The sequence below is a fragment of the Lutra lutra genome, chromosome 11, assembly GCF_902655055.1.
Source record: "Lutra lutra chromosome 11, mLutLut1.2, whole genome shotgun sequence".
Lineage (NCBI taxonomy): Eukaryota > Metazoa > Chordata > Mammalia > Carnivora > Mustelidae > Lutra > Lutra lutra.
In genome coordinates, this window is record NC_062288.1 from 37,789,512 (window position 1) to 37,861,600 (window position 72,089).

Here is a 72,089-nt window from a genome sequence, read left to right on the forward strand (position 1 = left end):
CCGGGATGGAGAAGAGCCATAGCATGAGGTTTTCTGTTTTCTCTTTATTTCTTTATTCCAGTTCGGAATGTCAGGAAGCAACTTGAAGTGGGAACATAAGAACACCTTGAATCAATCTAGCAAATCTTTGTCGTTTATTATCTGCTAAACTGATCACCACTCTCTGCATTGAGCTCCATCTCCAGCTGCTGCTCTGAGGTGGAATCTGGACACTAAACAGACTGTCAGTGAATAAAACCAAGGGAAGTCTGTACACACTATTTTAATGGGCTTAAGTGATTTCTTCTCATACCAAGAGGCATTAAATATACAGCCAGCATAGGATCTATGAAACCACACAATAAACTCATGTTGAAGGAACATAGTTTTAAATACTCAAAGTAAAACAAACTGCTAAAAATGATTTATGACAGGAAAAATATTTTAGAAAATACAGCCTTTGTGAAAAAGAAGAAACCCAGATAAGTTGAACAAACTGTGCCAAATAGAGCTTAATTGGAAGAGAAAGGTAAAAGGCAAGACAAGTTAAGATTGTAATGAAACTACAAAATGAATATCAGAATTTCAGTGAAAATGGAAGAAAGAAAAGAAAGGGTGGAATTGAAACTGAGAAAATAAAGTGACTAAAGAACAGGAAGAGCTACGTAAGCTTTTCCTGGGAGCAAAAGAAGAGAGAGTGGTAAATAGACAAAGCAAGAAGAAAATTGCCATCTTGGAATTACAGGCATGTTTTTGATAGAAAGCTTTCCTAAATACATGGATGGGAAAAGCTCATAGATTGCTGAAATATGATCAAACCAAGCTGGACATATGCAGAATTCTCCTCTGGGACACTAAATGACAAAAGTATATGCACCCAAGAATACTTTATCTAGTAAGGCTGTCATTCAGAATAGAAAGAGAGAAATAGAGTTTCCCAGACACACAGAAACTAAAAGAGTTCATGACCGCTAAACCAGCCCTGCAAGAAATAATTAAAGGAGATTCTGAGTGGGGAAAAAAAGACCAAAATTATTAAAGACTAGAAAGGAACAGAGAACATTACCAGAAACACCAACTTTACAGATAACACAATGACACTAAGTTCCTATCTTTCAATAATCCCTCTGAATATAAATGGAATAAATGCTTCAATTAAAAAACATAGGATAACAGAATGGATAAAAATATCTCCAGCTATATACTGCCCACAAGAAACTCATTTTAGACCTAAAGACACCTGCATATTGAATGTGAGGGATGAAGAGTCATGATATGACATCCATATCATGCTAATGGATGTCAAAAGAAAGCCAGAGTAGCCATGCTTATATCAGACAAACTAGACTTTAAACCAAAGACTATAACGGGAGATGAAGAAGGGCATTATATCATTAAGGGGTCAATGCATCAAGACAATCTAAATATCTTGTAAATATTTATGCCCCCAACTTGGGAGCACCCAAATATATAAATCAATTCATAACAAACATCAAGAAACTCATTGATATTAATACAATAATAGTAGGAGACTTTACACCCTACTTGCAGCAGTGGACAGATCATCTAAGCAGAAAATTAACAAAGAAACAATGGCTTTGAATGACACACTGGACCAGATGTATTTAATAGATATATTCAGAACACTTCATCCTAAAGCAACAGAATACACATTCTTTTCAAGTACACATGGAACATTCTCCAGAATAGATCACACATACTGGGTCACAAATCACCCCCAAAAAGATTGAGACCATACAGTGCATATCTTCAGACCACAGCATTATGAAACTTGAAGTCAAAGAAAAAAAAAAATTGGAAAGACCACAAGTACATGGAAGTTAAAAGAGCATCATATTAAAAACTGAGTAGGTTAACCAGGAAATTAAAGAAGAAATAAAAGTAATGGAAGGGGCACCTGGGTGGCTCAGTCTTGGTTTTGGCTCAGGTCATGATCTCATGGGTCATGAGATCAAGCCCCATGTTGGGCTCCATGCTCAGCAGGGAGTCTGAAAATTCTCTCCCTCTGCCCCTCCCCCGACACATGTGCTTTCCCTCTCTGTCTCCTTCTCTCTCTCTCTCTCTCTCTCTCTCTCTCTCTCTCTAAAAGAAATAAATCTTTTTTTTTAAAGTGCATGGAAGCAAATGAAAATGAAAACATGAGTCCAAAACCTTTGGGACACAGCAAAAGCAGTTGCAAGAGAATAGTGTAATGTAATATGGGCCTACCTCAAGAAGCAAGAAAAGTCTCAAATACACAACCTAACCTTATACCTAACAGAGCTAGTAAAGGAACAACAAATAAAGCCTAAAGCCAGAAGAAGAAGGGAAGTAATAAAGATTAAAGCAGAAATAAATGATATAGAAACACACAAACAAAAAATAGTGGGACAGATCAATGCAACTAAGAGCTGGTTCTTTGAAAGAATTACTAAAATTAATAAACCCCTAGCCAGACTTGTCAAAAACAAAAGAGAAAGGATCCAAATAAAATTACAAATGAAAGAGGAAAGGTCACCACAAACACCACAGAAATACAAACAATTATAGGAGAATATTAAGAAAAATTATATGCAACAAACTGGACAATCTGGAAGTAACTGACAAATTCCTAGAAACATGCAAACTCCCAAAGCTGAAACAGGAAGAAATAGAAAATTTGAACAGACCCATAACCAGCAAAGAAATTGAATCAGTAATCAAAAATCTAACAACAAACAAAAGTCCAGGGCCAAATGGCTTCCCAGAGGAATTCTACCAGACATTTAAGGAAGAGATAATGCCTATTCTCTAATTATTCCGAAAAGTAGAAATGAAAGAATACTTCCAGATTTCTTCTATGAGGCCAGCATTACCTTGATTCCAAAACCAGACAAAGACCCCACTAAAAAGGAGAATTACAGGCCAAAATCCCTGATTAACATGGATGCAAAAATTCTCAAAAGATACTAGCAAATTAAATCGAACAGTCATTAAAAGAATTATTCACTGGATAAAGAAGATGTGGTATATATATACAATGGAATACTATGCAGCCATCAAAAATTGAAATCTTGCCATTTGCAATGGCAGGGATAGAACTAGACAGTATTATGCTAAGCAAAATAAGTCAGAGAAAGACAATTATCATATGATCTCCCTGATAGGAGGAATGTGAGAGGTAGGGTGGGGGGTTGTGGAAGGCAGGGAGGGAAAAAAAATGAAACAAGATGGGATCAGGAGGGAGACAAACTGTAAGAGACTCTTAATCTCACAAAATAAACTGAGGGTTGCTGGGAGGTGGCAGGGGATAAGGGTGGCTGGGTTATGGACACTGGGGAGGGCATGTGCTATGGTGAGTGCTGTGAATTGTGTAAGACTGATGATTCACAGACCTGTAGCCCTGAAGCAAATAATACATTATACGTTAATAAAATTTAAAAAAGAATTATTCACCATGATCAAGTGAGATTTACTCCTGAGCTACAAGGAGTAGTACAGTATTTACAAATCAATCAACATAATAAACTGTATTAATAAAAGAAAGGATAAGAGCCATATGATCCTCTCAGTAGACACAGAAAAAGCATTTGACAAAATGCAACACCCATTCTTGATAAAAGTGATCAACAAAATAGGTACAGATGGAACATACCTCAACATAATAAAGGCCATATAGGAAAGACTCACAGCTAATATCATCCTCAATGGAGAAAAACTGAGAGCTTTTCCTCTGTGGTCAAGAACAAGACAGGGATGTCCACTCTCACCATTACTATTTAACATAGTACTGAAAGTCTTAGCCTCAGCAATCAGAAAACACAAAGAAATAAATAAAAGGCACCCATACTGGCCAGGAAGAAGTCAAACTTTAACTATTTGCAGACAACATGATACTCTATGTAGAAAGCCCAAAGACTCCACCAAACAATTGCTAGAACTAATACATGAATTTAGCAAAGTCACAGGATATAAAATCAATGTACAGGAATCTGTTGCATTTCTATACACCAATAATGAAGCAGCAAAAAAAGAAATCAACAATTCAGTCCCATTTACAATTGCACCAGAAACCATAAGATACCTAGAAATAAACTAACCAGAGAGATAAAAGATCTGTATTCTGAAAACTGCGGAAGAATTATGAAACACATTGAAGAGGACAGAAAGAAATGGAAAAATCTTCCATTCACATGGATTGGAAGAACAAACACTATTAAAATGTCTATACTGCCAAAGCAATCTACACATTGAATGCAGTCCCTATCAAAATACCATCAGTATTTTTCACAGAGCTGGAACAAACAATGCTAATTTGTATGGAACCACAGAAGACCTGAGTAGCCAAAGCTATTGAAAAAGAAAACCAAAGCTGGTGGCATCACAATTTCAGACTTCAAGCTCTATTAAAAAGCTGTAGTCACCAAGACAGTATGGTACTGACACAAAAACAGACACATGGATCAATGGAACAGAATAGAGAGCCCAGAAATGGACCCACAACTATGTGGTCAACTAATTTTCAACAAAGCAGGAAAGAATAGTCAGTGAAAAAAATTCTCTTCAACAGAGCTTGTTGGGAAAACTGGACAGCCACATGCAGAAGAATGAAACTAGACCATTTCCTTACCATACCCAAAATACACCATACACAAAAATAATTCAAAATGGATGAATGACTTAAATGTGAGACAGGAAAACATCAAAATCCTAGAGAAGAACACAGGCAGCAACCTCTTTGACTCAGTCATAACAACTTCTTACTAGATACATCACCAGAGACAAGGGAAGCAAAACCAAAAATGAACAACTGGGAGTTCATCAAGATAAAAGCTTCTGCACAGTGAAGGAAACAACCAACAAAACTAAAAGGCAACATAAGGAGTGAGAGAAGATATTTACAAGTGACATATCTGATAAAAGGTTAGTCTCCAAAATCTATGAAGTACTTATAGAATTCAGTACCCCCCAAAACAAATAATCCAGTTAAGAAGTGGGTAGAATGGGGCACCTGGGTGTCTCAGTGTGTTAAGGCCTCTGCCTTTGGATCGGGTTGTGGTCCTTGGGTCCTGGGATCGAGCCCTGCATCGGGCTCTCTGCTCGGCAGGGAGCCTGCTTCCTCCTCTCTCTCGGCCTGCCTCTCTGCCTACTTGTGATCTCTGTCTGTCAAATAAATAAATAAATAAATAAATAAATAAATAAATAGATAGATAGATAGATAGATAGATAGGGACGCCTAGGTGGCTCAGTTGGTTAAGCGGCTGCCTTCGGCTCAGGTCATGATCCCAGAGTCCTGGGATCGAGTCCCGCATCAGGCTCCTTGCTCAGCAGGGAGCCTGCTTCTCCCTCTGCCTCTGCCTGCCACTCTATCTGCCTGTGCTCACTCTCGCTCTCTCTCTCTCTCTCTCTCTCTCTGACAAATAAATAAAATCTTTAAAAAAAAATAAATAAATAATCTTAAAAAAAAAAAAAGAAGTGGGCAGAAGACATGAATAGATATTGTTCCAAAGAAGACATCTAGATAGCTAACAGACACATAAAGTTGCTCAACATCACTTATTATCAGGGAAATACAAATCAAAACCACAATGAGATACCACCTCACACCTGTCAGAATAGCTAAAATTAACAAGTCAGGAAATGACAGATGCTGGCGGGGATGTGGAGAAAGGAGAACCCTTCTACACTGTTGGTGGGAATACAAGCTGGTGCAGCCACTCTGGAAAACAGTATGGAGGTTCCTCAAGAAGTTAAAAATAGAACTACCCTGCCATCCAGCAATTGAACTACTGGGTATTTAAGCAAAGGATACAAAAACACAGATTCAGAGGGGTACATGCACCTGATATTTATAGCAGCATTATCAACAATAGCCAAAGTATGGAAAGAGCCTAAATGTCCTTTGACTGATAAATGGATAAAAAAAATGTGACTTATATACACAATGGAGTATTACTCAACCATCAAAAGGAACAAAATCTTGCCATTTGCAAATACATGAATGGAGCTAGAGTATATTATGCTAAGTGAAATAAGTCATTCAGAGAAAGACAAATGCCATGATTTCACTCATATGTGGAATTTAAGAAAAAAAACAGATGAACGTATGAGAGGAGGAAAAAAAGAGAAGAGAGGGAAATATCCATAAGAGACTTTTTTTTAAAAGATTTTATTTATTTGACAGAGAGAGATCACAAGTAGGCAGAAAGGCAGGCAGAGAGAGGGGGAAGCAGGCTCCCTGCTGAGCAGAGAGCCCCATGCAGGGCTCTATCCCAGGACCCTGAGACCATGACCCAAGCCAAAGGCAGAGCTTTAACCCACTGAGCCACCCAGGCACCCCCCATAAGAGATTCTTAATGGTAGAGAACAAACTGAAGGTTGGCAGATGGAGGTGAGTGGGGGATGGGCTAGATGGGTGATGGATATTAAGGAGGGTACTTGTTACAATGTTATGATGAACACTGGGTGTTGTATGTAATTGATGAACCACTTAATCCCACTCCCGAAACCAGTATTGCCCTAACTAGCATTTAAATAAACATTTTTAAAAGAAACATTAAAAAAATAAGTAGTAAACTAAAATGAGACAGGCAATCGAATAATGTCTATATGAGCTGGTGGGGAATGATATCCCAATTATGTTCCTCCTCATATATGAAGACAGACATTCAAAGCTTTTCAGAAAATATACCATTGATGTACTCCTTGAAAAAAAATGTTCAAGATATACTGTACCTCCTAAAGATATGAAATGAAATTAAGTGTCAGAGTTGGTTGTTTTTCCTAGTCCTGGAACCTAACATATAATAAATCTGGGTAAGGTTTTGGTTTTTGTTTTCTTACAACTCTAGATAAACAAAAAGACAAGTTCAGCATAGTCCTAATCAGGAGATAGATTTAGAGAAGATCAAACTAATAGAAGAAAAGCCCTGAGACCAATATCTTATAGCTACTTCACTCTTAGGACTCATATTCCCCATCATCTCCTTAAATGAACAGACCTGAAGCCCATCTTCCCCCTCCACCCTATAATCCCTTTAGAACAATATGGAACTCAAGGATTATAAAGTGGAACTGAAGGCCAACACTAAAAAGACAAAACACTGGGGTGGGGAATGAAAGTTTTTAAAGCAGCTAGACCATGAGGGAAGGAATTTCCAGAAAGAAAAGTTTTCCTTAGTTACCCAGAGGGGAAGCCACAACTGTCAAGAATGAAGTCATTCATGGTTGTAGAGAAGCTTGGGGCTAACAGGTGCTCCTGAATCCTCATGTCCTGTGGACTTGTAGTTATTGGAGAATAGTAGTCACAGGACAGAGGCAGACTTACTGTGCTACTAGAGTTTTCACTTGCTCGGCATTTTGAATATTGGGTTTCATTGATAGTTAAAAGCTGTTCTGAAGGGAGAAGAAAGCCAGGCTGCAATCAGGAAGCATATCTGTATGTTCATAGTAACTTTCCATAAGACCTTAGTAAAAAGGGATTTGAATTTCCTAGGCTCCAATATCTTATTGTCATTTCTTTTCTCATTCAAAATAAGTGTGCTCATACCTAATTTTGAATTTGTAAATTGTCTTTTTACCCAAAGATGGTCTGAAAAACTCCAGAAGCTTCAGATGTCACATGGAAAATACCAATTAGGAAGCCCTGGAGAAGACTGGAACCGAAGCAAAGAGCTAGTGTATGTATTGTGCTGGCTTCACATTTACAACCAACGGGGTAGTTAATTACTACCCACTCCCCCATTTCCTATCATTTCACTTGTATGAAGGTTGATTCTCTGATTCTCTGTTATAGGTGCACTGCTCTATCTTCGTTATGAGTCATATCCCTTAACGTTATTTTCGTCATTCTTTGTCTTATTTAAACCTAGTTTTTAATCCATGTGATTTAAAACAAGTTACCTTCACTGATTTGACAGGTATGTTTGAGTCCTTTTATAGTATGTTACATTGTTTAGTCTGGTTTTCTTTAAATTAATTGACTTTATTTTTCAAAAGTTATAGGTTTATAGACCTATTGAGCAGACATTTGGTGAGTTCCTATATATATCCCCTCTTGTCCTGCACATAATTTCCCCTATTATTAACATTTTCCATTAGTGTGGTATATGTGGTACAATTAATTAACTAAAATTGGTTATTATTATTAACTAAATTCTGAAGTTTGCCCTAAGGCGGCTTACTCTTCATGTTGTACATTCAAAGGGTTTTGACAAATATATGTTATGTATGCACCAATGGATTATCATACAAAATAGTTTCAATGCCCTAAAAATCCACTGTGCTCTACCCATTTATTCCTCTCTCTCACCCCTCAAAATCTTGACAGCCACTGATGCTTTTGCTGTCTCTATAGTTTTGTCTTTTGCAGAATGTCACACAGTTAGAATCACACAGGATGTAGCCTTTTCAGAATGGCTGCTTTCACTTGGCAATAAGCATTTAATGAGGAACATTAAATATCCTCCATATCTCTTAGTGGTTTGATAGCTCATTTCTTTTTATTGCTAATAATATTCCATTCTATGGAATGGATCCATAGTTTGTTTATTCAGTCACTTATTGAAGGACATCTTGGTAGCTTCCAATTTTTAGCAAATATAAATAAAGCTGCTATAAATTGTGTGTAGGGCTTTTTTTGACTTAAGTTTTCAACTCATTAGGGAAACTTCTAGGAGCATGAATGCTGGATCATATTGTAAAACTACATTTAACTTTGTAAGGCTGGGCTCCCAGGGGTTTTTAATCTCTCAAACTGGCTCATTCTCAGCCTCCAGCAATTAGTCAGTTTATAGCCTACCAGTTTCTGGCATTCATTGTGAGCTTCTGCTTCTGGGCCTCTCTGCTCCTGTTAAGCCGTGATTCTCTGTATTCACCTTTCTGTTTATTTTTCGGGGTGATAGTTTACCCTGTGACATCAATTATCTAATGGATCTAAGAAGAGTTGTTGGTTTTGTTTGTTTTGGGTGTTGGGAGGACAGAAAGACAATTTTCAAGCTCTTTATAAAAGTCAGACTGGAAGCCAGAAGTCTATCCTATTTTTAAGCATTTATCTTTCACTAGGTGTTCTGTTTTCTTTGCCTTTTATTCCAGCTGTCTGGTATTTCTTTTTACTGGTACTTTACAATTTTACTTTTATCAAATGCCCTCAGTTCCCTCCTTTTTTAGTCCTTAAGTGTCTGTTCCCTATTATGAGCTACAAGAAAATTAACTCCTATCTTCTACCCTCCACTGGTAATTTAATTGCATAATTTTACTCAACAGTATGATCTTACTTATGTTTATATTTGTGAATATGTTACTGTTCCAAGTACTTGATTTCTCAGCTGTAAGTGGTATCCTTTGAGTATTGCTATCACAGCTGATTCCATTTTCCACTTTCTCTTTCCTTTGCCTCCTGATTTTTGTTAGTTGTTTCATTTCTACATTGAGCATAAGTCATTCCATTCTGTTACCCTTATTCTCACTTTTCAGTCTTAAATTCTCAGCTGATAACATTCAGAGCTCCAATCAATCCTTTTCCTCATGTTTCTCTTTATTACATGCATGGTTAAAGATTCTCCTCTAGGATTGTGTCCATTCAATTTAAGATTTCTGATATATTGGCATAAAAATGGTAGCAAATAGGCTCTTATTATCTGTATAACCTGTATTCTTATCTGTACTTAGGTCTTTTGACAGTGATTATTTTTGTCTTGTTTCTCTGTTTTTATTTTGTTAATCTTACCAGAAGTTTATGAATTTTATTGACATTTTCAATTAACCAGGGTCCATTTGTTTGGCATTATTTACTTTGTCCATTTACCTTTGTTTCTATACCATTAATCCTTCTATGTTTTTCTACTTTTTGAGTTTTGAGTGTTTGTTTTTGTTTTTAACCTTATTGCATTGTTCTGACTGGTGTCTTGGGAAGTAAATGATTAAAACAGCAGGTCTGCAATGCATCTGCTCTCCTGGCCAGAGGAGGAGATGCCCTGGAAAAGAAAGAAGGCAAACGCCCTAGTTTAATCTCTGTGTAAACATACCAGTAACAGACTTCATAGCAAATAGACAAAAATAGACATAGCAAATAGAAGGAGAGGCCTTGTTATGAAAAGCTTTTAGCAGGATGTACCTGGCCATTTAGAAATGCTTAAAAGAACCTGGAATCTATAGATTTGTAGGACATAATTGCCTGAAAAATATCATGTAAGCTATAACTATCTGAGTATAAAGCAGAGATGGTTTATGACCCTTTCAACATGGGTGCTCTGGGTCAGAAAATTTCTTACATAGTTTTTAAAAAAGACCTGAGAATGCTCAGCTTGAAGTGCTAGACTTCTCCACAGATTGACTATGCTTTTTGATTATTTGCACCCTCGATATTATTGATAAAGTTTGATCTCTTATTTGTGTCTGGCTTATTTGACAATCCAATCCTTTTTTAAAATTATTTTTTTATAGAAGTATGGTTTACAATGCTATATTAATGTCAGGTACATGACATAGTGACTTGACAACTCCATACGTTAAGTTAGGCTCACCATGATGAGTGCAGTCACCATCTGTCACCATACAAAGCCACTGGAATATTATTGACTATATTTCCCATACTACATTTATCCCCATGATTTATCCATTCTGTAACAGGAAGTTTGCATCTCTTAATCCCTTTCACCTATTTCTCCCATCTCCTTAGCTGCCTTCTCTCTAGCAAACACCAGTTCTCCGTATTTGTGGATCTGTTTCTGTTTTTGTTTGTTCATTTATCTTGTTTTTTTAGATTTCACATATAAGTGAAATCAGATGGCATTTGTCTTTCTCATCTGCCTTATTTCACTTCGCACTGTACTTCCTAGGTCCCTCTGTTTTGTGGCAAATGGCAAGATCTCATTCTTTTTATGGTTGAGTAACATTACATTGTATATGTATGCCACATCTTCTTTATTTATTCATCTATTGGTTGCTTTCATATATTGGATATTTTAGATAATGCTGCAAGAAACATGAGGGTGCATATATCTTTTTCAAATTAGTGTTTTTATTTTCTTTGGGTAAATATGCAAGAGTGGAAATTTTAATTTTTTGAGGATCCTCTGTACTATTTTCCACAGTGGTTGCACCAGTTTATATTCCCACCAACAGTGCATGAGGGTTCCTTTTTTCCCCCACATTCTCATTAACAGTTGTTATTATTATTATTTTATTTTAGCCATTCTGACAGGTATGAGGTGATATCTCATTGTGATTTTGATTTGTATTTCCTGGATGATGAGTGATGTTGAGCATCTTTTCATGTGTTTGTTGACCATCTACATTTTTCTTTAGAAAAATGTCTATTCAGGTTCTTTGGTTTTAATTGGATTTTTTTTTTTTTTTGGTGTTTAGTTGTAGAAGTTCTTTATATATTTAGATATTAGCCCCTTATTACATATATTATTTGCAAATATGTTCTTTCACTCAGTAGATTTCCTTTTTATTTTGTTGGTAGTTTCCTTCACTGTTCAAAAGCTTTTTATTTTGGTATAGTCCAAATAGTTTATTTTTGCTTTTGTTTCCTTTGCCTGAGAAGACATACACAGAAGAATGTTTTTAAGGCCAATGTTCAGAGACTACTCCCTATGCTTTCTTTAAGGAGTTTTATGGTTTTGAGTCTTACATTTAGGTTCTTAATCCATTTTGAGTTTATTTTTGTGTATAGTATAAGAAAGAGTTCCAGTTTCATTCTTTTGTATGTGGCTGTCCAGTTTTCCCAGCACCATTTATTGAAGATTGTCTTTTCCCTATTGTATATTCTTACTTCCTTTGTCACTGATTAATTAACCATGTAAGTATGGGGTTTCTTTTATGCTCTCTGTCCTGTTGCATTGATCCTGATCCATTGTGCTAGTACCGTACTGTTTTGATTACTGTGTCTTTGTAGTATATCTTGAAGTCTAGGATGGTGATACTTCCAGCTCTGTTTTTCTTTCTCAAGATTACTTTGACACCAATCCTCAATCCTTAACTTGGATGCTCAACTTGTTAAGCCTTTCGTATTTTCTAATATATGAATTCAATACTAACCTTTTTTTCCTAAGTACTTCTTAGTTGCCTTCTACATGTTTTGATAAGTAATATTTTCATCATTATTCATTTCAGAATATTTCCAATTTAAAATGATTTCTTTCTGACCCATGAGTGTTTTCCTAAATTTCCAAACAAAAGTGATTTTCTAGTTAACTTTTTATTGCTGACAACTAACTTAACTGTGTCTTTTTCAAAGAATGTTGTTTAAATGATAATCAATACTTAAAATTGGTTGAGTCTTGCTTTGATTAGGTGGTAATATTACTTTATAGGAAAATTTTGATTACTAAAACAACCCAAGAATATACAGAAAGCTTGAGTAAATTAAAAGTCATAAATGAAATAGAAAAAGTCAAAGAACTTCCTTTAACAGAGTGCTAGGCTTAGACAATTTAAGGTATGAGTTATTAAAATCCTCCCAAAACCAAAATAAATAAATAAATAAACCTTATAATGTGGTTTTAAAAACCATAGCACAGAAAAACAGTAGGATATTTTAGAACATTTTTTTTGGTCTGGCATAATAATGCCAAAATATGACAGAGCATTAGAAAAACAGGATTTAGACCAAATGTTTATAAAAATGATCAAATTGGGGTGCCTGGGTGGCTCAGTCAGTTAAGCATCTGCCTTCAGCTCAGCTCATGATCCCAGGGTCCTGGGATCAAGCCCCATGTCAGGCTTCCTGTTGAGCCTGCTCAGGGAGCCTGCTTCTCCCTCTCTCTCTCTCTCTCTCTTGCTCCCATGCTTGTTCTGTCTGTCTCTCTCTCTCTGCCAAATAAATAAATAAAATATTTTTTAAAAAATTATCAAATTGAATTCAGCATGACATTTAAGTTTTAATATTCATATAAGGCTTATGTTTTAGAATTTATAAATAAGCCTATATTGATATATCTATTAGGAGGAGGGGCAAGATGGTGGAGTAGTAGGAGACCCTGTCTCATTCTATTAGATAATCTGTCATATCAAGGAAAAATGTCATATTTACATGCTGAATATCTGTACAACTAGATCCATGACGTATTCTTGATTTAAGGAAAATCTAGTAAATTAGAAAAATGACTGTACTTCATTAATCTGATAAATAATACTAATTTCAAACCTGTAGTCAATGGCATCATTAACTGTAAAACACAAAAGGTATATTGATAAAAGTCAGAAATGAACAAAAGTACTTTCCTCACTATTATGTATCACTGTTTCTGAAAATTTCATCCAATGCAACAAGGCAAGGAAAAGAATAAGTTGTTTCATTATTGGCAACAGGAGATATAATTATTATTTGCAAATCTTGTGATTCACTCTGTGGAAAAACTTTAAAACTCATCTGTTATATTATTTTGGTTAAGAATGATTTAATATTTGATTAACCAGAAAATAACTAGTCCCCAAATCATAGCTTTTCTATTTAATAATAATTATGAGTTAGAGTATATGTTTTATAAAACATTTCCACTAATATGAACAACAAAACTTTTAAAAATGGAAAAAATTTTAAATAAAAAATATTTAAATGAATCATGATGCACTAAGGAATGGGTTTTTTCTTTGTTATTCTAATATAACACCTAACAAGGAAGAGCCAAAGGAAAGATCCTCTTTCTTCATCTTTAAGATAGTCAGAGTAGCTTATCTTTGAAAGAAAGGGGTTGATATTTAGGATTGTCTTCCCTAAAAGGAAGTGAGATCCATGGATTTATAGTAGCTGTTTTTGGAATGTTAGATTATATTACAGGAAAGAATCTTTCAGCCTTTTATTTCCATAGAGTGTAATAAATTACAGAATCCTGAGGAATTATTGGCACAGGCGAAAGGGCAAGGGTTACACACATACCAATTGAAACATGCCTGATTCCTTTCACATAACACCTTTAGGGAACACATTCCAAAGAAGGTGACTATGAGTCAGTAAGGCTTGGGTGTGGCTGAGTAAGGAATATTCCTGACTCCAACATTAGTAAGCAGGATGTGGATTCAGTGGGTGCCTACTTACTTTGTAGGAGCAGTTGATTTGGTCAAGTGGCTAAGCAAAATAACCCCATCACACCCCAAAGAAGCACAGCAGAGTGCAGATATTTGCTGACAGTCTGTCCTGTTCCATAAAAGGATAAATAGGTACCATGGACAGGGAAGCGACTTCTCCCTGACTAAAGTTGAATGTCTAGAGCTATCATGTGTGACTGAAGAAGTTTGTCAGCTCCCAATAATCTTAAATTATCCCAAGTTAAGGGAAAGAATTTTCATAGATTGGTGTTGGACCTTCCACCTGTGTTGATGGTGGGTTCTAGAAAAACATCATAATATGATTTGATAAAATAAAGATGGAAATATGACCGTAACTGTATCCTTTATGTTATTTATGTATATATTGTGCAAATCCACTTAATGGTATGGGATTATTTTTAAGATGAAAAGCAGATTCTAAAATTAAAGAACAAACTTATCCAAATAGTGAAGAAATTACTTTTAAAAAGAAATAAAACACTGCAATATTATAAAAATTTACACAAAGCCTTAGAAAAGAAAGTCAAGAAGTAACCATTTGTCCATTTTTAAGAAGGATAAATACCAAATAAATAAAATCTTTAAAAAAAAAATTTTAAAGGGGCGCCTGGGTGGCTCAGTGGGTTGAAGCCTCTGCCTTCAGCTCAGGTCATGATCCCAGGGTCCTGGGATCGAGCCCCACATGGGGCTCTCTGCTCGGCAGGGAGCCTGCTTCCCTCTCTCTCTGCCTGCCTCTCTGTCTACTTGTAATCTCTCTGTCAAATAAATAAATAAATAAATAAATAAATAAATAAAATCTTTAAAAAAAATTTAAAAAAAAGAAGGATAAATACCTGGCCTTTAGTAGTTAAATATTTTAATATGTCTTGGGACTGTTAACTCAACTTAGAAATATCCTGATTTTAAAGATAATTGTCTTCTTGAAGCATAACACTTAATATTAAGCTAGTCTTGATTATTAGTTATGAGAAGTGACATTTACATACAAAAGGTTGATTTTAAAAAATAACATTTTACCACATTTTATTATAGACAGGATATTTGTTAAAAAGTCGTAAATAGCTTTGGTTGTTCACTTAAAATTGTAGACTATATTTGAAACAAAAGTTCATTTTTAGCAGGTAATAATTAAACTGGTGATATACCATCATTCATCTAGCTCCACTAAATTCAAGGAATATAAAAGGACTAATAATATATTAAAAAATTACAGCTGAACAACTCCACGATTTTTTTATTCTTGTAAAAAAAAAACAAACATGTTTTACAAGTAAAAGTTACCTGAAAAGATTAGCTTTAAAACACAATGCAGAATATCAGTTTGTCATGAGAATTATAGCACTGTGATTCAGATGAAAATTTTCCTGAAGAGGATGGCTAAGAACAAAGGGCAGACCTCTTCAGTATCAAATATCAAAAGAATTGTCTAAGCAAAACATGTAAGATTAATAGAAGATTAACCTCCATTTTAGTCTCAGAAGGGAACTGCTGGCTTCTAATGCAAAGCTCTAGTCTAGGACTACATCAATTTATGTCTTTGCTGAAGAATCTATTAGCATCAAATGCTAAATAAGCTAAAGTTACAAAAGCATTCATGGGTTAAGGATCTTGGGCTCTGAAGGTAGTGTCAACATATAATTTATATTCTGCAAGCATTAAACGATATGAATATAAAAATCAAAGTAGATTTAAAAAAGAGAAAAGGAAAATAATCTATGGTTTTTAAAATTTTAAATATTATTTTAGTTTTAACATAATGTTTTGGACTTCAGATTTCCCTAGGATCATTCTGGATACTTAAATAGTAATGTCTCCACACACCCTCCAAAGGTGGGTGATTTGATTTACACTCCAAAGGGGACTGTACAGATCCATAAAGAGATCTAGTAATTCCACTCACAACTCACATGGAGAGCAAAATTAAGAGAAAGGGAACGCACAAATGTTCATTTACATATAACTGGGGAAATAATATGAAGATTAAGCAGGAAAACTGTGTAGTAGGATCCTGTAGTTGGTGAAATATGATAATGTTACACCCCACCCCCCCCAGAAAAGAGGGCTTTACCTCAACGGGAGTCTGAGGCCCCATGGATCAAAGCCACAGCATGGAAGGAGTTGGGAGAGAGAAGAGATAGGAAGTTGCAGAACCAGAGGTGGCAATCTGGAGAAGGCAGTGCTTAAGTTGGCAGTGTAACAGCCCAAATTAGATCTCTTTTGATGATCTGACAGTGAATGGAGGAAGGAAGAAAACGATGGAAAGCAAGAATCTCAGAAAGTAAAAGAGTCACAGAAAGTAGAAGACACCTCATCATGCAAAACGGTTCTCATTTACTGCAGACTTTATACTTCTGAGTACCAACAGAAGAGTATGTTCTTGAACTAAGAAACCTAATAAGTACCCAGACCCCTCATAGTTCACCATAGGGATGTGGGTGGTTGCTGACTTAGGAGAATCCAAGACATATAAAAAGTGATCAGAAAGCCAGACAACATCCTCATTAGGCTATAATAAAAAGAAAGGAAGATGTAATTTTTTCATTGGATGAAAATATTCCTAAAAATGTAGCAGAGAAAAATTAAAACTCGGGACTCAAATATAAAGACCATAATACTAAATTAGAAATGGCAGATTAGAGAACACACCTTAAAAACAAAGACAGAAAAAAATTAGAAATGGCTTGAATAAGAATAAGAAAGAATAGAAATGACAAAATGTAGAAAGTTGGAAAAAATAGAACTGGCCAAACTCAGGAAAGAAATCGGGGGGGGGGGTCATTTTAGAAATAAAGAGAGTTACAAACTATTCAGCAGAAAATAGCTCCAGTAGTAAAATAAGGAACATTTGAATAAGGAGTGAAAAGAGCCAAGAGAACATAGACAAAATACAAGAGAGGGAAAGAGAGAAAGGTATTCAAAAGAAAAACTCTAGATACAGCGAACAAGCAAGGCAAGTAGCAAATGTGTATAAATATTTGTCACAACAAGAAAAACAACTATGAAATTTAAATTTTGGTCAATTATGGTACATTACCTGGTAAAATTAATAGGCTCTTAAAAACCTTCTGGGGCTTCAGACAAAAAAAACTGTCAGGGGAAAATATCGGCAATATATTTCTTTTTTTTAAGCTTTTATTTTAATTCCAGTTAACTTACAGTGTTATATGTGTTTCAGGTGTACAATATAGTGATTCAACACTTCCATACATCACCCTGTGCTCATCATGACAACGACATTCCTTAATTCCCATAACCTACTTTACCCATTCCCCACCCACCTCCCCTCTGGTAACCATCAGTTTGTTCTCTATAGTTATGAGTCTGTTTTTTTGGTTTGTCTCTTTTTTATCTCGTTCTTTTGTTTCATTTCTTAAATTCCACATATTAGTGAAATCATGTGGTATTTGTCTTTCTCTGATTTATTTCACTTAACATTGTACTCTCTAGCTCCATCCATATAGTTGCAAATGGCAAGATTTCATTCGTTTTGATGACTTAGTATTATCCCATTGTATATGTTTATACCACCTCTTCTTTATCTGTTCATCTAGTGATAAACACTTGGGCTGCTTCCATAATTTGGCTATTGTAAATAATGCTGCTATAAACATAAGAGTGCATATATCCCTTTAAATTAGTTTTCTTATATTCTTTTGGTAAATACCCAGTGATGTAATTGTTGCATCATAAGGTGAATCTAATTTTACTTTTTTGAGGAATCTCCATACTGTTCTCCAGAATGGCTACCCCAGTTTGCATGCCCAGCAGTGCACGAAGTTTCCTCTCTCCACATCCTTGCCAACTCCTGTTATTTTTTATGTTGTTGATTTTAGTCATTCTGACAGGTGAGGGGGTTATCTCATTATAGTTTTGATTTGCATTTCCCTGATGATAAATGATGATGAATGTCTTTTCGTGTGTCTTTTGGCCATCTGTGTGTCTCCTTTGGGGAAATGTCTGTTCTGCCTATTTTGAATTAGATTATTTTGGTTTTTTGTTTAGCTTTGAAGTTCCTATGTATTTTGGATACTAACCCTTTTTGGATATGTCATTTACAGATATCTTCTCCCATTCCTTCAATTGTCTTTTAGTTTTGTTGGTTGTTTCCTTCACTGTACAGAAGCTTTTTATTTTGATGAAGTCCCAATAGTTCATTTTTGCTTTGTTCCCCTTACCTCAGGAGACCTATCTAGAAAGAAGTTGCTACAGCTGCTGTCAAAAAGTTACTGCCTGTGTAGTCTTCTAGAATTTTTATGGTTTTGGGTCTCATGATTAGGTCTTTAATCCATCTTGAATTTTTGCAAATTATTTTTGTGTACAGTTTAAGAAAGTGGTCTGGTTTCATTCTTTTGCATGTTGGTATCCAGTTCTCCCAACACCATGGATTAAAGAGACTGTCTTTTCTCCATTGCATATTCTTTCCTGCTTTGTCAAAGATTAATTGACCATATAATTGTGGGTTTACTTCTGGATTTTATATGCTGTTCTACTGATCTGTGTGTCTCTTTTTGTGCCAGTATCAAACTGTTTTGATCGTTCCAGCTTTGTAATATAACTTGAAGTTTGGAATTGTGATGCCTCCCACTTTGCTTTTCTTTTTCAGGGTTGCTTTGGCTATTTGGGGTCTTTCGTGGTCGCACACAAATTTTAGAATTGTTTGTTCTCTGAAAAATGCTGTTAGTATTTTGATGGGGATTCCATTAAATGCGTAAATTGCTTTGGGTAGTATAGACATTTTAACAATATTTCTTCTTCCAATCCGTGAGCATGGAATGTCTTTCCATTTTCCAACTAGTCTGAGTTGTCTTCAGTGTCTTTCATCAGTGTTCTATAGTTTCAATACAGGTCTTTCAGCTCTTTGGTTAAGTTTATTCCAAGGTATCTTATAATTTTGTGTGCAATTGTAAATAGGATTGTTTTCTTAATTCTCTTTTGCTGTTTCAATATTGGTGTATAGAAATGCAATAGATTTCTCTACATTGATTTTGTATCCTGTGACTTTATCAAATTCATCTACCAGTTCTAGTTTTTGGGTTTCCTATGTGCAATATCATCTGCAAACAGTAAAAGTTTTACTTCTTTTTTACCGATTTGGATAACTTTTATTTCTTTTTGTTGTTTGATTGCTGTGACTAGTACTCTGAGTACCATGTGGAATAAAAGTGGTGAGAGTAGACATCCGTGTCTTGTACTTGACCTTATAAGAAAGTTTCTCAGTTCTTTAAGGATGATGTTTGCTGTGGGTTTTTCGCAGATGACCTTTATTATGTTGAGGTATGTTCCTTCTTAACATACTTTATTGTGAATTTTTATCATGAATGGATGTTATGCCTTGTCAAATACTTTTTCTGCATCTAATTGAAATGATCATATGGTTCTTATCTTTTTTCTTACTAATGTGATTTGCAAATATTGAACCACCATTGCAACCTAGGAATAAAACCCACTTGATTGTGGAGAATGATTTTTTAAATATATTGTTCAATTTGGTTTGCTAGTATTTTATTGAGAATTTATACATCTTTGTTCATCAGAGATATTGACCTGTAGTTCTCTTTTTTAGTGTTTTTTTTTTTTTAATCTGGTTTTGGTATCAAAGTAATGCTGTTCTCACAGAATCAATTTCAAAGTTTTCCTTCCTTTTCTTATTTTTGGAATAGTTTGAAGAAGAGTAGGTATTAAGCCTTCTTTAAATGTTTGGTAGAATTAATCTGTAAAGCCATCTGATCCTGGACTTTTGTTTTTTTGGGGACTTTCTTGTTTACTGACTCAATTTCCTTGCTGGCTATTGTTATTAGTTCTGTTCAAATTTTCTATTTCTTCCCATTTCAATTTTGATAGATTATATGTTTATACGAACTTATCCATTTCTTCTAAGAAGTTGTCCAATTTGTTGGCATATAGCTTTTCTCTCCTTTTTTATGATTATTTATTATTTGAGAGAGAGGGAGCATGAGCAGGAGGGGCAGAGGGAGAGGGCAAGAAAGAGACTCTCAAGCAGACTCCATGCTAAGCCTGACTCAGGGCTTGATCTCACAACTATTAGATCACAACTTGGACTGAAACCAAGAGTAGGATGCTCAACCAGCTGTGCCACCAAGGTGCCCCAGCATATAGTTCTTCATAATAATTTCTTATGATTGTACTTGTGTGGTGTTGATTGTTATTTCTCCTCTCTCATTTGTGATTTTATTTATTTGGGTTCTTTCTCTTTTTTTCTTGATAAGTCTGGCTAGAGGCTTATCAATTTTATTGATTTTTTTTCAAAGAAACAGCTCCTGGTTTCATTGATCTGTTCTGTTGTTCTTGTTGTTGTTTAGTTTCTACATCAATTATTTCTGCTCTAATCCTTATTATCTTCCTTCTCAGCAATATATTTCAACAGCAATTTACAATAGACTGAGTCAACTGATCCTACCACACTTCCCTCTTTCTCCACTTAATGCTTTTTCTCCTTTTTTCATCTAGCTTAAGGTTTATAAATAGTAGTTATAATCATGTCCTTCCATATATCCTGCATCTGTTCTTCTCTCAGTTCCATAACTTTATCCTGTGAAACTCAGTATTGTGCTAACTTCCCAAAAAATCACTACTCAGTTTAATCTCTCCGCTTGCTTTATATAAACCCCATGAGCTGGTAATAACTGTAGAAAAATTCAAAACCATATTCATGACCACACACTTCAGGTGAGCCATGAATGCTATCAGATCATCAAAATGCATGTCAAAGTCTAGTCACCCCCCTCTTCTCTTGAAGGACCATTGCATATCTTCTCTACTTTCCTGAAACCACTTAAACTTCCTATCCTTTCCTCACTTCCAGCTGAAGATATGCTTCCTTACTGAGAAAATTAAGCAACTGGAAGAGAACTTCCACAGACCGCAACCACAGCATATTTCCTCACTTAGAAGTATCTGCACTCACATACTTTGCTTTTCTCTATGTTACTCCAGATCAACTACCCATGAGCCAGTCTGAGACAAATCTCCCCCCTTGTGCTCTAAATCCCGTCTGCTATTGCCTACCCAAAAATACAGCTTTGTCAAATTTTCTTTCTTTCTTATATCAGCTCTTTACTAGATCATTCCCCTCAGCATATACATATCTGTCATTTCTCCTAACATATAAAAAAAGGAAAATGCTTGATCCCACTTCTGGGTGGCTTAACTTTTCCCTCACTCTCCTTTGCATTGCAACTCCTTGAAACACATGTCTATAGGACTGTCTCCAAGTGCACCTTTTTCCTTCTCTTTCAGACTTACTCCATTCGGATTTGCATTCCCTCTATGTCACTTAAAACTGCTTTTTCTAAGGTCATCAGTAGTATCCATATTGCTAAACTAATATTCAATTCTCATTCCTCCTCTTACTTATGAATGGCATCTAATGAAGCTAATCATGTTCATCCCCTTGATACACTTTCATTATTTGGTTTCTAGGACATAACACTCAGTTGCTCCTTCTCCGTTTCCATTACCTTGCATTGCATTTTCCTTCTTCCCACTCTTTGACATGACAGCACACCAGAGATCCATCCTTGCTAATATTTGCTATCTACTTTATTCCTTTTGTGATGGCATCCAGTCTAAAGGCTAAAAATGTCATCTATATGCCATTAGACAGTTTGCTCCTAAACACCAGGCCCCTATTACCAAGTACACATTGAATTGGAGATCTAGTAGGTATTTCAAACTCAGTATGTCTAACATGAACTTTCAGTCTAACTTATAATAAATGTTCCATCCATACCATTCCCTATCTCAATTAATGACAATGCTATCCTTCCAAATTGTAGGCCAAAAATAAAAAAACAAACCAAACGACAACAACAAAAGCCCTTAGAATCGGTTCTAACTTCTCATCTTGCAAATCTCAAGTTTGAATGCTTTTTGAAACTGAGTTTTAACACACAGTGAAGTACAAAAAGTCATTTTTTACTAATTTATTTCCCTACATAACCACCATCCAGATTGAGATATAGACTATTATCACCAGCCCAGAAGTCTACCTCATTTCCTTTTAAGGTCAATACACTTTCTTCTGACCTTTATCAAAATAAAGAGTAACTACACTTCTGATCTTTATCACAATAGATTGGTTTAGCCTATTCTTGACCATGAATAAATGAAACTAGACAATATATATGTTTTTGCCTCAATATTATATCTGCTAGATATTTCTATGTTGATGTGTTCAGTAGTTGTATTGGGTTTTTCCCCCATTACTAGGTATTATTTATTCACTATCAAGTTGTTGGACAATTGGAATGTTTCTAGATTCTTGCTATTATGAATAAAGGTAAAATGACCATTTTTTACACAGCTTTTGATAGACATATGCAATATTTCTGTTGCATGCATACTTAGAAGTATAATTGCTGGGTAATATGGGTACACACATGGATCCCCATTAGTAGATTCTGCCAAAGAATTGCCCAAAATGATTCTATCAGTTTACACTCCTTCCAGCAATGTGTGATAGCCAGAGTTCCAGTACATCCTTGCCAACACTAGATATTCTTAGTTCTTTTAATTTTAGTCAGGCTTGTGGGTGTGTAGTAGTATTTTATTATGGCTTTCAAATGTATTCCTGATGGCTAATTCTGTTGATCGCCTTTTCATATGCTTATCTGCAATTTGTACATTCTTTTTTATACAGAGTCTGTTGATATTTCTGTCCCATTATTTTTTTTATTGCTTTTCCCCTATTGATTTGATAGAAATTTTTTATAGTTTGGATATGTGTTGTTTTTGTGATATATGCACTAAAAATAACTTTTTCCAGTTTTCAGTTTACTTTTTACTTGTAAAATCCCTTTTGATGAATAGAACATCTTAATTTTTATGAAGTTCACCAGTTCACCAATTATCTTTTATAATGTGTTTTTCATTCCTGTATCCTTTAACTACCCCAAGGTCCTGATGGTATTCTCCTACATTTTTTCCTGAGAGCTTTATAGCTTACCTTTCACATTTCAGTGTATGCCCTATTTCCAGTTGATTTTTGTTTACAGCATAAGATAGGGGTCATATTCATTTTTTTTTTCCAATGGGTATCCAATTGATTCATCACTGTTTATTTAGGTCTTTTTTAATTTCTCTTAGCAATGGCTGTAGTCTTCAGTCATGTTACATTTATTCCTAAGCATCTAATTTCTTGGAAACTTCTATATGTAACTTTATATCTCATTTTCTAATTCCTTATTCCTGGAATGTAGAAATACAATTTATTTTTAATATTGATCTTGTATCCAGTGATCTTGCTAACTTCACTTATAAATTCTAATCATTTGTAGGTTCCTTTATATTTTCTAGATACTCAAATATGTTACTGAAAATCATGATGGTTTTACTTTTTTCTATCCAGTCTTTATAGAATTTATGTTCTTCTCTTGAATTTTACAGTGTTTGGGATTTCCAATAAAACTTGAATAGAATTGATGTCATTGGACCCATTTGTCTTATTCCACCCTCATAGGGAAAATGTTCAATATTTCATTATTAGTTACCATGTTAACCATAGGTTTTTGTAGACATGCTTTGCAGATGAAAGAGGATCTCTTCTATTCCTATTTGTTGAGATTATTTTTTTCATCATGAATTGACATACAATTTTATCAAATGCCTTTTCTGCATCTCTTTAGATGATTGTATGATTTTTGTCACTTATTTTGTTAATGTGGTCAGTTACAATTATTGATTTTTCTTATGTTGAAAACTATCTTATGCCACTGGAATACACTTCACTTAGTCATGAAGTATTATATATTGCTGGATTTGATTTGATAATATATGTTCAAATTTTGTGCATCTATTCACAAGGAAGAAATTGGCATGTAATTTTTCTTCTTTGCAATGCAATGCCAATTATTACCTATTGAGAAACAAAAAATATGAAGTGTTCCGTTTCAATTATTTGCTGGAAGTGATTTAGCTAATTGGGATTATTCCATGTTAAATCTCTGGAAAGCTGAAAACTGTGGCTTTAGTTTCTTTAATGGGTATAGGAATGATCAGAATTTCTATTTTTATGCCAGTTTTGGAAACAAGGCCAGCTTCATGGGCATAGAGCCTATGAAGTCACATCCGCTTATAAATGTCTTACACTTAATTTAATGCTTTATTGTCACCATCTTTAAATTTTTTATTAATGTTTGAACAAAGAAACTCCTCATTTTTCACTGGACTCCTCAAATGATAGAGTTATTCATGTTTTGTCACATGTGGTTTTAAAGGTATTTGCTTATTTTACCTAATTTATCAAATTTATTAGTATTAATTTGTTAATAAACATTAATTCTGTTTTCAGTATCTTTAGGATTTGTAATATCTGTGTTTTTATTACTTATGATATTGATAATTTCTATTCTTTATCTTCCTTTACTATCTTGCTATTAACAAAATACTTCATTAATCTTTTTTGAGAAAAAATTTTTCCTGTGTTTATTTTCTTTAAAATTATGTCTGCTTTTTGGGGTGCCTTGGTGCTCAATCAGTTAAATGTCTGCCTTTAGCTCAGGTTATGACCCCAGGGTCCTGGGATCTAGCCCCCCATCTGCCTTGGGCTCCGCTGCTTCTTCCTTTCCCTCTGCCACTCCCCCTGCTTGTGCGTGCTTTCTCTCTCATTCTCTCATTCTTGGTCTTGTTCTCTTTTAAATAAATAAATTAATTAAATATTTTTTAAAAATTATGTCTGCTTTTTGAAATTTTAATTACTGTTACCTTTATTAACTTCCTTCTACTTTTTAAGGAATATTTAAATATGTTTAGTTTATAGTTAATTTTCTAGTTTCTCGAGATAGTAGATTGGAACATTGATTTTCAACCTTTCTTTTCAATATACTAATTTAGAGCTAAAAATTTCCCTTTGGCCGCCATTTCAAATGCATCTCAGAATTTCTGATATGTCAGATTTTTTTCATTCAATTTAAAATATAATTCATTGTGATTTCTTTTTTTTGACACATCTGTTATATAATAGTGTGTGTTTAATTTCAAAACACTTAGAGATTTTCCAATAATCTTATGTTGATTTCTAGTTTCTCTTGTATTCAAAGAATATACTCCTTAGGATTCCAATTCCTTGGAATGTACCTATGTAATGTGTACATTATGGAATGTACCTACATAGATTAGCTAATGGTCCATTTGGTAAATATTTCAAATGCACTTGAAAATGTTTACTCTGATTATGTTGGGTGTAATGTTCATTCAGTTGTTTAAATTTCCTGGGTCTTTAATTTTTTTCTTGTTCATTTACTAAGAAGTTTTAAAATATCAAATTACAAGATTTGTATTTCTCTTTTTAGTTCTGCTTTTCCTTCAATGTATTAAGCTTTTTAATAGATGTGTAAACGTTTATAATTATTTCCTCCTGTTGATTAAGTTGAACCTTTTATTACTGTGAAATGTTCCTCATATACTTTGTTTACTCTTGTCAGTCTTCTTTCTCTTCTATTGAGAAACTACAACAGCTTTATTTTGATTTTTCATTGCATGTTATGTGTTTTCGCCTTTTTCTGCTTTCAGATATTTGTAACTATATATAAAGTATGTCTCCGTAAACAGTATTGCATTAGATTTTAAATTTTTATTTGTTTTTTTTTGTTTGTTTCTTTGTTAATCTAATCTGGCCATTCTCCCTTTAACTGGAGTACTTAGTCATTTACTATTACTGAGATGGTTGAGATTAAGTCAACCATCTTGTCATGGTTTTCTAATTGTTTCATCTTTGTTTCTTCATTTCCCTTTTCTGGACTTCCTTTGGATTAATCATCATTCCGGTTTTTATGTTTGTTTGTTTGTTTGTTTGTTTTTTCAGCATAACAGTATTCATTGTTTTTTGTACCACACCCAGTGCTCCATGCAATCTGTGCCCTCTCTAATACCCACCACCTGGTTCCCCCAACCTCCCAACCCCCCACCCCTTCAAAACCCTCAGATTGTTTTTCAGAGTCCATAGTCTCTCATGGTTCACCTCCCCTTCCAATCAGAAAGGATGAATACCCAACTTCTGTAGCAACATGGACGGGACTGGAAGAGATTATGCTGAGTGAAATAAGTCAAGCAGAGAGAGTCAATTATCATCATTCCATTTTTTATTCCTTCTTTCCTCTATTAGTTTTCTAGATATATATATTTTTTGTTATTTCATTGATTACTCTTAATATCACTGTATGAATTCTACATGGTAAGTTATAAATACTTCCCAAAGCTTAAAAGAAACTAAAATAGTTTAATTCCATTAACCAAAACACCTTTGGTGCCATCAATTTCATATATTTTCAATATAAGATTTTATATGCATAAGATATAATAGTTAAGGTTTTAAACAGAATGTTCATTTATAATTTTGTAGGTTTTTGTTTTGTTTTGTTTTTTACTGGAAACAACAAACTACAGGAAACTAAAAAAGGAGTAGAGTGAGAATTCCTTAAAATAAAAATAAAAAGAACATATACGATTGTATCTTCAAGAATTTTCATGGAACGTTATGAGCCATCAGGTTAAGGAATCCCCATTCTCTAACAAAAACAAACTGAGAAAGGGCAGTATGAAAATATTATAATGCAGTGCTGCCCAACACAACTTGCTGTGATGATGGAAATGTTCAATTATGTCTGTGTTGTCTAATATAGAATCTACTAACCACATGAATACTCACAACATAGCTAATGTAGTTGAGGAACTGAACTTTTAAGATAGTTTAAATAGCCACATGTGGCCAGTGGTTACCAGTTGAACAGCACAGTTCTAATGCCTCATGGCTCAAAACCAATGGTTTCTCTGGGGGACTTCTCTAATCACTGCTGAAGGGTGTAGAGGGTTGGGGGTGGAAAGAGAGGAAAGTTCTTAACAGATCTATTTAGTTACTTAAACAAGTTCTGAAACTCTCCACAGCTTTCAGCCTTTTTTTTTTTTTATTTTATTTATTTATTTTGGAGACACAGCAAGAGAAAGAACACAAGCAGTGGGAGTGGGAGAGGGAAAAGCAGGCTTCCCACCACACAGTAGGGAGCCGATGCAGGGCTCTATCCCAGGACCCTGGGATCATGACCTAAGCCGAAGGCAGGCACTTAATGACTAAGCCACCCAGGTGCCCCTCTCCACAGTTTTCAGAGGCAGGGGCTGGGAAAGGACTCTAAGGGAGACCTGAGTATGATGCCCTTGAACTCCTGGCTAATGACAATGGGAGTAAAAGGCCTAGGATTTGGCTCACTCAGATAGGAAAAGGCCTGTGGTGCCACACACAGAATCTGAGGCTTGGGCCATCTGTGCATGGAAATCATCGCCGTGGGGCTGGTGGGGATGCTCATTTTTGGACAGGGTTTCCAGGGCTAAAAGAGGGTTGAGAGGAGGAGGGAGGACCTGAGGGCCCTCTCTGGCCACCTGCAGGCTGGATAAGCCCTTTGTTTTTAGGGAGTAAGGTCTTTTTCTTGCTTTTGAACACTTTGCTGGGATCCAGCTTGTTCGCAAAGGAATTGGTCCCTTCTGCAAGGAGGTTTGGGTTGTAGGTGATAGATTGATACATGTTGAACCAATTTTTGGCCTGTGAGCTAATGCCATAGCTGGTGAAGGCATTTTACTACTGCGGCAAGCCCAGGTGCATGATAAAAAGGAGAGAGTAAGTGGTGAAGGTATCTGTGAGAAAATGCCAGGACAACGCTCTATCCAGGAACCAGATCTCAGGGTCTCATGAATGTTGGTTTCCCTCTTTTGTAGATGAGGCAAACCTCCCCATTCATATTGCAAGGATCCAGCTCAAAAACCACACTGGGAGAATCAAAGTGAGGTTTTTCTCGCTGTTTCTCACCAGCTTCAGGTGCATCAACTTCCAGGTCTGCCAGAGTTGGTGCACTAGGGGGTTGAATACACAGAAGACTGGTTGGGTTGAGTCAGGTTTGAGATGCAGTCACTTGCCATGCTGCCCAGTGGAATAGTGTGCTCATCCAGCTTCACATTCCATGTCATGTGCGGGCTATTGGTCATCAGATAAATATGCATCACATTCTCAGGTAGCACACGGTTATTTTTTTTTGTTCCCATGAGGAAATCCTATGACACTCGGCAGGTGGCTTTTCTATAGTAGTGACTTCTGTCACACCTGGGGAAGATTCTAGGCTGTGGGTCATCCCCAAGGTCACCTTCTCCTGGTGCAGCTCGCTGTAGCCTGGCGACAGCATCCCATCCATGGGTCAGGTTCCCACTCCAGGCTCATTTCTAGTTTTCCATGTTTACATCTTCAAGTGCTCTCATTCCATTTTGCAGTTATGTGCTTCCATCTGGGATCATTTTCCTTCAGAACTCCCAGAAATGTTTCTTGTAGTGGCAACAAGTTCTCTCAGCTGTGTTTAACTGTAAACATCTTTACTTATCCTTCTATTTTGAGGCATTTTTTACTGGATATAAACTACCAGTTTGCAGGGTTTGTTTGTTTTCCTTTAGTGCTTTCAAATGTTAATCTTTCATTTTCTGACTTCCATAGTTCCTGTTGAAATGTCAGTCATTAGTCTTTTTGATGCTTATTTGGAAGTATTATGTCTGTTTTTCTAGGTATACGAAGATTGTCGGTCTGTTTTTAGCTTGCAGAAGATTGCCTATGATGTGCCCAGTTGTGTTTTGTTTGTTTAGTTTTCTATTCTGTTTGGGATATATAGAGCTTTTTGAATGCATAGTCATATGTATTTTAATGATTTTGGATAAATTCTTAGCCAATATTTCTTCTAATATTGCTTTTTATATTCAATATAATATTTCTTACTGCACATAAAACCTTTCTTACCTCTTTGTTCAAATGTTACTGTGTTTTACTGAGAAAATATCTCCTGATCTACTGGACTTTGCCACAACTATCATACTCTGAGCTTTCCTGTAACAAGGTCACATAATCAATTTAAGAGTTGAGAAACTACTAAATTAATGCGGCTTTCTCACATTTCATGTAATAATGTAAGATCATAATCCAACAGGCAGAAGAAAAACCAAATAACATCACTTTTTCCACAAACTGGAAGAAAGTATCTGTAAATCGTATACTAACAAGGAATTCTTACTCAGGATGCCTAAAAAAATACATAAGTTAACAATAAAAGACAGAGTCAAATGGAAAAATTGGAAAGGAGTATAAAGAGGCAATTTATAGAAGAAGGAGAATAGCCAATAAAACATAAAAAAAAAATTTCAATCCCATTACTAATCAAGAAAGTAAAAATGAGAGCAGTAACAAAGTACAAATTCTCACTTATATGAATGGCAATAAAGACCTCAGTAATGCACAATGTTGTGAAAAACTTGAAATATAAATTATTAGACCTTGATGCCTACAAATATTTGGAGAGCAATTTGGCAAAATAGAGTAGCTCCAATGAATCAGTCTTTAGCAATTTCACAGTCACATACACATATATGTTCAATGAGCAATGTATATAAATATTACTGTTTGTAATAACCAAAATTTGGGACTAAATTAAATATCCATCAATAGGGAGATGAACGCACTGTGCTGTATTTATGTAATGGAATACCAGAAAGTAAATGTGGCAGATCTTCATGAAACAATATAGATTTATAGGGTATGTCCAAAACATAATAGTGAAAATGCATGATGGCAATGGATACACACGGTTTGACACCATATAAGCAACTTTAAAACACATAGAATAATGCTTCATATTGCTCTGGGTTATTATATTTATAATACAAGCATTAAAATATGCACAGAAAGTATACACTCCAACATCAGGAGAGCAGTTGCTTCTCATGAAAGTGAGGGGAAATAAGAAAGAGGTGCATTTTGAGTCTTGAGCTCTGTTAAAATAGAAAAAGCACCTGAAACAGACTTGGAAAACTCCTATCATGCTTTTTAAAGCAGGTTGATTATGTAGTTTTCTGTACTTTTCTGTATATTTGAAAACTTTCATGATTAAAATTAAATTGTATAATTTAAGCTCTATTTTTATGTTAAAAATGTTAAGCTAAGTTTAAAGGGAAATATTAACCCTTAATGAAAGAAAACATAAAATTTTTAAAGGTTCAACCTTAGTAACAATCCTGGAAATATATATTACAATAATGATGAGATACCATTTTATTATAACAAAGAGGGATTTGTTTTTCTGTTCATTTAAAACCTAGTGTGTTGGGCATTTGCATATATTCTTAGATTCTTAGATGGTGATAAACTGATATAATTTTGTGATGTAATTGGTAAGTATATACTGAGACCATTAGCATGTTTATACCTCTTGACTAAGCTACTTCCACTTCAAAGAAACAGAAATGTGGTTGATAATCACCTAGTGCTGAAATTCTGGATCATTTTAATTTTTATCCTTTTATATACTTTTAATTTTTTATACAGTATACAATATGTATAATGACACATTTTAAAATATTTTATCTATTAATTTTGCATGAAAAACTTGAACATCCTAACAATAAAACTCCTAGGAAAATAACTATATGCTGTATTAGTGCAACCAGGAAGCTGTACTAGATACAGCCAAGCCCACAGGGCAAATGATTAAACCTACTTGAGGTAGGTCCAGAAGATTCAGCTTGTCAAGAGGTTAGGAAGGAAGGATATTTGTTTCAAAGGAAAAGGAAAAAAACTTACAAGGGCATAAAATAGTGTTCCTCAAAGTGTGACACATGTGTACCTCCTCATTAGCTGGAGTCATTGTAATGTACATCTTTGCCAACTCAAACCCACTAAATCAAAACTCCTGGGCATGAGGCATAGGAACCTGCCATATGCCTGGCTCCCTGGATTGTTCTCATGCACAAAATGTGTTCACTACGTTACAAAAAAACAAAACAAAACAAAACAAAAAAACAAAGTAGGAAATTGATCATAATTTAGTTCAACTGAATTGTAGTTTATAGGTGATGGTAGAATGAGGGAGATAAATCTGGAGAGGAATGTCATGGTCCACTTGTAAGAAGTCTTAAATGGCACACTAGCAGCTTGGACAGTTAACATGAAGATTCAGTGGGAACCACTGAAGAGTTTTAAAAGGAGTAACCTGATATGGCATCAGTGTGGATGACTGGATAGGGAGCAGAGAGGCAGAAGGGCAACTTGGGACAATGTTTTAATTTTCCTGGAATAAGATAGCAGCATTACCATAGACTTGAATACATATACTTGGTGACAAATTGAATACTGAGTGAAGGGAGAAATGCTTTGGGATGATTCCAATTCCTTCATTTGCTTGCCTCCATTCTAATCTTAAAACAGAATATCTAGACAAAGAATATCTTAAAACTATAAGCTGTACTTTTCTACCTTTGCTTGTTTTATCACAAGACCTATATTTTAGTGGAAATATGAAGCCTATAAAGATAAGCTTGTGCAGCCACTATAATAATACATGAGCAGACACTCTATAGGACATTCTCTTACTGAATAATATCATTAAATAAATGTCTCCAAGATTGTTGGCAGAGAGCATGTATACTTGGAGATACTGTGATCCAGGCAATCTGAAAGGCTCCATTGCAGTTTCTGTGTTTCAACATGTGACAGTGTGTATGCCTGGAGGAGGAATGAGTGGTGGTCCAGAGTAATTTTTTTCTCAATAAAAGACTATTTTATTAAAAGCCAGCCCATTTTTATGTGTCTCTTTTTGTGTCCCACAATGAGACATTCCTTTTAATCAGTCTGTCTGGTGAAACCACAGCAGTGACTTGTCTTCAGACTGACTGTGGCAAGAAGGAATTTCCCTTAGATGGCAGGATGACCTGCCAGGTTTATATATTTCCTCATTAAAATAAAATGGCAGACATTTGGGGTATTAGAAAGTTGTTCTCTGAAGGCTCGAATTCCTACTCAACCTGAACAGAGAGCTACAGCTGTAGGCTGAATGTAGGGTAGCAATCCCCCTGAGGCCTTTGGCTGCAGGGAAGTTAAAGGCCGCAAATACCAAATCAAACTTCCCTATAGCACCAAGAACCCCCAGAATTCTCAAAGGCTCCGAATCACTCACTGGACAGTCCCTGAGCACATAAGATCCTTCAGCTACAATCATTCTCAAAAACCACCAAAAGTAGGCCTTACTCAATGCAGGCCTTACTCAACCAAAACCTTTTAATGTTAATGCTGCTTTTTGGTTACATCCCATATAAAAGCTATAAAAGCATTCCCCCTCCCACTCCTTTTAAAAATGTCAGTAGTTTCTTGGAGAACCTAACATATCTGTCCTATACAGTGTCCAACATTATGGATTTGGCTGATTGATCTTCCCTGGTTTCTTGTAAATTGTGCCTTTATCCCCAATATCGCCTCATGAGCTGGCAATATGATAGTAAGATCTAAAGGTTTGATTAACTTCATTTTTTTCTTTTTTCTTTCTGCAAGAGTCCTTCATGGGGAGGAGGTGTGCACTACTTACTGCATCATATCAAGAAGTAAATAATGTCTGGTGGCACATTTTTATTAATGTTAAAATTATCCATTGATTCAGAGACATAGCCTAATTCCTCCATCAACCTTTCATGCCTTGATTTCAGCATCCAAGGATGATCATTGCCCAGATGTATGCTTTCATGAGAGCTACCTTCTAACATTTCAGTGTGTGTGTGTGATTGAGATTCTCTGTGAATGACTTTCATACATTATTTAGTTTCCTGGTAAAATTTTAAGGATAAACAAAATAGAATAAATGCTTTATTCTTTCTCTTAATTTATCATTTTTCAAAGTAATGAGAGAGTTCCCTAACAACCTCCAAAAGTGACCAAGGAGGTGTGTAATTATTAACTCATTCTGTATTCATTTTAATATACTCATATATATTGCAGTCATTATTTGTTTTTATGTTTGTATCACCCTATTTTAGATCACCGAAAGGCCCTTAATGTTACTCTCCTATTTTTGTGACAGGATTCAAATAGCTTCCTTATTCTCTGGAATAAGATGGCCCAGGTTCATCTTATGTATTTCCTCTTCCAGACCTGGATTCAGTGATTTCTCCTAAGAGCCCTGGTTCCCTGGTTCCTTCTACTGAGAAATCATATTTAGAGACCACCATCTGAATGGGAGGTATACTTACTGCTACTGAATTGTCATTGCTTCAAGGATATTTCAGTGGGAGGGTGGAAAATACTTTTTTTTTTCCCAAAGAGAAAATAAATTTTGATTTCATGCTAATACTTATATTCCAATTTAAAATCTAAAGAGTTTTTCTTAATTCTTCATTTCCATACTTTTTCACTTAACACTGAAAATCTTGACTTCTAAAGAAATAAATTCTTATATTTTCATACAGAATATATAGTAAAATGTAGCATTCTATGTAAGTTCAAAATAAAAATATCAGTGTTACTAAAAAGACTACTAAATGCAGGGGCGCTTGGGTGGCTCAGTTGGTTAAGTGACGGTACGGTCCTGGGATCGAGCCCCATATCGGGTTCCCTGCTCAGCGGGAAGCCTGCTTCTCCCTCTCCCACTCCCCCTGCTTGTGTTCTCTCTCTCACTGTGTCTCTCTCTGCCAAATAAATAAAATCTTAAAAAAAAAAAAAAAAAAGACGGGGTTGGGAGAGGGGGGTTGGGTTATGGATATTGGGTAGGGTATGTGCTATGGTGAGTGCTGTGAAGTGTATAAACCTGGCAATTCGCAGACCTGTACCCCTGGGGATAAAAATATATGTTTATAAAGCTGTAAAAAAAAAAAAAAAAAAGAAAGAAAGGATGAATCCCCAAGTTTTGTAGCAACATGGACGGGACTGGAAGAGATTATGCTGAGTGAAATAAGTCAAGCAGAGAGAGTCAATTATCATATGGTTTCACTTATTTGTGGAGCATAACAAATAGCATGGAGGACAAGGGGAGATGGAGAGGAGAAGGGAGTTGAGGGAAATTGGAAGGGGAGGTGAACCATGAGAGACTATGGACTCTGAAAAACGATCTGAGAATTTTGAAGGGGTGGGGGGTGGGAGGTTGGGGGCACCAGGTGGTGGGTATTGTAGAGGGCACGGATTGCATGGAGCACTGGGTGTGGTGCAAAAATAATGAATACTGTCATGCTGAAAAAAATAAAAAAATTAAAAAAAAAAAAAGACTACTAAATGCATTTTCATTTACTTGACCTTTAGATTATATCCCCTAAAAGATAGTCAAAATACTGGCTTTGAAAGTCACCAGAAATAATTACATATTCTTTCTGCAGTTAGGCCATTATTTGATGTTCATTTGGGTTGTTTTGGTTTGTTTCCAGTTGTACAAGGAATGCTTTCTATTCTTTATATTTTACTTTCTTATTATATAAAATCTTTACGTGGTCTAAGATCACAGCCATATAATGAGGTACATTCACATAAATTTTATCTCCATGCCTGTCCCATCCTGTTTCCCCCTTCCTGCTATAAGTAACTATTTTAATATTGTTATGTCCTCTGTAATGTATTTATTCATGTTGCTCTAGACCCTTTTAAAAAATGTATTCTGAGGATCAGATGATGTCTATATATAGGTATTTTGTTCATTTTTACATTCATATCTTTAATCCCCTGGTTATGATTATCTGGTTTGTTTCCTGTTATTGGTTGTTCCAAATAATACATCAATGAATGCCCTCAGGAATATACCATTTTGTATTTTTGTCACAATACCTTCAGGATAGATTTTTAAAAGAGGGATTGCTCAAGCAAAAGGCAAATGCACTTATAATTTAGCTAGATTGGGGGGCATGCTTTTAAATATATGACCTTGGCATGAAAATGTAGGAATTTTTTTAAATATTTTTATTACAGAGGAAAGAAAAAACTGTTTAACTGGAATGACCATATTTATCAAGAATAATTCATTAGTAGAATTTAAATTACCAAATTCATGCATAGTCTCTGGTGTAATTTAAGTAAATGCCTTGAATATTCAGTTCAAAAAGCTCTAACAATTTTAGTGTTATGTCTATTATGTCTTTGGAAGTAATGAAGATCTATATGTGTAAACAAATACATACATGTGAGTGGGGATGGATGGGTGGAAAGGTAGATGAAGAGAGAGAGAATTTTATCCCGGAAGAAAGCATTTCAGATTTTAATAAATTTACCAACTTTTTATTCAAAAAAGTTATCTTATTATCTTCTAAATGACACAGTAGATATAAAAGTTAGTCATGTCTATATAATAGCACTTGTACAATTGTACTGTGTACAGTACAATTTTCTAAACTGTTGGTAAATCGGCAAGTTTGTTTCCTTGGACCTAAAATATAATCCAACTTTTAAATGCAGAATAAAATGTATTTGCTGGTCCTTTTTATGATCATATGTGTTAAGAGAACATGACTGTATCGTCTTTTCTTTTCAGTTACTATCACTGCTGAAATCAGGAAGAACAACTCCAAGAACTGAGTGAGTCATTATTTGCTTTTATATCTTAGGCACAGCAAGAATTCAACTACATTAAAATATAGGTGAATGGTAAATTAAAAATAATCGATTCACATTTGAATAGCAGCTGGTTATGTGTAAAAATACATGAAAAGTAACCTGTAGCAATAAAAACTGATGTATAAATCATTAGTGATTCATTTCCCCTATCACCGTATTATTCTTAAGATATAACTACAGAGCCAATAGCATCCACAAGATGACATATAGGGGAAAAGGTTAAAATTACTCCTTCCAAATTAGTAGTCTTCCATGAGCAAAACAGTGTCAGGTATCTTCTTATTCTTTTCCTTCTTCACAGCTAAAGTCAACAAAATAAAAATATCACATATCTCCAGTCCATAGACTCACTTTAAATCAACATTTCCAATATGCTTACACACTCACCTCAATTATTTTTAATGATTATAAAGTCAGTTTTACTCACTATCCACTCAAGTTATTAACTTTCTACCTTTAAAATGCAAGGATACAGCTACTACCTGTTGAAGCTAGCCAGTACAAGTATTTAACAAAACTGACTGGTACTAAAGTGCTATTTACGTAGAAATGGTCTAGAAATGGCAATATGCTATTAGGACAACGGATACATAAAAATATAATTTTGCTTATGAATTATTTATAAAGTTAGTTTAAAAATTGAATAAGAAAAAATCTACTACCTTTTAGACAAACACGTGTGCAGTCCTCCATGTTAGCAAAGTTATTGTCATTCCCTCCACAGCCAGTATAGGTGAAGGCCTCACAGGCTTTGTGTCTTGGATTAAAATAATAGCGAGTTATATTAGCAGAGCATTTTCCCCCATCTTTTGGACTGTAACAATATGACGGACCTTGATGAAAAGGAAAACAAAATTAGAAATATAATAATACCAAAATTAATAAACTGTGATGATTACTGAAGCTTCATTCTGAATTCAGAATATCATACCAAACCATTTAAAAAGTGTGTCCAATTTTCAAGAAAGCTTGCATGCTCTAGTTTGTTAATTCTAAAATTTTTATAAACTGGAGAGAATTTCTTCTGAAGTTATGTCCTTGTATCATTTGAATGTGTTAAGAAATTAAACCCAAGAAGCAGATATGGTCAAGTAGAAATTGGCTGTGTTTCAAGGGTTGATGTATGACATGCTTTAGTAAACTTTCTTGTGTTGGTAGGTTTATTTTAAACATTTTCATCAGTTCTCCTTCCATCATTAATTAAGAATACATTTATGTAATTCCCAAGTAGCCATTGGAACATTTATCTTTAAATAAAACATTTAAGGAAACACACGCAACAACCATCTTCTCATTAACTCGAGATTCTGCGTACAGTACAATTATAGAGCTTCCTCAAATCTCTTCCAAAGCAAGTTTTCCTTGTTTGTTAAGTTTATGTATCCTTCTGTATGTGTGTCTCTGCTATGCCTAGGGAAAATGCCTGTATTGTCTCTCTCTACAGAAATACTGCCCAAGTAACCTGTTATTTCAGGGACTAAGGAGGTGGGGGGGATGTAGGTAAGAAATAGGAGCAGAAAAAAGAAGGATGGAGAGGTCTTTGTCCTACACTTTGCAATTACTAAAGGATACAGAAATCTAACCAAAAACTTTAGACAGAAATTTTCAAAATTCACCATCTGAGGTCTGGATATGTTCTACTACATCCTATACACAAGTGATTCCATATAAACCTGAATTCATGGCATTCAGAATACTGTGATTTTTTTTTTTTAAGACTTCTCCTTTTTTTTTTTAAAGATTTTATTTGTTTATTTGAGAGAGAGGCAGTGAAAGAGAGCATGAGAGGGGAGAAGGTCAGAGGGAGAAGCAGACTCCTCATGGAGCTGGGAGCCCAATGCGGGACTCTGGGATCAAGACCTGAGCCAAACTGAGCCATCCAGGCTCCCTAACAGTATTATTTCTTTTGAGAGAGAGAGCAAGAGGGAGTGAAGAGGGCAGAGGGAAAGGGAGAGAGAAAACTTAATCTCCATGCTTGGGGCTTGATCCCAGGACCCTGAGATCATGACCTCACCCTAAATCAAGAGTTGGATGCTTAATGGACTGAGCCACCCAGGCACCCCCAGAATACTGTAATTTGTATATGTAAACTGAGAAGATGAGAAATAATCCTAAAGAAACAATCCAGAACAGGAAGCAAAAACTTAAATCATGCACAGCTTTGTGACTTTCTAGCCCTGAGAACTTGGCAAGTCATTAACTTCTGGTAGCCTGTACTCTCATATGTAAAGGGGGGAATAATAATAATACTACCTCACAGGGCATATATATATATATATATATATATATATATATATATATATGTATACATATACATATGTATATATATACATACACACACACACACATACACATGGTAAGACTGATACCCTACTATATGTGAAATCATCAGAACACAAGGCATGTAATTACACATCAAAGTATTATTTTTCTTCCATCCTAAAATCTTAAAGAAATGAAACAGAAACCCCATAAAAATAGTATTTACTTTTCTTCGGTGCACAGTAGCCCATACAAGTATCCTTGTCCGGGAACCTGTTCTTATTGTTGTGACACCTGCCAGATAAGAATTTTTCACATGCCATGGAACTTAGATTGAAGAAGTACTCTTCTCTGCGCACTCCACACCGCCCCTCACTGACTTCCAACCTGCAAATATGAGGAACTTCTAGAAAAAGGAGGGCATAAAAAATGCTAGTCAAAAATTAGCTAGTATTACTTAGTATTATTTACTTTCAGTATTACTAATTATTAAGTTACTGAAGTAATTAGTAAGTAATACTTACTTAGCATTACTTCAAAACTTTACTGTATTTTCAGAAACAACTGGGGAGAAAACGGTATCACATTTAGTACTGGGATAGTAAATCCCCAGAAGACTTTTCGTTCATCCAATTATTTAGCTCTTTTTTTTTTTTTTTTTTTTTTTTTTTTTTTAAATAGCAGCTCCAGACCTGAGTCAGCCAAATACAGTGGAAACTCTCTGTTCTCTCAGGGTGTTCTGATTTTTCTACATAGGAAGTTAATCAGACTTATTCATAGGAATACATACACATTTTTCCTTGGCTTAGTTCCTTGAATGGCAGAGTCCCATGTTTTGTTACTGGCCTTATCAGATATAATAAATATGATTAAAATAAAATAGAAACCATGATCATGAATCTCTACTATATCCCTGTACTAACCCAAAACAAGTTCGGGTGTCAGGGGACAAAAGGAAAAGTTACAGTTAGCTAAATCACACCTTAACAATAAAATCTGCTGAAAAGTATGTCAGATTGATGGATAATCGACAGGAGGAAACAGGGCTCTCCAGGAGGCATAAAAAACCATGGGTTTAGAACTAAGGATAAAGAAAAGTACTTCTGTGGTACCCAATACATCACACCCCTGCATTATTATGCCCTATGGTGAATTCTTGCTCTGAGTCTGCACAGACACTGAATTATGATAAATGCCACTTAGGAGAAAAATTTGTTAGCCAGTGTAAACTTGGGATTACTTTCTGGAAGTAATAAGCGAGCCTTACGTAATGTTTGAGAAAATAACGGCTAAAACTTACTGTAGAAAATGGGATCTGAGAAATTAAGTTACTAGCAGCCAGGAGATCTGAGCTTGAGCACGGCCACTTACTGTCTATCCTCCAGCAAGCTTCATTGCAGTCCTCCAAAGTTTCAAAATTGTTGGCATTGCCCTCGCAGCCCCCGTAGAAGAACTGGCGGCAGCTCTGTGTGAACCTGTCGTAGTAGTAACGGCGAAGCAGGGCTCGGCAGGGTCCCACTTCGGGGGGCTGGAGGCAGGTCTCTGCATTGTTTCCTTCTGGAGGAGCAGAAGGAGAGCCTGAGAGAGGGAAGGAGGTCTGCCACGTCTCCGGGAAGGTAGAGGCTTCCCGAGGACTTCTGTCCCTCTGCTTCCCAGCACAAGGGGAATCGCAAAGAGAGAAAGTACAAACTTCTGCAGGAGTGTCCCTTCCCGCGGCTCCCAGACGCCCTGTGCGACAGGGGTCTGGGGAGAGCGGGGCAGAGAGAGCGGGTGCAGTCCGGAACCCCACAGTTGCAGCACCCTCCCTGCTTACCCCAGGGCGGAAGCCCGGCGCAAAGAGGAGGGGTCCCCGGACTCGGCAGTACCTGGAGAGCTCAGAGCAGCGACGCCCCGCCCGCTCATCAACAGGAACAACCACAGAAGCGTAACCCCTATTCCGGTCATAAAGTCCATGCTGTCCCGTTTGAGTGGCCCTCGGGGCGAGGCGTTTCTTGAATGTGCCGGCGGGAAGAGGGTGCACAAGGTCTAGCCTCCAGGCCGCCTGGGTGCCGATGCGGTGGGTGCCTGCTTTATGTAGGGTGATTGTCCTTCCGACCCCGGCCGGGGGCGGAGCGTGCCTGTGCGGAGCCCAGGAGGCTGATTCATGCCCCACAGGCTGTGACCTGTCACAACCCTGTGTAGGAAAGTGCGGGGGCGGGAGACGGGCAGGGGGGATTCCCCACCAGGTTGAACCTGCCTCCCAAACTTTCTCCTAGCTTTGCCGGAGTGACTAGACGCGGCATTATGTGAGTGATGGGAAGTCGGCAAGCTAGAGGGAAATGACCTGGGGATGATTGCACAAGGTTCCAACTTGCAGCATCACAGGGAAGCCTGAATCTCCATGATGAAAGCACGGCGTCCCAAGTATTTGAAGGCAGAGAGCAAGTGTGAAATTCAGCTGAGGGGAGCCTAATTCGTTGCAAGGAATTATTAGATTAGATTAGAAAGATTAGAAAGTTAATTATGTGTATTTATTTACATTTATGCATGCGTACTTCTTTCAGTCAAGATTTAATTTACATTTAATAAAAGGCTCATGATAGATCTTAAGTGTACAGCACTATTCCAGTCAAGAATTAGAACTCTTGCAGCATCCCAGAACACTCTCTCATACCCTCTCCCGGTCAATCCTTCTGATCCCAGGCAGGGGCAACCACTTACCACCAGAGTCTTGCCTGTTCTTGAATCTCATGCAAATGGAATCATGAAGTGTGTATTGTTTGTACTTCTTTTGCTCCACTACTGTTTTCAAGACACACCATGTTATTGAATAGTTCATTTCTTTTAAATGCTGAGTCCAGTTTATGAATATACTACAGATGTCCTGTTACTGGTCATTGCGTTGTTTCTAGTTGGAGACTGTTATGAATAAAGCTGCTTGGTGCGTACATACTTGTTTAAGCTTTAATTACTTGTGGGTAAAATATTTATCAATGTGAAAAAACTGCCACTTTTCCAAAATGATTGTATCATTTTATATCCTCCCCACCCCTCATCAGCCCTGTGTTAGTATTGTGGCTGTGTTTTTTGAGCTGGAACTTGAAACTCCATAGGAAGGTGGCTATAGGGGATCCCAGATCGATCCCTTCCTGCCCATTCCTAATTGTCCGTGCATGAACGTTCATTGCTCCTCTGACATATTAGCCTGAGTCTGATTTTTTCTTTATACAAAACAAATTATTTATGCTTGGATTTCACATGAAATATTGAAGATACTTTTGGTGAACATTTTAATGGATTCTCTTGATGAATGTGTCTTCCTCCCCCTTTTCCTCTTGTTGTATTTAATATTCTCCAGAGAACAATTATTCCTGGCTTCTCCTGAGGACCTGGAAGGAGTTTACAGGAGTTCCCTTCAAAGTTTCTGAGAAACCCTATGCTCACAGAGAGTTACTAGTCCGGGACATTTTGCACACTAAATCCCTTGTGCCAGTTTTCAGTTATTCTGATGTCATGCCATAGAATCCTATTCCTAAGAAAACTAGCCTGTCCTGGAAATATTCAGTGTTAACTGACGCTGTCAGATTACCAGATATCTATGATTAACAGTCCAAGATGTGGGGACAAATGTTTAACAACCAGCTCTCAGGAGGGAAACTTAGAAGGGTTTGCTGATTTGTATAGTCTACTGATTTCCGTGGTTTGTCAGTACTCCCATTATGGCCAATTTCAAACAACCAGAACTGGAAATAGATAGGTACAATCAGTTCACCGGAGCTGGCATGCACTGGCTTTAGCATGCCAGCCACTGCAACAGCCAGCTATTTTGGAAAGACACATTCCTAGGAGAATCAGATGAGCCCTTCCCAAACATTAAGAGAGAAGGAAAGTTTTACCAAACAGCCAGTATCACTTTCAGGAGAAAAGTTAAGTCAACTTCAAATTTTCATTCTTCTGAATATGATTAAATATATCTCCCATATGGATTAAAATAAATTCAAGAACTGATTCAAACTTGCCATTCAGCGTTGTCTATTGTCATTTTTGTTCTTTGTTCTCATGTGCTGGTACTTTTTGATCATCTTTAAGCTTCATATAAAAAGAGGAATCTCTTATATTAGAGCAGGTGATTTTGGAAAATTGCAGGATGCTATGGGAAAATGAATTTTATCCCCTGCTCCTTTGGACAGTCACACAAACTCTCTAAGCCTTGGTTTCCTTATCTGTAAAATGGATATTGAGTGTATTTTTACATGCGTGTTGTGAGGATTAAAGGTAAGGGCCTCAGCACTCAAAAAGATAGGCTTCAGTGCCTTACACACAGACACAGGATCCAGCCAGATTGCCCATGTTTTGAGTCCAATTGAGAGCCTTGGCCCAAAACATTAAGATGGAAAGAGCAACATGAACTGGCCTCGTAGGATGAAAGCCTGTGACATTGCTCTCATCAGCTCTCCTCTTTGGCTGAGCTCAGCGGTGCCATCTCTGCCTAGGAAGGTGTCACACAATCATACATAACTTTGGGATGGTTTCTTCTGGGGAAATGAGCTTAGGGTTCTTTGAGTCAGAGCAGAGGCCTTAGTCCTAGTAAGGACACAGGATGCTGCATTCCCATGGAGGGGAAGGAGAATGGGGAAAGGGCCAAAATCAGGCACTTCACCCCCCAGGTGTAGAGTCTATGGACACAGGGCAAAATTCATGTTCAGAGGCACTCAAGAAATGTTAATTACCTTCCTTTATTCTATGCCAAATCAGGTGCATTGTTCACACCCTGTGACCACTGAGCAGGGACAGGGAAGAAGAATTCAACAAATGGGGCCAGTTAGAAGTTTGAGATGGTCAGGCCAAGTTATCAGGAAGGAAATTACGCCTCTTAATTGCAAACCACTTGAGTATCTTTATATCCATGAAAAACATATCTTCCAATGTAAGGGGAATCTAAATTTTCCGGGATTATTTTAAATTACTGAATTCATCTTTAGCACCATGTGGAAGGAGCCATGTGACCACAGCAACCAGCCTCCATAAGGATGTCACAGTGCTTCAATATCCTTAAACCAGTATCTAAGCCAAAAGTTTACCACAGAGCAAAGGAAAAGAAGTCCTTTATCCAAAGTCAACAGGAAGTGGAAGGCTGGAGGGAACCACAAAGAACAGTCACCCAGATTGATTTGTCATTGTTACACCAAGTATTAGCTTTAGTGGCTGTGGCTAAAAATAGAGCTTCAAAATAGTTCGGAGTTCTGTGAAATAAGGCATGGAGTTCTTATAATCTGAATGTTGAAGGAACTATAAATATCCTCCATTCCACTATTTTCATTTTACAGAATTCTATATTGAGACTTCGCCATGTTTCCTTACCTTAGTTGTTGACAGAGCTGAAGACCAGGACCCAGGTTCTTGGTATTCAGCCCCGTATTCTTCCTTACATTCCTGTACCTGGACTCTTTTTACTGTACGGAGATCTCAGAGTAGAACGCTAAATATCAGAATGAAAACACGGAAGCTTCAGGAACACCTGTGCGTGTGTCAGATCCTTGCTTCTAGGTCTTTCTCACCATCTCCCACATGCCCTCCCCCAAAATGGAGACTAAGTTGATTTGGAACACATTAGTTCCTAGAAGTCCCAAGTCTTGAGTAAGACGTTCTATCTTCTGAGAGCCACACAGGCTTGGACGGTGATTATGAATTTAACAAGAGAATCGATTAAGGCAGATGGTCTTCCTCCCTGTCAGACACCTCAGAGAGAAGTGGCATGTCTAGCTCATAAATGAATGAGGCGAATTAACTGAGCCAGTGATTTGGGGATATATATTATATATCATAATCACTTAAGGAGTTACATTGATTAACTCCTCAATAAGCGAAATTCTTGCTGCCTGTTAGCTGAAGTCCTGTCAAAATAAAATCTGAAGTAAGTCCATCTGGCACGAACAAGAATTTTACACGTTTGATAAGAAAGGCAGTTCATCTCTTCTGAGAGATTAGGGATCACGAGGATTTTGTTCAAGTTTAGGCAACTCCTTCACCCACAAGGTGTTTTTCTCGCGAGTTGGGTCACGTAGGAAATGTTTACTCTAGTGCGCCCTCTGTCGGATACAGAGTGCATCTGTGAGCAGTGTATAATGTGGAACCGTGTAAGAGGATGAGACCTTCCCTGTGCCTAATTTTATTATTCTTGTTCTCCTTAGGGGGAACGAGATAATGGGGTATTTAATGTGTCTCTTACCGTGATCATTTCTTCATCCATATATTTTAAAAATAAGCAGAATTACTATTTAATACGTGCCAAACCTTGTGCTAGGCGTTTTGGAATTCAAAGACAAATACATATAGGGATTTCCTAGCATAATAGAGTAGAAAAGTAGACAGACGAACATCACAACTACAATATAGCATTTTCAGTACAATATTAAAGATATGTACTAGGTTTTATGGGATCGTAGAGGAGAAAATAAAATTTTGGTAAGAGCTCAGTTCAAAACAAAAGCCAATCTACACAAACATATCTAACATTGTAACTTTTATGCCTGTGGGACACAGAGACTCATTCCTTCAACAGCTGCTTGCTTTGGTCAGTTTTTTGTTGTTGTTTTTTTTAAGGTGTTGTGATTCTAGCAAAGCATTGCCTTCTGTAGAAAGGCAGAATCTCAGAAACCCCTTTTCTCTTCTACCTAGATGTATGTTCATTCAGCTATCATGCCTACTTAAGAGGCAAACCATCTTTTCTTTTACTCACACTGCTGCATACTTAACTATGTAGGGCACCCAAAATGTTGGGACAAAGTTTGGACTATTTTATCCAAAACTTTCCTAGCATAGTATGGCCTCACCACCACCTGCCTAGAATTCTAGCCTGGGCTACTAATCCACCAGAGAGTGGCATGTCAAGAAGGTGGGGGAAGACATAGAAAATTGCCCCTAACTCCTGTATATCATGTGGGAATAGCAAGCACTATAATAATGAATATGAAGTTTATTGAAAGTTTATATCTCCCACAGTCACCACTGAGTGTGATACTTTATGCTTCCCACTCTGCAAATGAGCACTGAAACTTAAGGTGAATATATGATGGGGCCATGTCTATACAGTTAGTTCAGGCCATTGGAATCCTGATCCACTGGTCTCATTCCCTGTACAAACGTATTTCTCTTACATATTAGTGGGGCCTGAAGTCAGGTTTATTATATATAACACGTGCTCATGACCTCAGTTCAGTACCTGGACAGCTAGATTACAGACTTCCTTTTCACTCAAACATGAAGTTTGTAATTGAGAACAAACAGATCACTGCAATTTAAATACATTGCTGTAATGCTCTAAGAGAAACATCTGCCAAAGTTAATAATCAGATTACAGGATTGAGAGAGTTAATCACTAAATCCTTATTTTCAGGGTTATATTTAGCAGAAAGTAATGGAGCTTGACCTTTCAAGTATAAAGACTCTTTCTTACAAAAATATTGTCCTTTCTTTATACCTTAGCCCAAATCTCATGTTAGTTATACATTACTTACTAATGTGTCTGTCATAAACCCTGCATATGCTCGTTTGTTCTAGTTTTATATAGAAAAGCTTTTGTCTCTTAAGTCAAACAAGAGGGACAACCTACCATTTGGGGGCAGGGGAAGGCCATAGTTGCAGTTTGAAAGGGCAGTATATCTCCTAAGACTCTTACTATTTCTTTTTTTGTGGGGGGAGGTGTCTCTCTTGGCTACTAGCCAAGGAAGCAAACTGAGTCAAACTAAAAGGTCGTATTGGAAGAGAGTTGACTACACTAGCATGGACTAGGTCTACTGAATGAGCCAGAGAAGTGTGAACTCTTCCTATTGGTCAGCAGGATGTCTGGCACTCTCTTTCCTTCCCTTACAGTAGAAGACATGCCCTGGTCCAACCAGACACCAACACGGTAGCTACTGCCCTGGGTCCTTTTACCTCTTGTCTTCTAGAGGACTTTACTCCTCTCACTCCTCTGTAACATCAGTTCTTTCAATAGTTTCCATTTGGAGTGCTCTATCTCTGATTTTTTTTTCCCATCCCAAACTTAAAGTTCATATTTGACTTTCCACCCCTTTCTTGTTAGAGCCTTATTTCATTGCTCCCTTTTCCAGCAAAACTCATCAGAAATCTTATCTTCACTATCTGCCTCCACTTCCTCATCTCCCCCTCCCCCCCATTGCACTCTGATTCAACTTCCACATTGGGAAGAGGAAGAACAGGAAGTGCTCCCGTCAAGGGCACCTCATCCTATTGCCACATCTTACTGGACCTCTCAATTCATACAACATCCAAAGCTGTTGCCACTGAGGTCACCAGGGACCATGTTTTTCCATCTCAGCAGTATTTAACCATTTCAGATTCTTCCTTACTCTTGAAATGCTTTTCTTTTAGTTCTTACTTTTTAGTTTTTCCACATTCTTCTGGTTTCCCCTACTTAGTTGACTATTCTTTCTCAATCTGTCCTTTTCCTCTACCTGCCCATTAAAAGTGGAATGACTCAAAGCTCAACCTTGAGGACTCCTTTCTAACCGAACTTTCTTCTTATGTGATTTTAAGTGTGTACACACACACACACACACACACACACACACACACACACACACACACTTGTGTATAGTCTTGACCTCACCTCTGAATTCCAAATGCTTACATCTTCTAAATATCTCTACCTGGATATCTAATAGACATCTCAAATATTATATGTCTTAAACTGAAATCTTGACCATATGCCCCAATCTTCCTTCTTTCTGTCAGTGACACTTCTACTTAGACTTTCAAGCCCAAAACTATGGAATCACTCTTGACATCTCCCATCTTTTCATCACCCAATTCATCAATAGTCCTGTCAATTCTACCTGAAAATCACATGTTTAATCTGCCCATATTTCCCTATATCCGTGGCCACCAATATTGTTCAAATCTACCTGTTCTTAAGGGACTCTTAGGTTACGTTCTTCCATAAAATCCCAGTTTCCGCTGTAGTTACCCTTCAACCCCACACACCTCACTTTTTTCAAAGTAGAATCCGAACCCTTCATTAGCTCCTCACTTTATTCCTTACCACTCCTCTGAGTCACTCTATGTGACTTGGCTGCTGTCTCCATTCCTGACCTCACCCCATCACTCTCCCTCTATCTTACTTTACTTGTTACACTGGGTTTTCTGTTCTCCTTGTACAACAAATTTGTTCCCACTTCCTGCCCATTGCGTGAGCTGTTCCCTCTGCTTAGCCCTCCTCCTTGCATGAAATGCTTGTCTCCTGACCTTTACTATCTCCTTCTGGACAGTCTTGGTCCCACTGGCTACTTCTAATCAGTCTAGATGATGTTGCTTCACATCCTAGTCACTCCTTATCATAAACTATAGCATTTATCAGTTTAAATCGCTATGTTTATTCATTTTGTTTTTCTTGTCTGATCCTCTGACTATTACGTAAGCTCTGTGACAGCAGGAAACTTTCCTGTTGTAGTCGCCATTGTTTCCCAGTGCTGAGAGCTAGACTTACGGAAAGTAGACTCTTATAAGCATCTGTGGAATAAACAAATTACTTATTATACCTCCCCTAGTACTTATCACAATAAATATATGTTACATTTTATCTTGTTTATTGCCTTTCCCCTTCATTAGAATATATGTTCCTCATGGGTAACATTTTCTGTATTTTTCTCTGCTCCACTCTCAAGTATCTAGAATAGAGTCTAGCACATAATAGTCCTCAGTAAATATTTGTTGGATGAACGAATAAAATGTTAGCTATTTTTATAGTCCTAAGTGTAATGTTAGGATGGAAAAGAATAGTACAAGATAAGAAAATTTATAGCCCTATGATTGCGAATTTATTGTACATAATATAGTGGATTTGTTTCTGAAAAAAAATGTGTCAGATGGAATGTTTATAAATCAAAATATTTTAACTGTGTTAGCAACATTTCTATTTCAAAGAATGTGTGATTTATCTTCTGTATAAAACAGGGGACTTCTAAAAATAATTTTAGTAATTTCCACTAATACAGATTTTGTAAGTTTAATATTTTGTCGAGTTGCCTTACTTCAAAATATGCTTATCTATATAATGTGTAAAAACAAATAGAAAGCAGGTAGCTTTTGTACTTTATACTAGCCCACTTTAATTCTTGACTAGACTAACAAGAAAGCTATGGACGATATTATATTAGTGAGACACTTAAGCTACTCTAAATCATTTTATCTTCTCTACATCCGATACTCACACCCACAAAACCCCTGAAAACCATAAACAACCTGACATATTTTCAAAAAGCCCTTGAGGGGGCAGTATTGCCCCCCCAGAGAACCCCTGCTCTGTGAATGGGGTACAGCTCTGAGGTACTTTTTCCCCCTTCTCATCTCTTTACTTTGTTGGACCTTACCTCCCCTGATAGTAGTCAAGATGGAAAAAGTAAAAGGGCAAATATCTTCTACTTAAAGGGGTAGGTAACGCGCCCCCCCCCCAACCAAGAATTAGCTGTAATTGCTGCCTTAGCTTGTTGGTCTGAGTCTTCAGTCCTCCTCTTTTATATTCTGGTGGAAGGGGGGTAAGGATGCTTGGTAATAGTGCCAGTAATATGATGTAGCCCCTCTTAGAACTTCCCATGTAGAGGTGGCTCAGTTGGAAGCTTTGAGCTGCCCAGAGATTGGGGCGGGGGGATAGGACAGGGAGGCTTAGTGCCCCTTGTTTTCAATTCTGTGCTTTCTTCCTGTATAATTCTAAAGTGTGACACAACAAATCTATGCTTTTACACTGATTTGGGAAGGGTAACAGAAGTGTGCTGGATTTGAAAACACCCCAGACCAAAAACCAAGCACATGTGTTATAGCCCAGCTCTGTTGCCACCCCTTTTATGATTTGGGTCACTTCAACTGTCTGGACCACCTTTACTTCATCTGTACAGTGGGTTTAAGGATGATTAGATGATGCCATATCTGAATTCATTTAAACCCTTCAGTGCAACTCTGAGCCTTGGGACTCCATGCAGACAATATACACTGCCCTTTCTTTATCTGGCTGTCTTTGAAGGAAGTTAGAGTTTTGATCCTCACTCTTTGAATTTCATTTGTAAGTCCCATGGCATCAAGTTTGGCAAGCATTCCCTCATCTTCTAAGATTCGCCTCCCCCAAATGAAATGTGTTTTCCTTAAAGTATTATTGAATTTTAGAGTTCGGAGATCATTTGTTAGTAAATTGATGTTAGATACTTTGCACTTTTTTCTATGGCTAGGTGAATATTTATGACATAGTTTGCTAGTGACTTTATCTACACTCCATGATTCTCTTTTATATATTGAACAATGGGCAGGAGTAAGGACATAAAAGTTGTGAAAGACTTAGATGCTCTTATAAAAGTTCTTATAATCAATCTATTGTGTCTTAGATTTGTCAGAATCAGTGCCTAAGACAGGGATCCTTGTCCAAGTGATTTACCAAGGATGAGCTCTCACAAGAAATTTCTGAAGGAAGGTAGTAAGCAAGATGAAACAGAAGTTAAGCAAAGGTGTAGTCTCAGATGTCTAGCATATCCTGACTCCATGGGGAGCTCTGGAAGGTTCTCAATTACAGGATTTTTCAGCCCAGAGGCACCTGGTCTGAACTGTTAGAACCTCGCTTCAGCCAGCCCTACACTACAGGTCACTCACAGGGGCCAATTGAAACCATAATCTCCCAGACATCACCAGTTGAAGTGGTTCTCATCAGCCAAGAACAAACCTATGCAGAAAGCTTGCCCTTGGCAGTCAACATGTGTACCTCTGGGAAAATGAACACCCCACTCTGGAAAGGGAAATCTAGGAAGGGCACCAACAGCATCTGCTACCCATGATATTAAGGGACCCAAATCATGTCCACATGATATCCCTTAAAAGCACTTATAAAGCCACCTATCAGCGAGTGCCATGTAAGATATCAGAGTTTGAAAGTCTAGAGGTGCAGAATAAGTGGGTAACCCAGCTAACGTGTACTGAGCACGTATTCCGTGCCACATACCATTATGCAATCTTGATTCCTCCCAAGAAATCTGCAACCTACATAATCATATTGCTCCAATTTCCTAGTGAACTGAGGCACAGAGAATTTAAGTAACTTGATCAGGGCCACACCCCTAGCAAGAGCCAAAGAGTGATCATTTCATTGTCAATAACATGGTAGGGATTCTCTAAAACAGAGAAAATTAAATTCTAAGCCCTAGTCCAAATCAAAACCTCTTCAATTGGGCTCGTATTTTAACAAGTTCCTAAAGCAATTCTTATACACACTGAAGTGTGAGAGTCATTGCCAGTGGAATTAGTTTCTCAAGATGGAGAAAAAAACGTGCAAAGGATAATCTCAACCACTAAAAATGATCAGCAGACGTAGATTTGCTCGTGAATGGTTACAGATAGTCTGAACGTGGTAAGAAGGAAGGGGAGAATGAATACTTCTCTCGAATACTGCTCTCGAATACCAAACAACAATTACACAATTACACAGGTTGGAGGAACAATCTTTTCGTGTCATATTGTTTGCTAAATTAAGAACAGAGAAGCAAAAATAAAAAGGTAAGGGAAACATTGACTTTGGGTCCTCATAGAGTGTTCTTTTCTATATCTGTGCTGGCATATTTAGGCATTTGCCCCTAAAATTATGTGAAAATGTCTGTTTCCCAAAGAAGAAGAGTCCATTATAAGATCGAGAAGGGAAATAATATTTCCTCAAAGGTTTTGGAAATGATAACACTATATCACTATAAGGAAATAAGTTAATTGCTGATAAATTAGCAGAGTATTTGTATATAAATATGCAATGTTTTGTTCGCTGAAATAACATGTGACCTAAATATGTCTACTTTCATAAAAATATCTCATTATAAAAACTGGACCAGGGAGACAAAGTAGAAAAAGAGAATACCAAAAAAGGAGAGGTTTTAAGTGTGATGCCACTTGACTACAATGAAATACTTTCCAGACGATTGCATATGGGTACCACCAGCTACTGCACCCTTTTCCCCCATTGCCCATTGATCTAATTAAGGAGAAGAGATTTCTGAGAGTGCAGAAGATCCTTCTTTTATGATGTCCAACAGTATGCCCACTATGTCACCTTTAACCTGGTACATTTGGTCATGATTGCTTTCCAATGCATTGTGACGGTTACACAGAACTTCCTGGTATTGTTTAGAGACACATTCTAAGTAACATGCTCGTTTATTTCTGGTTAATGAGGTTGTTTGCTATATCTCCACTCTATTGTTTCATATTACAACCTGTTATTTGTAAAGAACTTATAGTAACAGTTTGTGTATAGTTCTCTGTTAATACCAGATTACTCCAGCGTTTCAGAGGATTAATCCAGTCCTCAGAATGACCTCAAGCTCATTTAAATGGTGTATGTCATATGATGGAGGGTTTTGGTGTTGGAGATTGAGTGTTGGAAACCCAAATATTCACACTATACAAAAAAAACAACAATAAAACAAAACAGAGAAAAGGAGGAGCTTTGGATGTTTAAGACTGTATGCTGACTAAACTGACCTCTCCCACATCCCCACAAACCTACTAGCAGGTGGTTAGAGTCAAATGCTTGGTTTAATCATATTAGTGAAGATTATAAAGAAGCTTTAAAATTGCAAGGCTAGTGTGCAGTGCTGGAATTGTTCAGAGAGCATTCATAAGAAATCAGTTATCGTAGAAAGCTGAAACAAAGAAACAGTTCCCTTAGTAAGTTAAGAGCAGAGGGAAGGACTGGCTAATATTGACCTGAACCATGTCCAGAAATTTGGTGTATGTATGAACTGTCTCTTTTTTCAGCAGGCAAAAGATGCCAGTGATCAATATTGAAGACTTGACAGAAAAGGACAAATTGAAGATGGAAGTTGACCAGCTCAAGAAAGAAGTGACCCTGGAAAGAATGCTGGTAAACCGTTGCTCCCTTTTGAATTTTATTTTAAACTATAGATATGGTAGGACTGCTAGGTGAGGACCTGTCACAGGGGAGCAGAATTTGCCACCCCAAAGAAAATATACCTCCTTAACATAACTATTGTTTTAGGCTTGTTATTTTTAAGAAACAGCAGATAGGAGAGTATCTGAAAACCAAGTAGAAGTTGTCCTTTTGTAAGAGACATTTACAGTTATAAGAGAAGTCTCCATTTATAAAGTCTCCCTCTCTGTACCAGGAAGAGAAGGATGACTTTAAAACTCTTATTAGGAGAGAAGGCAAGGACTTAAATGCACTTGAATTAAGTGGGCTTTTGATGACTGCTTTTCCTGAAAACCTCCCATAACTGGCCTTTCTGCCCCCAAACCCCAACATCTTTTGTCTTCAGCTGGAGATGGTATTTAAGGGGGTGTCCTGGGCCATTTTGGTTTTCCTGGATCTCTCCCATGTACAAAGGAGGTATACATGCTATTAAATTTCTGTGTGTTTTTCTCCTGTTAATCTGCCTTTTTCATTAACAGGAGTGTCTCAATTAAGAACCTAAAAGAGTAGAGGGAAAATGATTTGTCCTCCCCCACACCTTTCACTAGAGAGTCTCAATGTAGCTAAAAATGAATTGTTCAGGTAAAAATGCATTAGAGAATAAGAAAATTAATAATCATAATTATCTCTTGATTCAGACTTTAAATGGAAGGTTTTGCAAACTATTTTCCATGGGCCAAATCCTTAGACTGTTTTTGTATGGCCACGAAACTAAAAATGTTTTTCCATTTTCATAGAATTGTTTTAAAAAAGAAGGAAAAAGAGGGAAAGAAAAAGGAAACAAAGACTATGAGACAGAGACCATATTTTAGTTAAGCAGTAAAATGAAGCAATGCATACATAGGCATTTTATTTTTCCTTTTCTAAATTGGTAAGTTTCTTTTTATTTACTTTTCTTTATATTACTTTGATGTTTAAATACTTTTAGCCAAGACCTCATTTCCTCCTGCACTGTCATGGCTAGTAATGAATGAGTACATGCTATTCCTTCTTTGCAAATAAAAATGAGTTCAAGCACAAGAATTTACTCATTCCTCCTAAAAACATCTGACAGATCTTGGAAATGGTTACCAAGAGTTCTCTGCCATTAAAAGGAGAGGCGTGGCAAAGGGATAAAAGTTTCCTCCAAACAAACAGTGACTGAAGCTTGGAAAATGTAGATATGTATTTTAGATTTCTTCATTTTTGGAAAGTAGGTAGAATAAAACTCCTCTATGAGTGATAAGAGTATATTTTATATTTTTTCCAAAACACATTTTATCAAGCCAAAGCAGAAAAGGAGTTTGTATTATCTTCATACTTTGCTCAAGAACCCTTATTCCCAATAAAAATTGGAATTTTGGCTTCTTTGACATTTATAATTGTCTCAAACTTCTCTTTTGCCCTTTCCATACAGGCAAAACATATTTTGCTGTAAAAATAAAATTAAATATATACACAGCACAAAAAGCTTGGAACATACAACAGAACAGTTAAAATCTTTATATTTTGGAGAAAATAAGGGAAAGTTATTTTTTCTTCTTGACTTGAAACATCCAAATGCTGTTTTCATTATTTATTTCCTTAGAATTGTTGTTTGAAAGGCAGTTGGATCATATTCATGTTTATTATTCATTTGTGGCCAGCTTATCTGGGATTTTTTATTTTGGGTGAACATCATATACATCACCATCTAGCAGGTTTGGGGGTTCCTTTTCCCTGCTGCTCAAAATCTCCTTGCTTTTGGAAGTCAAACTAATATAATACCGGACTGCCAAAACTAAACACACACACACACAAATTTTAGATACCGAACCTATAGTTTTGACACAGGCTGGCATAACGTCCTTCTAGAACGGTCCAGGGGATAGACGCTGGAAACCCATCCCTGGTTCAGATTCTGGCTCCACAACTTTCTCCCTGTGAAACACTCACCTGAAATATTGTCTATAAAATGGGAATAGTAACAACATCTAATTCAGAGGGCAGCTGGGAAGCATAAATGCAATAATGTATATAAATCTCTGAGAACAATATCTAGGATATACCAAATGCTTTCTACTATTTTTTATTACTTTTTAAATAATTATTTGCTGTCTGTGAACCAGAATAGTTCATACTATTCTGCTATCAAGGTGCTAGTATTGTCAGAAGACACAACTCTTTGCACCCAGTTTTTAAAGCTGACAGATTTGCAATGACTGTATGTCAATGCAATAGGCAAAGACTAAAGATAACCTTTGTAGTAATAGCCAAAAATAGCCACCATTTGACCGAGCATTTGTTGTATGCTAGGCACTTAATGCAACCAGTGTCGCTCTTCCTTTTTCATAGATAAAGTAACTAAACCTTATATGAACTCTCCTAACTAATGATATACAGCAGGTAAGTGGGCAGACCCAAAACTCGAAACTGGGGTGGCCTGAATCCAGTGTCCATGCTTTCCACCATGCCATGTAATCCTATATTAAACTATATATACTTAAAATAAACCTCACTGAAGTGATTTTTGAGCACATACACTCACATAGGATTTTTAGGTAATTTATTGCTCCTTATAGCCGTGGATCCTAGTTAGACATTGTCAAAACCAACCCTTCGCTGACTCTAGAATTACAATACCTCTATTCCTGACACCCGGTCAGGGCCAAAATAGCTGGTGTTTGGAGGAATGGGGGAAAAAATGAACCTAAATCTTAATTTTGAATTTTGAAAGGAAAAAAAATGTGAATCTAAATTACTGCATATTTCAGAATTGTGTATAAACTACGAGTATCCTCATATGAAGGGGACATCTGACCAAGGCCTTGCCCCAGTTAGAAATGATGTTTCCTAATATGTAGATAATGAACTTGCAGAGTTACAAAGTAATCTTAAGTCTTATGTTTAATGTTGCTGGAAATTTGCATACAAAAATGATACAAATATTTTATTTAAAAAAACAGTGAATTAGTTAGAGAAGTTATGGAATGGCCACCTAATGGACTGTCAGAAATGAAGTAGTTTCATGTTAATGTCATGAACAGTAGAATAAGTGAAAAGGAAATAAGTTGAACATTAAAAGAAATATTTTGAGCTTGCGTGGATATGCATGTGTATGTGTATACACAGATGCACACATTTATATTTCTATGTGTTATAGAACATTGACTCTTTCTAAAAGGTGTGTTAAGTGGCACATGGACCATTTAAGCTCTGGCTGAGTCCATTAAGTTACTAAAGCCTGATTTTTCATGAAGCCATTACTATAATGGTAGATGAGTGAAGAGCAAGCTCATAAACAAGAATAATGATTTAGTTCAACTAATACATGTTTACTGAGCACCACCTAAACCCAGTCTCTGTTCTGGATGCTAGTGATACATGTGAACAAGTCAGCCAAAGGTCCTTGACTGTTTGGAGCTCATGATCAATCATTGTAAATGAGTTTAAAATAAAATTATATGTGTATACTTCTGAGAATTCAGGAGTGGCGATAAGCCTAGAATTTAAAAATTATTCATTCCCTTCTACCTTTACAGGTCACATTTCTGGAATGAGGAGACAGATTTAATCAATGTTTACTCTGGTGACCCTGGTGACCTCTGTGGCCAGCTGTTTTCTGATCCCTGTTCTGATCTCCCTTAGAGAGGCTGGAGGCAGTGTCTCCTGAGAACCCTTAGCTGAATTATGGCTAAATGGTTCTCCTTTACCTGAAGATATCCAGGAGGACAGGAAAAAAGAGCAGCTATTTTTTTTTTCTTCTCTCCTAGAAAATACATATGCACTGGTGGAAAGCAGAACACATCAAAAAGAACACAGAAATTATAATACATGCTTGGATTCTGCAGCATTCTGTATTAAACCAAATGTGTCATTTCTTTCTCCTTCCCTTTAAGGTCTCCAAATGTTGTGAAGAAGTAAGGGATTATGTTGAAGAAAGATCTGGGGAAGATCCACTAGTAAAGGGTATCCCAGAGGACAAAAATCCCTTCAAGGAACTCAAAGGAGGCTGTGTGATTTCATAAGAAAAAAAAATTCCATGGAATAACTTGAGCTTTAATGACAGTACTAAGTTTTGGTCATCTATAATAATACTGTTAAGTATGTACGTAACCTTTTGATTTATAAGTACAAACTTTTAATAAAAACTAGGATGTGATAATGCATAAATCTGTTTTTCTTAAAGTATTTAACACAGGGCTTAGCACATAACTGGCAATAACTATTGATTGACCCCTTTCTTTAACAATGACTGCTATGGAGACAGGTGGTTGGCTCAGTCAGTTAAGTGTCTGACTTTTGATTTTGGCTCAGGGTCGTGCTCTCAGGGTCGTGAGCTTGAGCCCCACATTGGGCCCCATTGTGGGCAACGAAACCTGCTTGGGATTCTCTCTTTCCTTCTCCCTCTTCCCATTCACACTCTCTCTCTCACTCTCTCAAAAACAAATAAAAACAAAAAACCCAAACAAGCAAAAAACAAACAAACAAAAAAATACCATGTTTCATGAATGAGTCTATATTATTCTGGTTGCCAACATATAGTTTTCTGTTTCTTAACTTCTCTTTCAACACTACTAATATTCTAGCAGGAGGAAATTTTATGGTTAGCCTTAGATTTTTTCCAACCTTTCTCTTCCTTTGTAGAATTAGGAACTTTATTCTTTTGATTCATGGAAGATCTATCTTGACAGAATGTGTGCTCTGAAGATTTTCACTGTGGATGTTTCGTTTTCTGTTTCTCTTGCTCTCAACTCCCAGTCAGCAGTGATGGTTTTAACATAACCTCTGCCTACATTCTTACCATTTTTACTTGTTACCAATGATGTAACTTTTTTACCACAATACCAAATGGATAAAAGGCAGTCTGTGGTCATGGAGACAGCAGATTTAACCAGCACCAGAGTAAAGGTTATAAGAAGACAGAGAGTTCTGGCTCTGACATTTTACTGCCTGACTTTGGATAAATTACTTACTCTTTCTAAATCTCAGTTTCATCTCCTATAGAATAGGAATAATATGGTCCTATCCCCTTTTTCATGGGGAGTTACATATTACATTCGGGGGATTAGGGCACTCAGCATACTGCCTGGCACATAGTAGCAACATCCAGTAAGTATTAACTAGTCGTGTTGCTGAGAAAGAAACTAGACAAATATCCAGAACCCGTTGAGAGCCATGCATCCCATTCCATTCCATCCCATCCCTAAGAAGACTCTCACCAGTACAGCCCTTTTTTCTATAACAGTATTAAGAACAAAATGATAGAAAAATAGCTGTCTTCTGCATCATCTTGCTAATCAGTTTCCTCCTGGCATCTCACCAAGTTGACATAAGCCAAATTTCACTACCTTTGTGCTAAAGATGGAGAGATAATTTGCTTCTCATCTGTAACAAATGATGAGTGCTGATTACTGCAACTTGGAAACTGTTTTTGTTGTGTTTCCTTGTTGCTATCTCACATTTACAGTGCTATTTTTGGATACGTCAGTGATCAGAATACAAGGGAATGCTAATTGATTGTCATCCTTTTTAAAAACAAGAATTAATCTATTATTTGGTCTGGAAGGGAATCTCAAGGTGGTCCCAAGTTCAGCTCCTAGCACTGTCCTCTCCACTCTGGCTGTAGTAAATGCTCAACAAGGATCAAGGTTGCATACTCGTCCAACCCCTTCATTATGAAATGGAGGAAATCCAGGCTCAGAGAAGGGAGTTGGCAAGTTTCTCGGGTCCAGACTCTAGATCTCTAGCTGAATGGTTAACACGCCACTCTACCACATATATAAATATGCTTTGAGTATTAAGAGATTCCAGGATAAACTATTGGAGTTTATCTTTTTTCTCAGGAGACACTATTTTCCATTTAAAACTGCAAAACTCCTCTCCAGCCACCCCCTCAGCCCTTCCTATCTCCCTGTTCCGCTCTCTTGTCTCCCATAGCACCCGTCACCATCTAGCATCCCACACACCTTACTTCATTATTTGTTTAATTGTGGTCTGTCTCAAAGGTATTTCTGTGTGCAATTTAGTACTTATTATATGTTCCATTATCTTTTTTTCCCCCCTGACTAAAAAAAGTATAACAGAATCTTGGCTATGGCATTTAGTAACATGTATGGTCCTAACCACATCTCTAGTTTTATCTAACACTGGAAACAGATTTGGAAGGCAGGTGATTCTTAGTGAAAACGCTGGCTTGTTCAATTTCTACTTCAACTCTTTGAACATCACTTTTTTTTTGTTTTTGTTTGTTTGTTTTCAAAATAAAAATGAGAAACTAGGATGGATTCTTATGTGAAAATTTAAAGTCACTTAGAACAGATATAGATAAAACCTAATCAATGTCCTTTATTACAATAGACCTGGAGACTTCCTGTGGTCAACAAACTTAAGTATTAAATAATTCCCAACACGACACCCCATTTCCCCACTTTCTGCAGTTCAGTCAGACTGATCTCTCCACCTGAAATGTCCCTCCACTCTAACTCATTTCAGCCTTTGGAAATCCTTCTCCTTCTCTGAGGCTCACTATAAACTATCTCCTCTGTCCCTCACTCCAGACCAAGAGTATTCTGCAAAATCTTTTAACTCACTTAACATTCCCTTGCTTTCTTTTATTATAGTCTGTATGGTTGTGTTACTCTCAAATCTGTGTTATAAATTTCCCAAGCCAGAAGCTCTGTTCATCTTTGAAACTGCTGTAACAACTCATAAATTGTCTCTACAATTTAACTGACTTAATAAGTGTTCAATTAAAAGCAGGAAGGGGGCGCCTGGGTGGCTCAGTGGGTTGGGCCGCTGCCTTCGGCTCAGGTCATGATCTTGGGGTCCTGGGAACGAGCCCCGCATCGGGCTCTCTGCTCAGCGGGGAGCCTGCTTCCTCCTCTCCCTCTGCCTGCCTCTCTGCCTGCTTGTGATCTCTCTCTGTCAAATAAATGAATAAAAAAATCTTTAGGAAAAAAAAAAAGCAGGAAGGACGGTAGTTTTTATTTTGGAGAATTCAGAATTCTTATTAGCTTAACTAAGGAATGACTCAACAGTAGGGTAACATTTGTGTTGCTTTAAAATACAGACTGTCTACAGGAGTTGGAATAAGATAAAATTCACAGAAAAGAATACAAAGAAAGATGGTCTAGGAAGAAGGTTGTGAGGTCATGACTATCCCACAGGCTACACAGTTGTAACAGTGAGTGATTTTTTTTTTCCAGAATTTATTTCAGGGCCACAGATTACTAGGTTAAAATGAATGAGGTAAGACTATAGGGAAACAAAAAATACTCTAGGCATAACCTTAACATTTGGCTCATCCACAGAATTTCCTGGTACCAGTAATGAGAATGGGTAAAGCATATATACTTACTGTAATATATCATTTGAGATACTTGCACTTTGAAAGTATTTTGTACACATAGGTGAGTTTAAGCTTTGGCAAGGAAAGAAAAATGATTATTTTAATTTGCGTTGATTTGATTTTAGCCAGATTTCAAAACAAGGCTAATATTGAACTTCCTAAATTCCTAAAAGAATGTATTAACATAAGGAAAGGAGTAAACTGAATAATAAGAATGACCACTTACAATGGAAATTAAAGTCTTGTGAAAGCAAAATTGATAAAATAAATCATTTTTATATGAACTATAAGTAGTTAAGATGATCAGAGCATCAGACATAGACCATCCTGTAACTTTACATTATCTCCATCTAGAAAAGGAAGCTTATGCATATAGTTACATGAAATGGGTGAGTTTATGAAATGTTCCATGTGATTGTTGTAATAAATTGAACTAAAACAAGTTAACTGGGTGGATCAAATATACGTTAAATATGCTCCTTAGAAACCCATCATTTTAATGGCCTAAACAGTCACTATTAACTTTATAAATTCCAGAGAAGCAGAATTTGGGAAATAACCTAGTTTATTTCCACCAACAAAACAAAGGCAGAGAGTATCTATGTCTTGCCAAAAATCACAAGATAAAGTAAGACAAGAACACTTGTTTTTTTGAGTTCAGCCTAGCATTAAATCAACTCCAATATAACTGCCCTTGATATTTTCTTACACAGTTTCCTTTATATGGATTTTTTAACAACACACTTAATACGTCAGAAAAGTAACCAAAGAGTTGTTTTTCCTTTTTTTGCAGGTCACGGTAGGTATTTCATGGTCTTTGCTCTTTTATAATTTAAAAGTAGAAATAACCACACAGTTAATTTTCTTAAGCAGATTTCTTTAAAACATTTGTCAAAAGACAGTGGGATAATAAAAGTTTCTAATTATACCTATTATCTTTCGTTGCAGAGTAGTTTGCACACATACTATTTTGTAAAACAAATTTTATTAAAAATAATATGTAAAATATAAGTAAAAAGCTAATATGACATTTGGCTATAACTCACTTGGATTTTAAACTTTGTTTATCCGATAAGTTTTGTTGATAGAACATTTCTGTGAGAATAGACAAGAAATTGTTTACCATGGTTGCTCTCTGAGAGGTAAATTCCATGCTTAGGGATGGGGGCTACATGCTCTTCTAAAAAGAAGTGTTCCTATCCTTTTACCATTTAAAACCAAATAATAACAAGCCATTTTTCAGAATGCTGTGTAATCATAGGATTTCAGCATTTCCCAATTCACTTTAATCAGTTCACTTAATGTGATTTTAGTATCATGCATTATTCTGTAAGAGTAAAAACTAAAAAAAAAAAAAAATTTTTTTAAATTAAAAAGACTAATATGCATTTGCTCTCCAATTTAAGTTCTCCTAGTATGGGGAAGAAGTTAAATGACCACTATGGATTTATAACTATTTATCACTGTCTTCAAGTAGGTGATTTCAAAAAGAAGAAATTTCCAGGCCAAAATAATTCTATTTTTATGATTTGGAAAAGACATGCATTAAGTTACTTAACTAGGTTATTTGATTTGGTGCTGAACTTATTTAATTTGAGCCACATTAACTACTTTCACTAACTTATTTATTTTTAACCAACCTTTTAAATCTGAGCAATGGGGAATCAAAAATCATTAATTGCTTTTGGAGACAGATGTGAGTTTTTTGTCTTGGCTCACCTTGCATACTAACGGTGGGTGGGGGGGCCCTCTAGAAGCTTATTTAAAACTTCTTTGAGCCTGGGAGATCCTGGAATGTGTGGTATTTAAAATACAGAAAAGCTCCCAAACAGTTTTCTTCATGAATGTAATTTATCAGATGTAGATACATAAATGCAATTAGAAATGTAACATACCTTAGCTAATTCACTGTTCCCCTGGCCCATCATCTATTTTATAAATTAGAAAACCAAAATCCAGAAAAAAATAAATGACTTTTCCAGTGATAGCCAGTGGTAGAGCTGGGACTAGACCCAGAGTTCTCACCAAGTAGCTTTATTGTTCCTGTCCCTCCAATGTATTCATTGAGGACAAGCGGGTAGAACCTAGAGAGAAATTAGGAACAAACGAAAGCCTGTGCTTATAAAATAGGGAGTGGCTTGGGGTGTCTAAGCCCAGGTACCCTGAAATTCTCCATTCAGGACACCACACTTAACTTGAATTTGACTCTCTAGGCAAGGAGGTCATCTCCAAAGAGAGAAATATCTAACTGCTTGGGAAGGTTTCTTACGTTCGTGCTTTAGTTTTCTTCTAGGCTCTTGAGCTTCTTTAACAAACCAAACAAAAAGTTTTAGTTTATAGTCAAAGAGAAACTTTATATTGCAGGTAAACATGTCAGGCCCCACACCTTTCCTGGCTTTACAAAATGGCAGCAAGATGAATACTGCTTTCCAGAGAGTGGAGAAACCCAAGCTGAGTGAATCCGCTGCTGACCTCCAGGAAGTTTGCAGGAGCCAGGAATTCCTAACCCTTGGTGTCCACAGTCACCCAAACCGCGGTCGATGGGGATTGGGGAACCACTTCTTGGTAAGAACTTTCAGATTCCTTCTTCTGTCTTCTCTAGTATCATCCGTGTGTCCTCCAAATCATTACAAAACATTCCCCTGAAGAGAGTAAGAGCTCTACTGTGGAAGTTGCAGACAGTTCATTAATGTCCGAAAATGGCCCTGCAAATTGGAAACAATATTCACATCCCGATGCCCCCTTGACCCCCCAATGTGTCACTATGTTTCAGGCATTTAAAGGACGGGATGGATACACATCAACAGACGTGGTGGGTGTTTCTGAGATTACAGCTCAGTTTCATTCTCCTCCTGGGCCTTTTCCCACAACACGCATGTAACTGGGGAAAAGTAACACGCTGTATATTTTTGAAACTTGGAGAGGAGAAGGGCTGTTACTTCCTGCAGGCTAGTGTCCTCCTTTTCTTGCTTTGCAAACAAAACCCGGATGTGACTTGGGAACGGGGGAAAAAAAAAAAAAAGGAACAAAAAGTAAAACTTTAGTTGTTTCTCCGGGAGAGTGGGCTAGTGCAACCCCAACTGTCCGGCCACAGCCCTGGCGAGTCCCCCACGGGCGTGGCAGGCTTGGGAGCCGGCAGGGGGCCAGCATCCCGCCGGGAGCTCCCGCACCGCCCAGCTTCTCAGGCTCCCTCTCCACTCAACCCTCTGGGGCTCGCTGGAGCAGGCCTCTCGCAGTCGAGGGGGCCTGAGAAAGAGCCAAGGACGCTGGGCAGGGTCGGCGTGGGGGGCCGTCCCGCAGGCAGCCGAGCTCTAGGGGCTCTGGGGAGCACGGCGGGAAGGCGGGCCTGTCCAGCGCCGGCGGGCGGGCAGGGTGCGCTGGCACCGCAGTTATTTTGGGGCGCGTCCTAGTTTGCTGCATTTCCAGCCTCTCGGCTTCCAGAGCTATCCCCAGGCCCGGTTCTGGGGCGAAAATGCCGGCCCTTCACATCGAAGATTTGCCAGAAAAGGAAAAGCTGAAGATGGAAGTTGAGCAACTTCGCAAAGAAGTAAAGTTGCAGAGGCAACAGGTAAATTGTCCCAGAGCATTTCCTTCTCTGAAATGAACCAAGGGCAGTTTTTCCTGGTTTGTTACAGTAAAACAGTACTGCTTTTCTGGTTTTTGTTATTCCCCCCTCCCCCCAGCTTCTCTTGAAGTAGGGCTTTGTTGGTACCTGGGAACTGCCAGTTGGTGTGGGGAAATCTTCAGAGGTAAAGGAGAGCAAGGGTCAGCTGAGTAATTTAAAGCCAAATGTCAGAACATCTGAGCCTAGGACTGGGCAAATGGACAAAAATTTCTGCCTGCTGTTACTTGGTTTTAAAAACTCAAAATGTAGGAAAAAGGCAGATGGCTATTTAGTTCCTTGATCTTTTTCATTGTGGGAAAGAATGGCATTTTAGTGCTTTTTAATCACTATTTAATTCATATTTAATTTAGGTAATTTGAATTACATAATTTTGAATTTCACCAGGCCTCTCCAGAGGTATGCAATGAACAGCTCACTGGGGCTTGGGAACAAAACATTACAATTTCTATTTTATTTGTTCATAATTCCCATCCCTTTATACCTTCCACTTGGTTTATAGGTATACACAGTGAACTAATACAGTAGTATCTGCATTTATTTATAAATAATTATACATATATTTGGGTACATACAAAAATTCTTTTTAGTGATCATGATTTAAAATTTGAGAGACCACTGAAGTGGATTACAAATTCAGTGAGAACATATGTCTCATCAGAAGTCTCCACCAAAACGTGCTGGAGATTTTGTACTTTTGACTTCTTACTGCTAGCTTGAGCATGCATTTCTTCCTTTTTTTCCTCAATCAGGCAACCTAAAGTCCAGGAATAGGTTTTTGGATAGTTGTTTGTTTTTTTAAGGAAATGACCCACTCCTTTCTTCACAGCAAGAAAAATGTAAACTGATTTCATTTCTCTATGGTTTAATACTAGAATTTTTTTTAAATAGAAAAGGAAAACAATGGAAATTAAGCAGTTATAGTAAATAAGCTCCTTTACTTTCCTGCTCTAATTATGGTAAATCTACTCATGACAGAGTCCTGTTACTCAAGATGAACATTTGAGTGATATTTGGAAGATGCGGGTGTTCTTGAGTTTTACTTTATACACATTTCTTTTCTGAAATTTAATCTTTCACTTCCAAATTCCTATTCTTCCTAGATTTTTGAGTGCAAAGGTTGTTTCTATCCATGTTGAAAGTTTTTGTACCTTTAAAAATACTGCTGTGCTTAAAGGAATAAGCAAAGCTATGGTACCCAAAGTATAGGGTAGTTTCTTGAAACTTTAAGGAACCCATTTTGTGGATGACAAAGTGCAGTCTGTGTTGGCCACTGAGATTTTTTCACACAATGCATCTTAGAGGTTACATATCAAACAGAGTTGCATATACTGAAGCATAGCCTTGTACAAAGTTGGAATATCCTAATACCAGAGTGCACAGAACTTCTAGGAGAAAAAAAGAGACAAGTGTCTTCTAGGTATTTTAAGCTTCAAATTAGAAATTGGGCAGGGACCTGGATGCAGCTGACTGTGTAGAAATTGAAGGTGTCATTCATGAGCCATTCCTCCCTGCTAGCTCCCCACCTCCTCTCCTTAGGATACACCCTACTCAATCAGTTTCCAACTCCAAGTGTATGCTAATGGGAGAGAAAATTTCAGAGAGAGCCTTAGCAGATACAAGGAGAGGCATCTGAATCCTAATGATAACATTCAAACATATGTTACCACACACTTTGGTTTATATAGTATTAGTGTTCTACAACCGTTATGGCTCTTAGATCATTCAGTGCTCTCCCTTTTAAGGATCAAAAACTTGAATCCCAAGGAGGCTAAGTACCTCCTTATTTAAGACCTCATAGGTAATGATACAGACGTGTACTAAAACACATGTGTTCTGATAAACCAGTTCATTATTCTGTCAATAAATTGTTCATGTCTGAGCTGTGTGCTCTGCTCAGGCCAAGGGCACAGAATCCACAGGCTGAATTCTGGCTCCAGCTAACTGTTGCTCAAACACATCTTCTTTATCATGGAAGGAAATGCTTAGAGGAGTAATTATGCACTTTTGGAGGTTACAGATCTCTTTGGAAACCTAGTGAAGAAGCCTCTATAGAAACAGATACAATTTGGGGGAACTCTAATCTTACCCACAAATATCTGTGGGGAGACAGACCCCAGGTTGTGGTTACTTGCGTCTGTACTTCTGACAATTCCCATAAAATGTGTGTACTATGAACGTCAGCAACAAATAAGAGCAGTTGTTATCCAAGAGAATGGCACTTGAAAAGATTTTTATTTCATCACACTTTAAATCATCTAACTCCATCACCTAGTTCTAAATTTTATTTTTTTAAAGATTTATTTATTTATTTATTTGACAGGCAGAGATCACAAGCCGGCAGATGCAGGCAGAGGGGGGGGGAAGCAGGCTCCCCGCTGAGCAGAGAGCCTGATGCGGGGCTCCATCCCAGGACCCCAGGATCATGACCTGAGCCTAATGCAGAGGCTTTAACCCACTGAGCCACCCAGGCGCCCCTAGTTCTAAATTTTAGAACAGTGATCTTCACTTTGTGTGCAAAAAGTATGTGGGGTATGGGAGTAAAATATTAAAAATTTCTGCTTTTGGTTAGATTTAAATCTCTTCTGACAGTTTCCAGTTTATGTTTTATAATTACACATTAAGTATAACACAGTAGCATTTATACTTATTTATAAAATATGTAAATAATTAGATATCATTACATAATTATGTACATTTTGGGATATATGTATATATATTATATATATACATATATAATATATATATATATGCAAGCATGTTTTTGTGATCACCATTAAGACAATTTGAAGATTATTAATCTAGATTACAAATTCAATGGGACAGTTTCCCAGGGTTAAGAGATCTCTGTTAGAATTTGCTGGAGCTTCTATAATTTTTACTTCTAATTTCTTCTTAACAATGCAGGCCTTCATTAACACACTAATCCTTTTATTTTCTTCCTTTTTTCATCCTTTTTCTTTTTTAAATTCACTCTTGTGATCTGTCTCTGAAGGATAGGGTTTTTGAAAAAAACTATCCAGTCCTTTCTCCCTTACAGAAAAAGTTTCGACTAATTACATAAACACAAGGATCTCAGATAAGCCCAATAAACCTCAGATAAATCTTTCGTTATGATCATTGCCCTCAAGCAACGGGAAGGAATCCTGAATAGAGACACAAATAGTTTGACTGAGCAACCTCAGCCTCTCCAGCATCAGACTTTCTCCAATGTTTCTATCATTTAGTAAAATTGCAGAACGTGGCACACACCCATAAGTGAGAATTTTGGCAGGACATAGCCCAAAACATTTGGGGATTATCTATTACTGCACCTGTTCATTAGCATGGGAAATTGAAAATGCAGTATATTTTGGTTTGTAAAATATTATGAATAGATCATAATTATATTTCAGCAGAGGAGAGAATTCACATGAGCCACAATGGATAGAAATTGCTGGGATGAGCTATTTAATACAATGACTTTCAAGCTTTTTGACCCTCACCAGACTGAGAAATATATTTTACATAGATTGTGTCATTCATATATAGCATAATGTTGTACATGCTTTGTACAACTATTTTTATACTATTTTATTTTTTTAAATGCTAGTTGTGCTCAATTATATTAATTTCACTAAAGGGTGCTAATGAAGTGTAGGCAATCCTAATCTAATTCATTCTTTTTTTTTCTTTTAAGGTATCTAAATGTTCTGAGGAAATCAAGAACTACATTGAAGAACGTTCTGGAGAGGATCCTTTGGTGAAAGGAATTCCAGAAGACAAGAATCCTTTTAAAGAGAAAGGCAGCTGTATTATTTCATAAATAACTCTGGAGAGAAATTTCATCCTCAGTAGAAGAACTAGTTTGTTTTGTTTTTCTGAAATAAAACCGAAATTCCTTTCAAAGAAGGAAAACAAAATTTAAAGACTTTCTTAAACACTTATATTGATATGGCTACGTATCAAAGCTGTGTGCTTCTCATCTTTGCTCACTACACCTCCTTGTTAAGAGGGCAGAGAGTATCAAATGTACAATTATGGAAATAAGGATATTACTTGTGCATGACTCACCTCTTTCAGTATATTGCTTGATGCCTTAAATAAAGTTTTATCTCTGGAAAATGAGTGTTGGCAATTTTTAAAAGCAGGATGTTGCTGGGGTGGGGGGTTGGTGTTTTTTGTTTGTTTGTTTGTTTTGCATTTACTTTTATATTTTTTCCCATTACCGTTCACGTGTTTGGGACACATATCAAAGGATTAGGGAATTTGATAGATCAGTTCTCCAATCTAGCTCTCTCCTTCAAATCTCAGTTGGTTTACGATGCTGATTTCTGACTTCTGGAATGTTTCTGATCTAATTTTAACTATGAGGGAACCAAGGGAGTAGAATTCCTCACATTGACGGAGTAGCTGAGTCAGGAACCACATTAGCACTCGAAACCCGCATTACCAGTCACCATACAGATCTTGGTCAAAGTGTTGGCTGCAGTGGTGCTGTGGGGAAGGGCCATGTGTGGGGCCTGCGAGAAGCCCCCAGGAGGTCAGCCCCAATATGTCCATCCTTAGGGAGCTTCATCTCCCACAGGATGCAGGTGTTGGCACGGTGACCCTCTGGCCCTGTGGCATTGGCAGAGACACTGGGCTCTGACCTTCTCTTACCAGTGTTTTGCAGCAAGCCCAGGCAAACCATACCACCTTTCCATGGTCCTTCTCCTCCAAAGGGACCAGTTAATCTTTTGCCCATTTCTAAAATCAGCTTGTTTTATTCTCCCCTCATTAATTTGTAGGCATTCTTCATATATTTTGGCCATCGTCAGTGATAGGTGTTGCCAATACCTTCTCCAGTCCATCATGACTTAACATTTCATGGCAGAATGGTAGCTGCTGCAACCAAGGTACAGGGCCCACGCCCACTCGAGGAGTTCTTTATGAAGGCACCTGCAGCAGCAACCTCAAAGAAAGCGACCTTTCTTCTTCTCTTGAAGCATTTTTCCCCATTTCCCTCTGACTTTTGAATGTCAGTTGTTCAATGTTTGAGCCAAAAGAAAGATGAGAAAACCCTTCCAGGCAAGTTCCAGTTCAAATGGGCTTAGTCACTAATGCGCCCCACAATTTTAAATGTGACACCAGAAACCCAGGCTTGATTAGGTTCTTTTCTCCTGTTTAGACCCAAAAGGGTAACTTAACAAGCCAGAGATGTGCCGGTGACTTCTAGCAGCTTCCTAAAGCATACCAGCTCCTCACTCTGAAATTGCTTTCCCTTCCCTCTCTGAGAGGGAACAGGATGCCCCAAGCAGGTTACAGCAAACCAAGAGCAGAGACTATTTCCTTCAGTTTCCTGCCGTTTTCAAAGTGTTGACGTCAATTGGGATTACTGAGAGCCCAGGGATAATTTTAGCCCAAAGCACACTCTACTCCAAGGTGAGATTTAAGAAAAGTAAAGGCATAATTTCACCAACTGCCATAGAACAGTTTGTACTGCGATGTGTTGCTACTATCAGTCATTTCACATTTAAGGTGGCCTGGGATTTTAATACTTTGGGGCCTGTGAAGTTTTGACTTTAACGCACTGTTTCGTGTCTCTGAAGTCATGGAGTTTTCTTGTGTTGCAGGAGGAAGGAAGCATCTCGTTCTTGCTAAGGCAGATCAAATGACCTGCTTTCTTCATGGAGAGCCAAGTCAACATGTTTATCCTCTAACTTCCTCAGAGTTATGGCTTCGAAGGTTGTGCCCTGAGATTCTATTAGCCACATTCTGCTATCCGTTCATGTACACCTCCAAGTCCTAGCCTCTGCTTTTCATGTACTTTCAGCCAGATGACAACTTAGCCCACTTCTGCTTTTTCCTTAATAAATTCCCAATCTTGTAGATGTTTCTACTAAATCTAATTCTGTTCTTATTTTCTTACTGTTTTCATCATAGTAATTTGGCAAATATGCAGAAGTGTAATAAAATCCTCTTGATTTTCAAGCGTTCAGCTGCTAAAAACTTATTAGCTTACATTAGGAAGAAAATGAAAAATACGGTAACTATATATTTGGGTGTATTATAAAAGTAACCTTTAGTAAATGGGAATTTGTTAAGTAGAATTTAAATCATGTATTCAATTTCTTCCAAGTATATAGTTGTGTTAATCATTTGGCATCTGATTAAATAGTTGCTATCCTTTGTGTATTGAGACTCAGGTTCATAGAACTCATTAAATTAGCAAAATTGACTTTCCTATTTCCAGCCAGAATCTACATTACGAGCTCCCTCGTACTTGGTATTTTAAGAGTTTATTTTACATGTTGGATGCAAACTGGTATCTCATTATTTTCTAAATTTGTATTTCCTTTGATTTCCTTGATTTTCCCACAAGATTCCTTGTGCCTTTCGACCACCTTCACCCATTTCAACCATCCCAACTCCCACCGCTGACAACTACCCTTATACCCAAGTGTATAAGCTTGGTTTATTTGGGATGTTGTTGTTATTGTTGTTTTTAGATTCCACAAAAAAAGATTATATACAGTGTTTGTCTTTCTCTGTCTGACTTAGTTCACTTGCCCTCAAGATCCATCCATGTTGTTGCAAATGGCCAAGATTTCCTTCTTTCGTTATAGCTGAATAATATTCCAGTTTGTATAGATATTCCATCTAATTACAATATATTCTTTATCCATTCATCCATCATTGGGCATTTAGGTTGTTTCCATATCTTGGTTGTATAAATAATGTTGCAGTGAACATGGGGGTGCATAAGTCTTTTCAAATTAATGTTTTCATTTTCTTCAGATATATAGCCAGAAGTGGAATTGTTGGATCTTAGAGTAGTTCTAGTAGTAGTTTTTTTGAGGAAACTCCATACAGTTTTCCAAAGTGGCTGCACCAGTTGGCATTCCCATCAACAGTGTGCAGTTGTTCCCTTTTCTCCACATCCTCGCCAACACTGATTATTTCTTGTCTTTTTGATAAAAGCCATTTGGACAGGTAGGAAGTGAAATCTCACTATGGGTTTTTTTTTTTAAAGATTTTATTTATTTATTTATTTGACAGAGATCTACAAGTAGGCAGAGAGGCAGGGAGAGAGAGAGAGGAGGAAGCAGGCTCACCGCTGAGCAGAGAGCCCAATGCAGGGCTCGATCCCAGGACCCTGGGATCATGACCCAAGCCGAAGGCAGAGGCTTTAACCCACTGAACCACCCAGGTACCCCCTCATTATGGTTTTGATTTGTATTTCCTTGATGATTAGTGATGTTGAGCACCTTTTCGTGTACCTATTTTTATCTGCTTTTATCTGCTGTTTCAAGGAATATGGAAGGTTATACAGGAAACCAATAATGGCTGCCTATTAGGGTCAAAGTTGGTACAACTACGTAGGAAAGGATGAGATTGAGACTTCAAGGAATATTCTTTTTATAAAGTTTTGATTTGTGTAACCTGTAAGTGTATTATCCAGTTTAAAAAGTAAAGTTACTTTAAAAATTAAAAATAGAGGAAGTTTTATATTAGTATGTTGGGCTTTGGAGTATGTTTTGGTATTAACATCTTTATGAATCAGAAATGAGTCTGTATCATCAACATGATCTGATTAATAGTACATTTAGATCTATTCAGCTCATCCCCCTGAGTTAGACAGAAAAACTAAGTCAGTAATAGTTATAGTCTACCCTTTTCCCCTCTAACTGAGTCTTAGAAGGATGACAACAAATGAAAAATAAGTTCCTATTTCTAGTGTTACAGTCTAGGAGAGTAGGGACCAGTCAGAAGATACCTTTGATTTCATAGAACGGTCACAGAAGGAAAGTGCTGTGGGATCTCTCTGTTAAAATAAACCCTGATGGGGCACCTGGGTGGCTCAGTGGGTTAAGCCTCTGCCTTCGGCTCAGGTCATGATCTCAGGGTCCTGGGATCGAGCCCCACATTGGGTTCTCTGCTCGGCGGGTAGCCTGTTCCCCCCACCCCCACCCCACCTGCCTACTTGTGATCTCTCTCTCTCACTCTCTGTCAAATAAATAAAAAGATTAAAAAAATAAATAAATAAACCCTGATACCTTAATCTGTATGTCTGCTGTCCTAACCAGGGAAGACCAGGGCATTGTCAGCAACTGTTCCACTTGGGCTACCTTCAGTCTGATGTGATGAATCCACAGACCATTGAAAACCATCCACTGGCACTAGGAGAATGTAGAGACATACTGATGCCATTTCTTCCTTTTTCTTTCGGTTTGCACACATATTAAATGGTGACCTTTTTTTTTTTTTATCAACCTGATCTTAAAGAGTACTTAAATTAAAGAACAATTTCATTGAACATAAAAAGGCACAAATGGTTAAAATAGGTGGACTATAAATTTCAGAAAATGACCTCGATGTTATTGTGCAAAAATTACACTTAAAATGAAAGGAGGGGCACCTGGGTGGCTCAGAAGTTAAGCATCTGCCTTCAGCTCAGGTCATGGTCCCAGGGTCCTAGGATCGAGCCCCATGTAGTGCTCCCTGCTCAGTGGGAAGCCTGCTTCTCCCTCTGCTCCTCCCCCTGCTTATGTTCCCTCTCTTCTTGTCTCTCTGTCAAATAAATAAATAAAATTGTTTTAAAAAAATGAAAAGAAAAAAATAAAGTGAACGGATAAGGTCCTCGTAAAATTAACAGTCATGCAAAATAATTCACATTGGCATATATAAAAATGTATGCATTTATTTATCCAAAACCAAAAATATTTGGAGCTCTGTGTACTAGGCACTGGTTTAGGCCCAAGGATATAGTGGTGAATTAGACAAAGTCCTTAGCATCATGAAATTTACAGGAATCATAATTAATCAGATGTAGGTGGGAATTACAGAGTATATTATAATGTATAGGTTAGGATAAATAGGAGAGTGGTTTTTCTACTTTTTAATGATAATTCTGCTGATGGCATTGTGATGACGATGATGATGGCAGTAGCTTACACATGTGAAGAGCTTAATATCCGTTGGGCACTGGAATAAGCCTTTTTACATAGATTATGTCTTTTAAATCTCACAAGTGCCTTATATATCGGAGAAATAATTTACACAAAGTCATATAGCTACTTAACTGGCAACACAGAGACTATGTCCTAAACAACATGCTGCACCACGTCTCTTGCAGAAGTCAATATAGATGCAGACTGAAAGGAACTCTTAGCTCAGTCGTTTTCTGAAGTGGTTTTGGCACACATATAGCCAGCTGCTATAGCCTCAGAAATGGTTAGCCCTTGTGTGTGACATAGCATTTTATAGTAGCTTATTTTAGTTGTTTCTACTGCTTGGTTGGTAGGTTGGTTAGTTGCTGATTGGTTTTCTATAATCACAGTCTAATACAAAAATTTTAACCTATACCAAGGAAGTGAATTTTGCTTTCTTAGTAAAAATCATATCACAACCTAAATTTTTGGAACAGTGATAACCTCCAATTATATACTAAATAGCACTTGCTCATATGCTGAATAATATAATATCTCAGTTTAGTACCAGAATTTAATCTGATAAAAGCTACATGAGTTATGGTAGAGTGTCTAGAAGAAATAAATCATATTCTGTAAGGACTTTCTTTACC

The 72,089-nt window shown here is 37.0% G+C and overlaps 3 protein-coding genes, 1 long non-coding RNA gene and 1 pseudogene across 9 annotated transcripts; 3 read left to right on the forward strand and 2 right to left on the reverse strand.

Moving 5' to 3' along the window:
- The first annotated feature begins 7,550 nt into the window (after positions 1-7,550).
- On the forward strand, positions 7,551-7,990 carry LOC125081411 (uncharacterized). The gene is made up of 3 exons (XR_007121675.1): positions 7,551-7,637; positions 7,754-7,877; positions 7,957-7,990. It is a non-coding gene; the product is annotated as an uncharacterized LOC125081411 (long non-coding RNA).
- Positions 7,991-27,036: 19,046 nt separating this feature from the next.
- On the reverse strand, positions 27,037-33,458 carry LOC125081410 (tubulin polyglutamylase complex subunit 2-like; annotated as a pseudogene).
- A 1,866-nt stretch (positions 33,459-35,324) lies between these two features.
- Positions 35,325-55,811, forward strand: GNGT1 (G protein subunit gamma transducin 1). 6 transcript variants are annotated; one of them, XM_047695660.1, is made up of 3 exons: positions 35,325-35,365; positions 51,446-51,548; positions 55,472-55,811. In XM_047695660.1, the coding sequence occupies exons 2-3, from the start codon at positions 51,453-51,455 to the stop codon at positions 55,598-55,600; spliced, it is 225 nt and encodes a 74-aa protein (XP_047551616.1). In that variant the 5' UTR covers positions 35,325-35,365; positions 51,446-51,452; the 3' UTR covers positions 55,601-55,811. The 6 variants fall into 6 exon arrangements, with proteins under 6 accessions (XP_047551616.1, XP_047551612.1, XP_047551614.1 ...); XM_047695656.1 differs by having other exon boundaries at positions 35,328-35,365; positions 51,443-51,548; XM_047695658.1 differs by lacking the exon at positions 35,325-35,365 and adding an exon at positions 51,056-51,352 and having other exon boundaries at positions 51,443-51,548.
- TFPI2 (tissue factor pathway inhibitor 2) lies at positions 35,363-39,840 on the reverse strand. Its single transcript, XM_047695655.1, is given in 5 exon segments — positions 35,363-35,705; positions 36,067-36,237; positions 37,893-38,072; positions 39,038-39,244; positions 39,532-39,840. Coding segments are annotated over 5 exon segments (900 nt in total). The 5' UTR covers positions 39,812-39,840; the 3' UTR covers positions 35,363-35,643.
- A 6,190-nt stretch (positions 55,812-62,001) lies between the features above and the next one.
- On the forward strand, positions 62,002-66,649 carry GNG11 (G protein subunit gamma 11). Its single transcript, XM_047695663.1, has 2 exons — positions 62,002-62,491; positions 66,225-66,649. The coding sequence occupies exons 1-2, from the start codon at positions 62,396-62,398 to the stop codon at positions 66,348-66,350; spliced, it is 222 nt and encodes a 73-aa protein (XP_047551619.1). The 5' UTR covers positions 62,002-62,395; the 3' UTR covers positions 66,351-66,649.
- The last annotated feature ends 5,440 nt before the right edge of the window (positions 66,650-72,089 follow it).

Excerpts from the sequence above, each read along its gene's own strand:
- GNGT1 (XM_047695660.1), top strand. The coding sequence starts at position 51,453 with ATGCCAGTGATCAATATTGAAGACTTGACAGAAAAGGACAAATTGAAG. Across the intron at positions 51,549-55,471 it reads TGACCCTGGAAAGAATGCTG|GTCTCCAAATGTTGTGAAGA; the intron begins GTAAACCGTTGC and ends CTTCCCTTTAAG.
- GNG11 (XM_047695663.1), top strand. The coding sequence starts at position 62,396 with ATGCCGGCCCTTCACATCGAAGATTTGCCAGAAAAGGAAAAGCTGAAG. Across the intron at positions 62,492-66,224 it reads TAAAGTTGCAGAGGCAACAG|GTATCTAAATGTTCTGAGGA; the intron begins GTAAATTGTCCC and ends TTTTCTTTTAAG.